The sequence below is a fragment of the Cervus canadensis genome, chromosome X, assembly GCF_019320065.1.
Source record: "Cervus canadensis isolate Bull #8, Minnesota chromosome X, ASM1932006v1, whole genome shotgun sequence".
In the NCBI taxonomy this organism is placed as follows: domain Eukaryota; kingdom Metazoa; phylum Chordata; class Mammalia; order Artiodactyla; family Cervidae; genus Cervus; species Cervus canadensis.
Genome location: NC_057419.1, coordinates 130,897,752 through 130,969,840, shown reverse-complemented (window position 1 = coordinate 130,969,840; position 72,089 = coordinate 130,897,752). Strand labels below are relative to the sequence as shown.

The 72,089-nt window shown below is 42.4% G+C and overlaps 1 protein-coding gene and 1 long non-coding RNA gene across 4 annotated transcripts; one reads left to right on the top strand and one right to left on the bottom strand.

Annotated features, from left to right (window-relative positions):
• The first annotated feature begins 5,919 nt into the window (after positions 1–5,919).
• On the top strand, positions 5,920–6,324 carry LOC122435743 (protein FAM209B-like). Its single transcript, XM_043459846.1, has one exon. The coding sequence runs from the start codon at positions 5,920–5,922 to the stop codon at positions 6,322–6,324; it is 405 nt and encodes a 134-aa protein (XP_043315781.1).
• Positions 6,325–15,029: 8,705 nt separating this feature from the next.
• Positions 15,030–45,130, bottom strand: LOC122435400. Of its 3 annotated transcripts, none has more exons than XR_006267664.1 (4): positions 44,924–45,130; positions 23,992–24,155; positions 19,751–19,864; positions 15,030–18,108 (listed from the first exon to the last, which is right to left on the bottom strand). It is a non-coding gene; the product is annotated as an uncharacterized LOC122435400 (long non-coding RNA). The 3 variants fall into 3 exon arrangements; XR_006267666.1 differs by having other exon boundaries at positions 19,751–19,840; XR_006267665.1 differs by lacking the exon at positions 19,751–19,864 and having other exon boundaries at positions 15,036–18,108; positions 44,924–45,129.
• Positions 45,131–72,089: the final 26,959 nt, after the last annotated feature.

Genomic DNA, 72,089 nt, shown 5'->3' with positions numbered 1-72,089 from the left:
TTTAAATAGATCTTCTGCTCAGCAAAACTTCTGCTGCTGTTTATACCATCAGTGACTACTTTGCTTAATTAGTCCTCTAAGAATTTTTTTCATGAAGAACTCATAACTTGAAATCATGTATATTGGAAAATATTTATTTTTAGTTGGACAACAATGACCATATCCCCCCCACCCTGAGTATCACTTTGTCCATTAATGTTGAGTGCCTCCACAGAAGAGTTTTTTTTTCGGTTTGTTTAGATTCACTTATATGCTTGCTAGATGTTAACCAAATCTGTGTCATTACCAGTTGCAGTTGTAACTTTATGCTGAAGATTCATTACAAGCTTATATGTATTTTATCAGAAACTGGACTTTATTATGTGTTTTCATATAGTTTCATAAAACGACATGCTCATTATTCAAGTTTTGAATAGTCTTTGCCTCTTTTGAGATTCAAATGAATCCATATATAATGATATAAATGGAGAATACTTATAACATATGTTGGTACAGTTATTGAAAAAATATTTTAAAAAGAACAGTAACTTAACTGTTTGCTATTGGTAACACAATAAATTTTCCCTCAGTGTATTTTGTAATTATGAAAGTCCAAATGCTCTTCCATATAATCTATAAGCAGAGAAGATAAATCAGCAAGCACCTCAATTGAACATCAACTTATAGAAAATCTAATGTTTGGTTTTAACTAAATTAACTTCGAGTCTTATAGTTCAATTATCAACATTCTTTTTTTCACGTCAGTAAAGAGAATGTGCTAGTTCACTTGGGCAGAAGACTTTTACTCAATATTTTCCTATGCTTCTGATTTTCAAGAGACAAGAAATCTTAAGACACTTGTTTGTGAATGTCTGGTACTGTGCCTAATGAATGTTTTCTAATTAATATGTTATCATTAGTAAAATGTATATTCTGTTCAATTATAACACTGATTTACACTGACTTATGATAAAAGACATATTTCAGTTAAATATGTTTGGGATTGACATGTACACACTGCTCTCTTTAAAATGGATAACCAGGGGGGTGGTCCTAAGATGGCAGAGGAATAGGACGGGAAGACCACTTTCTCCCCCACGGATTCATCAAAAGAACATTTGAACGCTGAGAAAATTCCACAAAACAACTTCTGAATGCTGGCAGAGGACATCAGGCTCCCAGAAAGACAGCCTATTGTCTTCAAAAGGAGGTAGGACAAAATATAAAAGATAAAAAGAGAGACAAAAGGATTGGGGATGGAGATCCGTCCTGGGAAGGGAGTCTGAAGAAAGAGAGAAGTTTCCAAACACCAGGAAACACTCTCACCGGAGGGTCTGTGGTGAGTCTTGAACTCTCAGAGGGCAACATAACAGGGAGGAAAAATAAATAAATAAATATTTAAAACCAACAGATTATGTGCCTAACGGCAACTCCCAGCGGAAAAGCAGCACAGACTCTCGCATCCGCCACTAGCAAGCAGGGGCTGGACAGGCAGGCGCTGGCTGCATTGCTTAGGGTAAGGACTGGGCCTGATTGCCCGGAGGGCAATCTGAGGGAACTAACTTGAGATAGCAACCCAAACTGTGGGATAGCTATCCTGCACAAAGCCCTAACCTAAAACACTGCCAGGCCCGCTCACAGAACAAAGGACTGAGCAGAGCTAGCCGGCTGCGGTACCGGCCCCCCCCCCCGCCCCCCGCCCCCCGCCCGAGACTGGCAGGCGAGGGCAGCCAGAACTGGAAGGGGGCAATCACAGCCACAGAGAGGCATCCTCTCGCAAACTGCAAGCAGGCTTCCTAGCTAACCAAGACATCTTGGGATTCTGGACGGTTGACATCCTCCGGGAGGGTAGCACCCAGAGATCAGCTCCCCAGAAGAGACACACGGCACACCTGAGAAGGCGCGTCCGTTCCACACCCAGAAGACTGAGCGGCTGGGACAGGGGATGTGATAAGACGCACCCCCCCACCTGGGGGTGACTGTGCTCACCAAGCACCTGGTCACCTGAGCTGCTCGGACCTAGGAAGGGTACAAAACGCAGACCCAACCGAGTCTGCGCCTTTGTGGGGTACCCGAGAACCTGAACCTGAGCGGCTTAGACCTGGGAAGTGCACACAACCCAGGGCCCGCCTCAGACAGTTCCCAGCAGAGCAACCTAGAGACTGAGAAGTGTAGACCATGAAAGCACACACGCCGTGAGCGGGGGCAAACCCAGTGCAGCTGAAACACTGCAGGCACTCCCCACACACGCCAGTTATATTTGTTTGCAATGTTCCTCCCTCCCCACAGCAGGACTGAACAAGTGAGCCTAAACAAGTGACCACCACCGCCCCCTTGTGTCAGGGCAGAAATTAGACACTGAAGAGAGCAGCAAACAGAAGAAGCTAAAATAACAGGGGGAACCGCTTTGGAAGTGACAGGTGCAATAGATTAAAACCCTGTAGTTAGCACCTCTACATAGGAAGGGGCCTATAGATCTTGAGAAGTATAAGCTGGATCAAGGAACTATATGAAAATGAACTGACCCCACACTGTCTGCAACAGCTCCAGAGAAAGTCCTAGATATATATTTTACTATTATCATTTTTTACATTAAAAAACATTTTTTTAATTTTCATGTCCTCTATTACTGCTTTAGTTTTCATTTTTATAACCTACTATTACCTTGCAAAGAAAAGACCATATTTTTAAAGCAAACTTCATATATATATATATATAAATATAAATATATATATATAATATTTGTGACTTTGTGGTTTTTTTTAATATTGTATTTTTGAGAATCTAACTTCTACTCTATATTTTTAATCTTTGCTTTTTGGTATTTGTTATCAATTTTGTACCTTTAAGAATGCAATCTTCAGTACCCATTTTTACTTGGGAGTGAGATTACTGGCTTGATTGCTCTCTCCCACTTTTGAGTCTCCTTTTTCTCCACCAGGTCACCTCTATCTCCTCCCTCCCCCTTCTCTTCTCTACCCAACTCTATGAATCCCTTTGTGTGTTCCAGGCTGTGGAGAACACTTAGGCAACTGATTACTGGCTGGATCTGTCTCTCTCCTTTTGATTCCTCCTTTTATCCTCCTGGTCACCTCTGTCTCCTTCCTGCCTCTTCTCTTCTCTGTGTAACTCCGTGAACATCTCTGAGGAGTCCAGACTGTGGAGAACACATAGGGAAGCGATTACTGGCTAGCTTGCTCTCGCCTCTCTTGATCCCTCCTCTTATCCTTCGGGTCACCTCTATCTCCCTCCTCCCTCTTCTCTTCTCCACATAACTCTGTGAACCTCTCCGGGTGTCCCTCACTGTGGAGAAACTTTGCATCATTAACCTAGATGTTTTATCGTTGGTGCTGTATAGATGGAGAAGTCTTGAGGCTACTGGAAGAATAATACTGAAAACCAGAGGCAGGAGGCTTATGTCCAAAACCTGAGAACACCAGAGAACTCCTGACTCCAGGGAACATTAATCAATAAGAGCTCATCAAAAGCCTCCATACCTATACTGAAACCAAGCACCACCCAAGAGCCAACAAGTTCCAGAGCAAGACATACCACGCAAATTCTCCAGCAACACAGGAACATAGCCCTGAGCTTCAATACACAGACTGCCCAAAGTCACACCAAACCCACTGACACCTCAAAACTCATGACTGGACATTTCATTGCACTCCAGAGAGAAGAAATCCAGCTCCACCTACCAGAACACCAACACAAGCTTCCCTAACCAGGAGACCTTGACAAGCCACCCATCCAACCCCACCCGCAGTGAGGAACCTCCACAATAAAGAGGAACCACAAACTGCCAGAATAGGGAAAGGCCACCCCAAACACAGCAATCTAAACAGATGAAAAGGCAGAGAAATATTCAGCAGGTAAAGGAACAGGATAAACGCCCAGCAAGCCAAATAAAAGAGGAAGAGATAGGGAACTTACCCGATAAAGAATTCTGAAAAATAATAGTGAAAATAATCCAAAATCTTGAAAACAAAACAGAGTAAAAGATAAATAGCCTGGAGACAAGGATCAAAAAGATGCAAGAAATGTTTAACAAGGACCTAGAAAAAATAAAAGAGTCAATATATAATGAATAATGCAATAAATGAGATCAAAACCACTCTGGAGGGAACCAACAGTAGAATAACGGAGGCAGAAGATAGGATAAGTGCGGTAGAAGATAGAATGATAGAAATAAATGAAGCAGAGAGGAAAAAAGAAAAAAAAAAGAATTAAAAGAAATGAGGACAACCTCAGAGACCTCTGGAACAATGTGAAACGCCCCAGCATTCGAATCATAGGAGTCCCAGAAGAAGAAGACAAAAAGAAAGTCCATGAGAAAATACTTGAGGCAATAATAGTTGAAAACTTGCCTAAAATGGGGAAAGAAATAGTCACCCAATCCAGGAAACTGAGAGAGTCCCACACAGGATAAACCCAAGGCAAAACACAGCAAGACACATATTAATCAAATTAACAATGATCCAACACAAAGAACAAATATTAAAAGCAGCAAGCAAGGGAAAAACAAATAACACACGAGGGGATTCCCATAAGGATAACAGCTGATCTTTCGATAGAAACTCTTCAGGACAGAAGGGAATGGCAGGACATAATTAAAGTGATGAAAGAGAAAAATGCACAACCCAGATTACTGTATCCAGCTAGGATCTCATTCAAATATGAAGGAGAAATCAAAAGCTTTACAGACAAGCAAAAGCTGAGAGAATGCAGCACCAGCAAACCAACTCTCCAACAGTTGCTAAAGGATCTTCTCAAGACAGGAAACCCAGAAAAGGTGTATAAACTCAAACCCAAAACAACAAAGTAAATGGCAACGGGATCATACTTATCAATAATTACCTTAAATGTAAATGGGTTGAATGCCCCAACCAAAACACAAAGCCTGGCTGAATGGATACAAAAACAAGATCCTTATATATGATGTCTACAAGAGACCCATCTCAAAACAAGGGACACATACAGACAGAAAATGAAGGGCTGGAAAAAGATATTCCATGCAAATAGAGACCAAAAGAAAGCAGGAGTAGCAATACTCATATCAGATAAAATAGACTTAAAACTAAAATATGCATATTTTGATTTATTTTTTGATTTCTTCTGTGATTTGTTGACCTCTCAATATGATTTTTTAATATGCATACATTGATTCACTTTATAGCTCTAACATTCTAAGGGTTTTGACAAATATGCAGTGTCATCTATTTAGCATAACATCATACAGAATAGTTTCACTGCCCTAAAACATCCTCTATGCCTGGAGCAGAAAATGACAACCCACTCCAGTATTCTTGCCTGGGAAATCCCAGGACAGAGGAGCCTGGTGGGCTACAGTCCATGGGGTCTCAAGGAGTCACACACAACTTAGCAACTGACCATAGTCATTTGTAGAAACAGTGAAGGCCACAAAAAAACACATCAGCGGCTCCTAGTTTGTGGCCCCTCTTTTACTATCTTTCATTCCCACTTGGCCCTCTGCTCCACAGGGGCACATGCCCATGGGTCTGCTCTGCTCACCCATTGTCTGGATTTAAGGAACGGGAAAATAAAAATGAAAGATGGACCCACCCTCCCAGTAGAGCACCAGTATCAGGAAGAATACACTGGGAAGGAGATGACAATCTGTCACCCACCGACACTTTTTCAACTACCTGCTGGAAATGTCCCCATTTTCCTTTAGGCCCTACTACCAGATGACCCCTGCAAGCCTCCTTATCCTCAGCCCTGAAGTCATCACAATGGCCACTTGGGTTCTGGCTGGGGTGGGGCCCTCTACGACGTCAGCAAGGGCCCAGCCCTGGCTGGTCCTCAGTCTCCAGGTGCCAGGGCAGACCAGCACACCAGGAGCCATTTCCTCTCGGCTCACATGTGGTCCCTGAAATCGTTCCTGTGCTTTTCCATGGGTGTTACCTATGTCTACGCCTAATGTTTACTTCTCTGGGAAAGAAAGCCAAAGAAATCCAGGGGAAGATGCTCTGCAGAGGGCACTTTTTAATTTGGCAGAATCGACAAGAACATGCTCAAGACTGGCTTGAGATCACGTTGCTCTGGCTTTTCTTCATTGTCCTGAGGTACGTGACAGTGAAGTTGGCAGGAGAGAGTGGCGAGAGTAAAGTGCAGACTCCTGCTGCCCTTCAGGCCCGCTCATTTGGCTCTCTCGGAAGGCAAAAGGAAAAGACATCCTCTGAAGAAGACTATATGTTCCATACATTAACCCGGCTCGAGATGGATCTTGTGAAATTTGTGTCCAGTGTGCGAAATCTGAAAATCACCACATCAACCGGTGGTAACCTCAAGCCCCTCAATGTCGAGATTCCTGCAGACCTATGAGCTCTGGGGCAACGAAGAATCCGACTGAGTGGATTTGTGAGTCAAAGCAGGAAAGGAATTGTTGAGAGTTGATATACCTTATCCAAACTAATAAAACTATTCTGAAGCAAATAAAAAAGCCTCTGATAATGTTTATTCACTCTATAGTTTTACCTTTTCCAGAATGTCATATAATTGGCAGCATGCGGTGTATTATATTTTCCAGGCTAGATTATTTTACTTATTAGCATTCATTCAGGTTTCACCCATTTCTGTTTGTGATTTGATAGCTCATTTCTTTTTATTCTTGAATAATATTCTTTGATGTACCATAGTTTGTTTATCCAGTTGTCTTTTAAAGCACACTTTGGTTGCTTCCAATTTGTGTGTGTGTATGTGAGAGAGAGATAGTATGAATTAAGCTGTTATACAATTCGTGTGCATGTTTTTGTGTGGGCAGTAGCTATCAAATCATTTACTGAACTATCTAGGAACATCATTGCTAAATCATGTGGTATGACAATGTTTAGCTCTGTAAGAAATTGCTTCCAAATTGCATTCCCACTAACAATGAATGAGAGTTCCTGTTGTCCCTCATCTTTGCTGGGAAATGGTTTGTCAGATTTTTGTATTTGACCATTCCAATAAGTCTGTAGATGTATCTCATTGTTCTAATTTCACCAGTCTACTCTAAAAAGTTATCTTATTTCCATATTTCCATTGTGTTTTATTACCCTCAATTCTTCAGGAGTTTTATCTTTAATCTGAGGTTTAAAAAGATCTTTGGCTCAGCAAAACTTCTGCCTCTGTTCATGCCATCAGTGATTACTGTCCTTAATTAGTCTTCTAATATTTTTTTTTTCATGAAGGACTCATAAGCTGAAATCATGTATATTAGAATAAAAAGATTATTTTTAGTTGAACAACACTGAGCATATTTTCTTTTCCTGAGTATGGCTTTGTCCACTAATGTTTAGTGCTTCCACACAAAACTTTAAGTTCAACACGAACTTCTCCCCTTTTACTTTGGTTTGTGTTGATTCTCTTCTGTACTTACTAGATGTTAACCAAATCTGTATTTGTACCAGTTTTTTCAGTTGCAGTTTTACATTTATCGTGAAGTTTTATTACAAGCATATGTGTATTTTAATGGAATCTTGACTTTATTATGTGTCTTCCTCTTATTGTTTTGAAAAACTATATGCTCATTATTTCAGTTTTTAACAGTCTCTGCCTCTTCTCCATTGAGATGCAAATGAATCCATTTATATAATGTTTGAAACAGAAGAATCATAAAATATGTTTGTATAGTTATTGAAGAAAATAATGTTCGGTTTTAACTAGTTCCACTTAGAGTCTTGTTATAGTTCAGTTATCCACAGTCTTGTTTTCGTGTTAGCAAGGAGAGTGTGCTAGTTCTCTTTGGGGGAAAGACTATTTTAATCAACCTCTTCATATGCTTTGGATTTTCAAGAGAAGAGAAATCTTCAGACACTTGTTTCTGAGTGTCTGGTACTGTGCCTGATGAATATTTTTCTATTTAATATGTTATCATTAGTAAAATGTACATTCTGTTTACTTCCAACACTGATTTCAAGTTGGATTGGCATCACCAACTCAATGGACCCATATTTCAGCAAGCTCCAGGAGACGGAGAAGGCCAGGAAAGCCTGGCATGTGTGGTCACAAAAAGTACATGGGTCGCAAAAAAGGAGACACGACTGAGGGATTGCAATGATCCTATTAAACACAGTCATCACAAAGTTTTCAAAATAATACGTCGTCCTCAAATAAGACCTGATGACATTTGTCACAGTTATTTTGTCCTAAATTCACCTGGTAATTTGTTGTAGCCATCAGTGTTTGGTAATTTGCTTTCTATGGAAGAATAATAAATTGCACATAATTTAATGACTGAATGTGGTTTTGGAATGAGTCATTCTCTCAGATAGTTACCCTCTACAGAAATGAGACTTTAGGTGCTAGTGTTAATGAACACCCGTGTACCCAACATAGTTAGGCCAAGTGATATCAGAACTTTGGAGCTTAAAGCAGAGACAGTTTTATTGCATGGCTATGATAGGAGATGGGTGGCATATGGCTTTAAATATCCTGAACTCCCCAAGAGTTTTCAGCAAAACGCACTTCTGGGAGAGGTAAGGGAGGGGTGTGATTAACTGTCGCAAATGTCTGCCTGTCACATCCTCTGCTATTGAACTAAGATCACGGTGAGACAACAGTGTTCATGTAAGCCCCTAGTGAAACAATTATTATTCCCTATGTTGAAAGAAAAGCTTCCAAGCTTGACTTTCACACTCCAAGGTCCTGTTTAGGAGGAGGGGATCCCTTGGCAGGCTGGTTATCCTGACTGGGAACATTCATCCAGCACCCAGTCTTGATCCTCCCACCATTGGCCAGTCCCAGCTGAAGAGGCAGCTCTCAGTTCTCTGTGCCCTCCTCTTACCAAGATCCCCATACCTTGCCCAACCATCTTCCAGCATGCAGCTGGCCTCAGTCTCAGTCTACCCAGTGGTTAGGGGCTGAGTGCTGTAGACTGACTCATGCAGAAGCCACAACCATTCGGTCATGGAGGTGGGGATGGGAGAGCTTGGCTTTTGCTCTGAACCTGGGGCCAGGCCAGTGAGTGGCTCTAGCAAGCAGCTCTGGGGCACTGTAAGATACAGCCTTTAGCCTGTCCCCAGGTGCCCTGGCTTGCTCCCCAGACCAAGGCCAGAAGACCTGGAGGGCCCTGGGCAAAGCCTGCAATATATCTTTAACTAAACTCTTCTGAGAGGTTGACTCTGGTGGAGCTGAATTTCGAACTTCACTAATGGACATGAGCTAAATATGCAACTCCATATTCCTCCTGCCCTCTTGCCGTATCTTCTTAGGAGAGCTTATTCAACATATGACTAAAGTTGGTACCTTGGACCATCATGGCCCATTTCCACTAGCCCTCGATAACCACATTCAACTCTCTGTTTCTATACTCAGGTATTTCAACTAACAATATCATGTGATGATAAAGCTTTTGTCTTCCTCTAACTGAAATATTTTACTTAGCGTGATGGCCCTAAAGGCATATATATTACAAATGGGGGAACCATTTATTTATTCACTGCTGTAGGTATAGTTGCATTGTAATATTTTTAAATCAAATTTGATTTGAGTATAGTTACTTTGCATTGTTGTATTAGTTTCTGCTGTACATCAGTGTGAATCAATTATATGCTTATATAGATCCCTCATGTTGGATTGTCTTCCCTTTTGTGTCACCACAGAGCACTGAGTAGAGTTCCTTGTGCTTTTCTTTCTTATTTTGTTAGTAATTTAAATTGATTTCTTTATTTTAACTGGAGGGTGATTACTATACAACATTGTGATGGTTTTTGCTGTACATCAACCTTAGTGAGCCATAGGTACACATGTGTCCAACACATCCTTAAGCCCACCCCGCATCCCTCCCCACCCTATTCCTCTGGGTTCTTCCAGATCACTAGCTTTGGATGCCCTGCTTCATGCATATGTACACGTGAAGGATGACTTTTCTGCATGAAATTGTACTTGTCTATGTTTCACATATGAAAATATGGGTGCAGAGTTTTCTACATGAAATATGAAATCTGCATTTCCCTTTTGTAAATCTAGTTGTATATTCTTGGTCATGATACATGGTTTATGGGATGTTACACACCTGGATGTCTGTGCACACTTTTTCCTACATGAATATGGAATTGTGTATATCTCACATAGGACAATTTGAGCATACATTTTCTAGCTTGAAGTATGGAATCTTATATATTTTCTACATGAAAATCTCCATTAAGATCTTCTGACATGAAGTATGTTCTCAGTGGTTCAAATATGAAAGCGTGATGCAAATTTTCACTCATGAAATAGAAACTTTGTACATTTCAAAAATGAAAATCAAGGTACATATTATCTTACCTGAAATTTGGTATATTTTATACTTCTCTCAAAGATATTTGGGAGCAGATTTCCTTGATTTACATATGCAATACTCTATCATTTCACATATGAACATATGAGTACTGTTATTTCTGCACTAAATAGATGTGATTCTCTATAGTTCACATATGAAAATCTAGGCACAGATTGTCCTGCATGATATATGGAATTCACTATGAAAATCTGGGAAAAGATTTCCCGATGGAAATATTGACTTCTGTATGTTACATTTATGAATAATATCTGTGAGCACATTTTCCTACACAATGTATGGAATTCTCTGGTTAAGCCTTTGAATATATGGACATTCATTTTCTTACATTAAATATTAAATTCTGTCTACAACACATATGAAAATATTAGCATGGCTTTTGTGGGCATATATTTTCAAATGTGGAATACATAATTCTGTATGTTTCACGTGTGGCAATCAGTGTGCAGATTTTCTTAAATACGGAATCACATACATTTTACAGATGATAATTGGAACAATGACTTTTCTGCTATATTGACATATGGGATTCTGTATATTTCATATATGAAAATTTTAATTAAGATTTTCTGACATGAGTATGTAATTTTCTGCATTTCACATTATAGAAATCAGGGAACAGATTTTCCTACATGAATTAGGACATCTCTACATTTCACATGGGCTTCCCTGGTAGCTCAGAGGGTAAAACATCTGCCTGCAATGCAGGAGACCTCGGTTTGAACACTGGGCCGGGAAGATCCCCTGGAGAAGGGCATGGCAGCCCACTCCAGTATTCTTGCCTGGAGAATCCCATGGATGGAGGAGCCTGGAAGGCTACAGTCCATGGGGTCCCAAAGAATAAGACATGACTGATCGACTTCCCTACATTTCACATATAGAAATCTGTGAACAGATTTTCATACATGTCATATCAGAGCTTTCACACTGATTATAAGAAAACGTTGGTCCAGATATTTTTACAAAAATATGGAAATCTTTATGCTTCATATATGAAAATATGAGCACCAATATTCCCATATGAAATATGGAATTCTCTATCATATTTGAAATAGGGCCATCCATTTTCTACATAAATATGAAATATCTAAGTATCACATGTGAACATCTCTGCTCAAAGTTTCCTAGAGGAAGTATTAAAGATTATGTGTATCACATAGAAAAACCTGGGTGCCAATTTCCCCACAAATAATCTGGAGTTCTGTACATTTAAGATATTTATCCGGGGGCACGGGAGGGGAAAAAATAAGGTATGTATCTAATTCTGTGTACCAATTTTACCTCATAAAATATGGAATTCTGTATATTTCAGATATGAAAATCACTGTGACATTTTTACTCTATTAAAAATAGAATTCTCTATATGTTACATATGAAAATCACAATGCTGATTTTACTACACAAAATATTGAATTTTTTGTATTACACTTTATTAACATCTGTATGCAGAGTTTTTTACATGAAACATGAAATTCTGTATACTTCCTACATGAAAACCTGGGTGGTGATTTTCTTACATTAAATATGGGATACTCTACATTTCACACATGAAAATCTAGGCATTGGTCTTAAGATACGGAGATCCAATATGGTATTGGTGTTGCCCCTATTTCACAAGTGAATATATCGGTACCACTATTTCTTTATGAAATATGGAATGCTTTGCAATTCTCATACATATATCAAGACAATGACATCTGCCATGAAATATGGAATTCCCTATATTCCCTATATCAATATCTAGGTGCTAATGCTCCTTCATGGAAGTTGGACTTTCATATAGTTCACATTTGAATATCAGAATGATTTTCCTATAAGAAATATGGAAATCTCTAGATTTTGTAGGAACCAGTGGTTACTCATGTACTTCCACGTGTTCCCTGTTTGCATTTGTGCCCTGTCCCCTACATGTGTGTGCTTGTGTTGCATGTGTGTGTGTGCGTGTGTGTGCATGGGTCCTGCCCACTGCAGACACAGAGATGAAGGTGACAGAACATGAGATGTGGAGCAACCAGAAGTGGAGACACGAGGCATTCAGAGACTAGGGGAGAGTGGTCCATGCATCTCTGTGATGCCCCTGTCCAGGACAGGAATGAGGAAAGGATGACAGGTGACAACTCTGGACAGTGACTCTGCACATCTGCAGTTACATCAAGAGGCATAAACAAGTTCACAATTTCTGCTGTGTGGAGTGTTTGTATCAGTAAAGAGTGGTGGGGGGGTTTCAGGAGTCACCCAGAAGAAATAAATAAAGTGATGCGGGGATTTAAAACCACTGTCTGTGGACCCCTCAGTCTGTGGTGTATTGGCTACCATGTGGAAATCCTGGACGAGGCTAGGGCAGGACCCCCGTTTGAAGAGGCCAGTGTCTTTCAGACAAAGGAAGAGACTGGAAGGAGGAGGATTGGAATGAGAGCCTGCTTCACTGCAGATTGTTCCACACACGTGAGAAGGAGATCTGGGAAAGTCCTGGGCTAGTGCTGCCTAGGATCAGCCTGTCAGCCAGCACACTCCCTCTCCAAGTGTGTTATATATTGGCACCATGTGAGACAAATGACATGCTAAGGTAGGCTCTCAGAGTGAATCCCCAGGCATCCTAGGAGAGACAGGGTGTGAGTGTGGAATCCGGACCACATCGGGCTCTCTGCTCAATGGAGGAAATTATCCAGGCACATTGCCCCCATGCCTTTCATTGGACACTTTGGGAGAGCACCCAGAGGTTAAAGGTCCTGTGGGACACAGGAGTGTCCTTTTCAGATATGGAAGTGGGAATTCATGGTTTGAATTTCTGGAGGCCAAGGAAATGGCAACTTGCACCTGGGATTTGCCAGATGGAAGACAGGCAATGTGCCTGGAGGCAGGCACTCAGTGAAGCAGAGGCATCAGGTGGCTTGCTGGAGTCCTGGAAGCCGGGGGAGGGAGGGCCCTGGGGGGAGGGGGTGGGACCGAGGTGACTCCCTTTGGGCTAGGGGCCTGTCCCTGGAGCATGACGCCCACTACGCTCTCTGCCAATGACTGAGATTGGGCCCAGCAGTCTGGGAGTGGTTTACAGCTCCAGCAGCCTAGGGGGCCCGTTAGCCTGGGCAATCTGGCTGGCCTGTGCACCTTGCTCCAGGTGGTTCCCCACCACATTCTTCAGTCTCAGGGCACCCCCAGAAGGAGGCAGCGATGGCCACTGGGTGACGGCAGCATTTGCATCGGCTGTGCAGGCCACCTACTGTGTCGTCACGTCCAACCCCTTCACAGCTGCACCAGCTCGGGCCACAGCCAGGGCCGCGTCCAGAGCGAGACGCTGCCAGAGGACGGCAGGAGCACCCAGGGACGCTGGATCTTCTTAGCTGTGAGGCCAAGTCTTCAGGGGACAGAGGCCCTGGGGCCTGCCCTCAAGGTGGGGGCGTCGGGGACCTTGCAGGCACCAGGTGGCCCACCAAGAAAGGAGGCGGCTCTCTGCAGTGTGGAGGCAAAGAAAGGAAGGTGAGGCCCTGGAAGAGAGAGAGATGGAGGGTATTGGGCCAGAGGTCAGGCTGCTGGTGGAAGAAGACAGCCCGGAGGAGGTGGAGGTGGTGGCAGACGTGGAGCAGGAGCAGTTGTCCTCGCAGGAGCCAGAGGAGAAGCCAGAGGAGCAGAGCCAGGAACGTGCAAGGCCAGGAACCCCGAGTGACCTACCGGACCACACTGGAGGGGCTGGAGTCACTGCCGGCCCTTCAGGCAGTGAGTTTAGCTCTGGGGATGTGAAAGACCACAGGGCCTACATTCGTATCCGGTGGAACAACCGTCAGAGGAAGGGTCACATGGCTCAGAGATGTGCCATCTTCCAGGGCATCGCAAGCTCCTGGAATGAAGCCCTATCCTGACTGCTGTTCCTCAGAGTCAGCAGCTCAGGAGGAAGAGAAGGACCAGGAGCAGGAATAGAGTTGGGGACAAGGGCACAGGCAGGGAGCGGGGTGGCCGAGGGAATTGGGTGCTGGGGGTGTGGAGGTCCAAAGATACGGCAGGAGCAGAATTCGGGCATGGCCAAACACCTGTAGGTGTCTAAGCCACGACTTCGGGTGACTCCTTCTGGCCTGCATCTGAAAGAGAAGCAGTACCTGGGGGTGGGGATTCTATATCAGAAGTGGCCAGAAACATTAAGCCACAGTAGCATTCCCAGAGGTTTATTATTGTATTTGTGGATAATCCCGGGAAATAACAGAGACAGTCCCACTAGTGCAATGCAGAAGCACGAGGTTTTCCACACCCAAGATGGCGCTGGAAGGGGCTGCTATCTGGTAAGCTATGAGTGCCAGACAACTCCAGACACACCCTTGTGAAGAAAGGGAGCAGGTGAGAGACCCAGGGCTTTCTTGCTAAACACACACAGACACACAGAGACACACACACATACCCACACACAACACACACTTGCCTGCAGACAAGGTGAGCCAAAGGGACTGCAGTTCCTGACATTCTAAGCAGTGACATGCCACTACTCAGCACACACAGGCCAGCCAGAGATCAGAAGTGGTCAGAAACCGACCCTCCCTTGGCGAATGCAGACACCTTCAGACGCTGAAGACCACAGGGGACCAAGAGCCGTGAAAATGTCTGATGTTATGGCACTGGCTGGGGACATTGGTGGGGCGGGCAGGAAAGCGTGAGTGCCCAGAGTGCTTTCAGATGCCTGTTCCAGTGTCCCTGTGAAAGGTTGTTGCTGAGCCATGAAAGACGCTGAGATTCTTGGCCTGGAGAGGAGGGGAGTTCAGTCCGGGGCCAGTGACAAGGCTTGCTCGCTCAGAGATTTTGTGTAATCAAGTTTTATTAAAGTATAAAAGAGATAGAGAAAGCCTTCTCTATGATGACATAGACATCAGAAGGCTGCAGAAAGAGTGCGTCCCCCCCCCCCACCCCACTAGTCTTTAGCAGATACTGTCTGCTAGTTAGAGAAAGGAAATATCTCAAGCCTAAGAGAGTGGCACCAGGCCTCTCACCCACAACATGCATCAAGATAACATTGGCACAAGTTGAGTCATCCTGGGCCATAAAACAACTGACATGAATCGTGAAAAAAGGCAGGTTTCCAAGCAAATACATAGTCTCATTAACACAGATTAGGAGAATCATTGTATGAGTGAAACATACTGGTTTATTGAGGCATTTTTGGTTCTGAGCCTTGGGTGGAACCAATTTGAAGACAGACAGTGTCTAGGGTAAATACACAGTTCATTAACATAGCTTAAGAAAAACATTTCCATAAGAAAAATGCATTGGTTAGCTCAAGGTTTGAGAAAGTTAAGTTCAGGTGGAACCAGGTGTCCTCATGGAAACATAGAATTTTAAAGGAAACCTCCCTTGAATTTTGTATAGAGAAGGGAAAAAAATTCTGACACTTGTAGTTTGTTTTCTGCTGCCGCTTAAGAGAAAGATAAAAAATATCTGACCCTTCTGTTTGCAGGCCCCTAGGGTTTCTGCCTCTTACCCTCTCACCTGTTCCCTCCCAGACCAGCCCTGTTGCTTGTGGCTCTACCTGGCCTGGCACGTGGCATGACTGGCTCCTTGACCTGCAGCGGATTGTGAACAATCACCAACTATCCGTCATGATCAGTGATCAAGATGAAGTCTTGCTTAGCTACATGATGGATTTGAAGGTCAGTGAGGGAGAATGAGGACAGGTAGGGGAGCTGGGCAGGGAAGTGGGGGATCATCTGATGTGGTGAGAGCACTTGAGTGGAGAGGCAGAAGCTGTTGATGCCTGCACCGCAGGCAAGCTGCAGACCCTAGAAACTGGCACATTTTCCCTCCTCCTGGTCCTGACAGGTGTAGGAACTGAGGCATCTCTGGTCCCACTGCATGCCACTAAGTTTCTTTTCAGAGCAAACCCTACTTCAGGAATACAGTGATCATTAAGGAGTACTACCTTGACATCACTGATACAACCTGCCTCCCAGGGTGGTGTGGGTGGGTGGGGAAGGGAGTGGATGCTCCTCCTGCACAATCCTTCCCTGCCTCCCCTGTCTTCCTCCAGGATATATGCCGTGTCACCGCACTCCAGTCCACTGGTTCTGGGTTTATAAATGGGGAGCTCTAAGCCGCAGGCTGGAAACCAGCAGCCTTAACTTCCTCAACTGATTGTTGGATCACAACAGCCCAGGATCAAACAGGAAAGCTGAGATGGGGTTGCTCTGGGCCTCTGCAGAACTGGTGAGTTCTGTTGGAGTTCTTTGCTGTTCATGAAGGGTTTCATGCTGATCTTGTTCGTGTTGCCAGCAGAGAATCAGCAAAGACCTGCAGTATTTCCCAGAGAGGTGGATCTTGCCATGGGAGGTTACTGACAGAAACACAGGTTGTGAGGGGATCAAAGGTGGGCTCTGAAGGGACAGCCATGCAGAGGCTGGGACACTCTCCTTTCCCAAATGGGGATGCTCAGGCTCATGCAGGCTGGATGTGGAGCCTGGATTCGGGTCATACTGGTAGCAAGTGACAAGCTGAGACTGGAGGCTTGGGGACTTCGTGTGTCCAAGCATTACTCGAAGAAGCTGTGATTACAAGATGAGAGAGTCCTAGGTGATTCTGATAGTGGCAGGATGAATCAAGCACCTTTGTCAGAATCATCTTTTCCCAGGTTGGCCACTCCCAGGCCTCCTGCTGCTCACTGAGTTTAAGATTCCCCTGGGCCCTTAAGTCCCGACCTTCCTCCTGGAAAGCACCACCAGTTGGAATGGGTTTTTCTCCACTGTCCCTTGGCACTTTTGTGCTGACTTTGGGGTCTTCTGTGAATTTCCACACCCACCGATAGACCTCAATCTCACCACCACCACACAGGTAAAGCCAGAAACGACTTAAAGCTGGCTGGTGATAATACTGAACAGCTGGGCGAAGAAACGGACAGGGATCCCAAAAGGGCAGGACATGGTGCCTACTGACGCCATCTCCCATAATGCTGGACCCAGGCATCTTCAGCTCCTGAAATACCTGCCTTCCCTGTTTGTGTTTGTATCACTGTGCCTTCTTCGTGTGTGTTTACACAGGTATGTTTGTGTCACCTGTGTTTGCATCTGTTTCTGTGTGTGTGCATGTGTGTCGCCCACATCAGACGCAGAGACGAAGGTGACAGGAAATGAGACTTGGAGGAAGAAGAAGAGGAAGCACGAGGCATCCACAGGCTCGGGGAGACGGGTCAATGTATCTCTGTGGCTCCCCTGTCCAAAACAGGAACAAGGAAAGGATGGCTAGTGACATCTCCGGACAGTGGCTCCACAAATCTACAATTACATCAAGAGATACAAACAAGCTCACAGTTTCTGCTGTGCTGACCCGTGTTTTACTACCAGCCTTTTTCCATGACTGATCTCCTTAACTGGAAACAAAACACCCCCTCATGTTCTGAAAAGCCCCAAGAGGTGATTGGTGTTTTAGAATTCATCTTCCAGACCCACTGCCCCACCTGGGGAGACTGCCTACAGCATCTTCTCACCTTATTCAATACAGAGGAACACCAATGAGTCATGACAAAGGCTAGAAAATGACTCCAGGCCAATGCCCCAGGGGCCCAATTAGATGTGGAGAACTGGGCTTGGGAGAACTTTCCAGAGGAAGAGCCTCGCTGGTACCCCAAAACTGAGGGGGTAAGAAACCAGTTGGAGAGATATCCACAGGCCCTCTCTCCTACAGCGGGTAGAAGACAGGGCTAAGGAGCCTGCTAACATGGCAAAGACCACTGAGGTGCTACATGAACCAGATGAAAGCCTGGACGATTTCTACGAAAGGCTGTGTGAGGCCTTCTGGGTTTTCACCCCTTTTGATCCTGAAACCCCTGAAAATCAACAGATGATAAATTCAGCCTTTCAGGGACAGGCCCCATCGGACAGCTGAAAAAAAAAAAAATTACAGAAGTTAGAAGGGTTTGCAGGTAAAAATGCCACAGAACTGCTTTGCCAACAAAGTCTTTGTCAATCACAACCAAATAGCAAAAAATGGATGAAGCAAAAAGTTCCACTGTTGGCACTTGGCCTGTCAAAGCATGTACCCCTGGTGGGAACACACCGTAAGGCAAGGGGCCCAGATCTGAAAATACATTTCCCGTCAGCCACGATCAGTGTGCCTATTACAAGGAAAAGGGACACTGGAAAAATGAGTGCCCCAGGCGCTCTGAGAAGAAAACCAAAGCGGCAGGCCCACAGAGCCGGTATCAACCCGAGCCACCCAGCACTAATCTGATTGGGCTAGCTCAAGCAGGATCCAACTAGAGGGGGCTGGACTCTCTCCAACTGGGTCGCCAAGAGCCCATGGACAGAATTCAAGTAGGGGGCCATCCAATGGACTTTATGGTAGACACTGGCACTGAGCATTCTGAGGTCACCCAGGAGATAGTCCCCTTATCGGGAAAAGAAACTACCATCACCATGAGCACAAGCACCCAGACCCACAGGCACCCAGACTGGCAGGCCATTTTGCAGTCTTTGACAATGCTGACTGGGGGGCCATTAGGCAAAGCATGAATTCCTCTATCTGCCCTATTCGCCCTATTTGCTTGATGGGAAGAGACCTGCTTGCTATGATGGGGGTCCAGATTTCCTTTTCTGCTGATGGGTAACCTCACCTAAAGCTAGCAGGACCACCCTCCTCCTTGATCACGACTCTTGCTATAAGGTGAGAAGAAGAATGGCGCCTGTATTTCTTTCTTCCAGGAGAAGGGACCATTCCTCCTCAATCAGAGACAGTATCCACCAGTTTGGGCCGAGGAAAATGCTCCAGGTTTGGCAAAACCCTTGATCCCATCCTGACTGATCTGAAACCAAGAGCTCAGCCTGTAAAACTACAACAGTATCTGATTCCCCAGTAGGCCTGGCTGGGAATCCAGCCTTATTTAGAGAGACTACTTCAACACAGACTTCTGATGAAATGCCAGTCACCCTGGAACACCCCACTACTACCCGTGAAGAAGCCAGGGATGCATGACTACCATCCGGTTCAGGACTTAAGAGCTGTAAACGAGGCTACAATTACTCTGCCCTCGGCAGTGCCTAAACCGTACACCCTACTAGGACTGATCGCTTCCACAGCTGAATGGTTTACTTGCTCGCACTTGAAAGATGCCTTCTTCTGCCTCCAGCTTGCACCTGCCAGCCAGCCACTATTTGCCCCTGAATGGGAAAACACACATGGGAAATAAGGAACAACTCTCTTGGACGAGGCTTCCTCAGGGTTTCAAGAACTCCCCTACTCTCTTTAGCGGAGCTTTGGCCACTGACTTCGTGAAATTTCCTGGACAGGAGTTAGAGCGTGGCCTGCTGAAATAGGTCATTGAGCACAACACAGGCTCGATGCCTAGAGGGAACAAAGGCCCTCGTCTTCTTGTTAATGGAAGCTGGGTACCGGGTATCAAAGAAAAATGCACAAATCTGTAAAAGACAAGTCAAATGCCTAGGTTTGAACATCATCTGGGGCCAGTGAATGCTGGGAACTGAAAGGAAACAAGCAGTTTGTGCCAAGCCTCCCCCTACCACTCACCAGAGGGTCCATGAACTCCTGGGAGAAGCAGGGTTCTGCAGGATATGGATCTCTAGATGTTCAGACCTGGTCAGACCCTTATATGAGGCCCTGAAAGGAGAAGAAAAGGCTCCCCTTGAATGGGAGCCAAGAGGCAGCATTTTAAACAATTAAGGCCAAAGTCTCTGATGCCTCAGCCCTAGAGCTTTCCAATGTAACCAGAGAGTTCAATCTCTGTGTTCATCAAAAGTACAAAATGGCCTTGGGAGTCTTGACCCAAAAATCCAGGCCTTGGCAAAGGCCGGTGGCCTAACTGTCTAAATAGATGGCCACCCTACCTCTGAGCAGTAGCAGGCACTACCTTGCTAGTGAGGGAGGCTGACAAACTAATGTTGGATTAAAACCTAAATGTTAAGGTCATGCACTCAGTTATAACCCTGATGGTTAGCAGAGGCCACCATTGGCTCACACAGGCATGGATGAGTCAGTATCAAGGGTTACTATGTGAACATCCACCGGTAAAACTAGAAGTTGTGTGAACTCTAAAACCAGCTATCTTCCTACCAAAAGAAGCAGGGCCCTTGGAACACGATTGCTTGGAATTACTAGATGAAGTATTTTCTAATAGACCAGACCTGACTGACAACCCGCTCCACAACCCAGACCTGGTCCTATATACTGATGATAGCAGCTTAATAGAAAACAGAAAGAAGATGGCTGGGTATGCTGTAGTGTCTGACTCTGAAGTGGAGGAAGGAGAGGTGCTTCCTCAAGGATGGTCAGTGCAGAGAGTGGAGTTACGGGCATTAATCAGGGCACTGGATCTCAGCTGAGAGCAGCAAGTCAATACCTATTCAGACTTGTGCTATGCTTTTGCTACTCTACATGTCCACCGAGCCTTATACAAGGAAAGAGGACTCCTTACACCAGAAGGGAAAGGGATCAAAACCCAAGCCGAAATCCTGAAACTTCTGGAAGCAGTCTAGGAACCAAAGGAAGTGGCAGTTGTCCACTGCAAAGGCCACCAGAAGGAAGATGACCCAGTGGCCAAAGGGAACTGTCACGATGATGCCGCCATGAAGGAGGCTGCCGGGGTAAGCCACCAGACAAATTGAAAGTCCTGCTAGCCCTGGAGATACCAGCTGCCCCCAGGTACTCTCCCGAGGAGGAAAAATGGATAAAAAAGGAAGCGGAATCATGGCCAAGATGGAATGGTGGCTCACACAAGACCATGAATCTATGTTCCGGAACAACTTGCCTACAAGCTGGTGCACCAGCAACATGCACTGACCCATACGGGCAAGACTGCCTCAGAGACTTTGCTAGGCCCATACTATCTCATTGCTCACCTCCCCGCACTCTGTTCTTCTGTCTCCCAGGGATATGTAATCTCTTTACAAAATAATGCTCGCCAGGGGCCTAGTGGGTTGGCAGGGACACAACATTGTGGACTATCCCCCTCTGTGGATATGGAAGCAGGTTTCACTGAAATCACTCCAAATCAAGGATTTAGATACCTTGTAGTTTGTATGTGCCCCTTTTCAGGCTGGGTGGAAGCCTTTCCTACCCAAACTGAAAAAGCAAGACAAGTAGCCTAGGCAATCCTGAAAGACATTGTCCCCAGATATGGAATGCCTCTGACCATAGGATCAGACAACGGACCGGCATTTGTATCTGAGGCAGAACCACAGGTGGCAAAGGCTTTGAAAACCCAGTGGAGATTGCATACTGCCTACCATCCCCAGAGCTCAGGGAAAGTGGAACGCGTGAATCGAACCTTCAAACAAACCCTAGCAAAACTATGCCAGGAGACCAGCTTATCTTGGATAGGCATGTTGCCTGTGGCCCTCTTAAATGTGAGGTGTTTACCCCTGGCAGGGATAGGGATTTTGCCATTTGAAATCCTGTATGAATGACCACCCCTGCTAGTCAACTTAAGGGGAGACACCAGAGAACTGGGGAACTTGGACTTATATAGGCAGCCACAAGGGTTAGGACACACAATCTCTCAAATACATACATGGATAATTAATAGAATATCCATTTCCTTAGGCATAACACTACATCCTCACCAACCAGGGGACTGAGTATGGGTAAAGGGTTGCAAAAAAAGAGTCTTTAAAACCCAAGTGGAAAGGGCCCTATTTTGTAATCTTAACTACACACACTGATCTCAAGGTGGCAGGAACAGACGCTTGGATCCATTATTCCAGAGTCAAACCTGCAAGTCTGACTGATAGCCAAGAGAAGTGAGAAACGACCTTTAGTCTGGAGGAAGCCCTGTGCCTGACCTTGTGAAGGAAACAAGCACCCCAAAGCACCACTCTGGGCACACCGGAAGCTGGTCAATAAAAGCACGGCTGAAGCTTGAGGAACCAATAGGACTGACAAAAGGCAGATGTATTGGTTAGTAATTGGTCTGGGACTCCCCCTATTCATCTTATTTGGAATAAGGCTTTACTCTTTCCCCAAGAGTGGACTTGTATCCAAAAACTCTCTCTCTGCTTTGCCTACCTCTTCATAATTCTTGTTTTTTTGGAGTCTCCTCCAACTGTGATCAACTTAAATATGAAAAGACTGTATTTTTGCCTCACAGTTCTGTTAAATTGTAAAATCCCTTCCTCATCTGAGAGTTAGGATGATTGTTCTGAATGTATGGAGTCTTTCTACCATGAGGATAAATAGGCCCAAGGATTCACTGACTATACATACAAACCAGCCACATGTTATAGTTCAGTTTTCCCATGCACTAGGAAAGGGAAGTATTACTGGGAGGGAGAAATTAGAGCCCACAGTGTGAATGGCCTAACGTGCTATGGCACCCCAAGACAGATGGCCTGCTGGACTCGATAGATTCATTTTGGGATGTCAGATGGGGGTGGGGCAACTCCAGGATAGGAGAGAACCAGCCCAAGAGGTGGTCAAACGGTTAAAGGCCCAAGTAATCAAACCAGATCCATTGGCATCAGGTCCAAAGACGGGGTCCTCTGGACTGTACAACCAGCTTCGAGCCTCCCTCAAAGCTAAGTTAGAAATGCCCACTGTTGGAAATAATCCTTTTATCCACCTAGCCGAGGAGGTGGCCCCAGAATTCATGTCACTAGCTGCTGGGTTTGTGGAGGGGATCTGATGTGTAAAACATGGCCTTGGAAGTCTACTGCATTGGATGCCTTTCTGCTATTCCGATGGAATCGAACAACCAGCAGGCGGGCAGGGGGTGCTATTCAGAGTTGGACCCTGTCCACAGAAACAGTAGGCAAAGAATGCCTAAGCCGAGAAGGAATAAATTATACCTGGGTTGGAGAAACAAAATGCAGAAGAGCCCTGGTGTATAATGATACCTGTAAGAAACTTCCATGGATGCCAGGGGCCCCAACCTGGTATTGGGCTCCCCAAAAAGGAGGGAATGGAAATCACATTTGCACTCCCTTCAACTCCACTTCTGGGATTCTAGAGCAAAAGTGTACAGGAAATCAACCTGATACTAATCCCTTTCTTGCAATCCCAGGCATTAGCCCATATTGGAAGCATCTTTACTCCACAAACCCAGACTTATGGCAGCCCCGAGAGGGACTTTTTGGTTCTGCGGGAGAAGGGCCTAATCAGGTCTCCCATCCAGATGTGGAGGAATCTGCACCATAAGAATAATTTAGCCAGGTTTCTTCCTCTTACCCGACACCAGGGGACACGCTGGTGTTTCCAGTTTGTGACAACCTGAGACACAGAGAAAAATGATTCCTCGAGCTAGGGAGAAAACAAAATTGGGGCAAAGATGAGGGTCCTCCCCGACAGATAATCCAGTATTATGGTCCGGCCATATAGGCACAAGACGGGAGTTGGGGATGCAGGCCCCCATTTACATGCTCAACCGAATAATCTGACTGCAGGCGGTCTTTGAGATTTTAACTAATGAAATTGCAACTGCTGTTGGCACAGCAACAATCCCAGATGAGGACTGCCATCTATCCAAGTCGAATTGTGGAGGAAGGAGGAGCTTGTTGGAAATTCTACCAAACTGACTGTGACTGTTGCATCCAAATAGCTGACAATGGAATACGTGTAAATCTATGGCTGATTCATATCAATGTATGACAAAAATAAATAAATAAATAAATTAAAATTAAAAAAAAAAAAAAACAAATAGCTGACAATGGAAAAGTTGTGGCAGACAAAGCTAAAACTATTGGGAAGATTGCATATGTTCTGGTTCAGACAATGTTTCTGTTTAAAACAATGATTGGGATTGCCGTAGTCATACTCACCAATGTCTGCTTATTCCCTGCTTCATACCCATCCTAATCAAAAACGTAACAGGGTTCATTCACAGAAACAGTTGTCAAACGGAGAACAGCCACCTAGTTGTTGCTTTTAAAGGGTTACCAGCCAGTTCTGGATGATGATGTCCTCTGATAGCTGCAGATGCACCCTAAACATCAAGAGGGGGAATGAGGTAGAAACCAGTCAAAGCCCCCAGTTAAAGTAACAATCTTTTGCTTTCCCTTCCTTTATCTTGTGTTAACAGCTGCTGCTCATCAATCACCGCTTCCATGTCTGATCTCTTGCTTGCTGGTTACCTTGTCGGGAACTAGGGCTACCTAGGGAAGGGAGGGATCTGAGCCGTTTGAGCAGGAAATTTACGGTGTTACAAGATACCCAGAACAATGCTATTTTCTCAGATCATCCCACCCTCGCCTTCTCCCACAGATTCCAAAAGTCTGTTCTATATATCTGTGTCTCTTTTTCTGTCTTGCATACAGGGTTATCGGCAGATGATCTGAGAGAATAGCAATGAAACATGTCTATTATCAAGGGTGAAACAGGTCGCCAGCCCAGGTTGGATGCATGAGACAAGTGCTCAGGGCTGGTGCACTGGGATGACCCGGAGGGATGGGATGGGGAGGGAGGTGGGAGGGGGGTTCAGGATGGGGAACACATGTAAATCCATGGCTGATTCATGTCACTGTATGGCAAAAACCACTACAATATTATAAAATAATTAGCCTCCAACTAATACAAATAAATGAAAAACAAACAAACAACAACAACAAAAAGATACCCAGAAAAAGCCGGGGCACTCAGTTTTTGGAGGCGACTCCACTGAGCCCACACCGCTGCTGAATATACCTAGCTGTTCTGCCTCTTTGAGTGCTGCTTGTCTCTTTCTGGTGCCACGGCTTCTATAACAACACTACTATGTCAATCAGCCAACTCATGGCCTACATTCCCATGGCCTTTCTTTATTTCAAACAGTCTTCAGAAACTCGGCTTGTCTGTGCTTTTGCATTCTATCTGTCTTTTTGGTTTTCTGAGAGAGTCTTGTATGGCAGGAGGAATTACTCTGAACTGGGCCATCTTTATTGGTAGGAAGTCATTTAGCACAACTGGTACAGTTGGAAAAGTGAGAGAAAAGTCCTAATACAAAAATGTAACTTCCAAGTTAATGCTATCTTCCGGTTGTATAAGTAGAGAAGTATTCAACGAGAAAGAAAATGAAATCACAGATACGTGGTTATCTCGTTATGATCTCGAAATTGAAATATGCTTAAGAGAACAGTCTGTATATAGGTGAATCCCGGCTCCAGCTCTATTAAGTATTCACACTGTTCCAACAAGCAAGTCTCCTCTAAGTCACTGATCCCCCTTCCCCCAAATAATATCTCCTGAATTTCTAAGCTGTTGCACTGCAATTGGTCTAGCCTAGTATGCTGAGGCATTAAGACTGTCAAAGCTCATTGAGGCCAGAGATCACATTGGTTATTACATTTTGAAATATGTCCCCAAGGCTTGCACGCAGGTCTGGAGCAGCTCCCACCACACCCCAAAAAGCCAGATCCTAGCTCTGAAATCTCCCCTTCATTCTCCGGTCCATCTTTCTTCCATCTTATCACCAACCTGCAGCATTCTGTGTTCATTGCCCTGGAAAGATGCTCTGTTCTTGCAGTCTTCATCATCTTCCACGAGTGCCTGCCCATTGTCCATATTTTGAACTGTCTGCTGATTGAATGACGACCTTTGAGGAATGGAAATTAGAGGCTGCAGACAGGCTTGCACAGGAACTTCTTTACTACGTTCCACAGAGGGACCCTGCACTGCCTTGTGGCTGAGTTGAATTTTATTAGTGATACGAATCCTATCGACTGGATCATCTGGAAGATGAATAGCTTCCCTCTGAAAGTGGCACAAAAGACTTTCATGTGACTTCACTTGCGCTGCACATCTTCTCCACAATACCCTGTACCTGGTACTCTTACATACAAATATTCTCAGTTGATCATGCATTTGGCCTGATGTGCTACACTACAGAGTCTGTCTTTTAGGCTTGGTTAAGATGGAAGTCAAGAGATCTTCTTGGCACAATTTCTCAAGTTCGTAGAGGCCTTAAAGTCTGCGCTCTTGAAGTGTGGAACTTGTGACATATCGCTGGCATGGCTGCAGGTGTTAATGCTGAGGTTGCCTGGAACTGTGGTTTTCCTGCTTGTACAGCCCTTGTTGGGATTGAGGGCCCTGTACATCTCCATGGGTTGGAGCCCTTTAGTTTGGACTGGATTGCATTCTCTCTTTTTTTTTCCTCCAGATATGTACTTTGCAAGTAGGAATGCTGGTCTCTTGCGATTCACAGGAAACCAGAGGACTGCTGATAAGTGTGGCGGCCACAGACTACAAATTCTGCCATGGAGAAGGTAACACTAACACACCTCGCAAACTCTCTGGGGGGAAAACCCAGGTGGTTTTAACAGTTTGGGAGGGCCTGTGATTCTCTAGGCTGCCCCATGGCTACTACAGCCTAGTGTCTTGGTTAGGGGAGGTTTAGGGAGGCACGGTTGCCATGACTTCACGACTCTGTGTCATTACTAAAGCAATAGGCAGCAATGCCTTGAACACTTCCCTTTGCCTCTTACAGATGAAAGGAGAGGACTGCATCTATTTTATGAGGCGGGGCTGCCTTCATGATAGGCTTATTTTCTTCTACCGCTTACTGTAAATGATGCTCATTCTAGTACTCCCAGGCCAACTTTACCCATGAAATAGGAACAAGTACTAGCCCAATTGGATCTCTAAAGAAACAATGAAAACTCTTAGGGGGAGTTAGGTATCTGTGAGGATCATCAGTTTATGTGTTAGAGATTCCTTTACCAGTTTCCTTTCCATGAAACCTAGGTAAGAAAAGGAGGCCTCATTTGAAACTGAAAGCCTCTTTTCAAGAGGAAGTGGGTGTACTGGTTTTGTAGGGTTGCCAGAACAATGAGAACCATACCAGGTAGCTTTAAAAATGTTTTTTCAAGCTTTTGGGGATCAAATCAATAGTTAAAGGATCAGGAGATTTGTTCTGTTCTGGACTGTGTCAGTCCAGAATTTTCTGGCTTTGTCTTCACACAGTAATGTTTCTGTGTTGTTGTAATGTTGTCTGTGACTGATCTCCTTTTCTTATAAAGAAGCAGTCGAATTAACCCAACTACCTATTTAGAGGCCCTATTTCCAAATAGGGTCAGAAGAAAGGGCAATCTACTAACATTTTGACTAAATATAATGTACAGAGAGTTATATCTTCAGCATACAAATTTTGAGAGAATACAATTTATTCATAATATTGATTTTCTTCTCTCAACTTGGTACTGCTACGTATTCATCTGTCTCCCAAAGCTCACCCCACTAACCAGGTCGCCTGACACAGAAAGCAGTTCTTAAGAAAAAATGGGTTGTTTGGGAGTAATACAGATTAAAACAAAATTCAAATTTCTTATCAATCTAGAAATCCTCTCCACGAAGACATAATGGATGGAAAACTTTTCTATATTGAATAAGTATTAAAGCATAATGTGATGCACATGATAAGCAAACTACTAAAAGACTGCAAAGAGAAAAGAGATATTTTTTTCATTTATTTTTATTAGTTGGAGGCTAATTACTTTATAATATTGTAGTGGTTTTTGCAATACATTGACATGGATTTACATGTGTTCCCCATCCTGATCCCCCCTCCCACCTCCCTCCCCATCCCATCCCTCTGGGTCTTCCTGGTGCACCAACCCTGAGCACTTGTCTCATGCATCCAACCTGGGCTGGGGATCTGTTTCACACTTGATATTATACTTGTTTCAATGCTATTCTCTCAGAACATCTCACCCTCGCCTTCTCCCACAGAGGCCAAGAGTCTGTTCTATATATCTGGGTCTCTTTTTCTGTTTTGCATATAGTGTTAGACCTAACTGATATCTATAGGACATTTCACCCCAAAACAATTTAATCATTTTCTCAGGTGCACATGGAACCGTCTCCTGGATAGATCACATCCTGGGACATAAATCTAGCCTTGGTAAATTCAAAAAAATTGAAATCATTCCAGTCATCTTTTCTGACCACAAGGCAGTAAGATGAGATGTAAATTACAGGAAAAACAACTATTAAAAATTCCAACATATGGGGGCCAAATAACACGCTTCTGAATAACCAACAAATCATAGAAGAAATCAAATACGAAATCAAAATAAATCAACAAAATTAGAAATGAAAATGGAGAGATCACGACAGACAACTCTGAAATACAAAGGATCATAAGAGACTACTACCAGCAGCTCTATGCCAATAAAATGGACAACTTGGAAGAAATGGAAAAATTCTTAGAAAAGTATAACTTTCCAAAACTGAACCAGGAAGAAATAGAAGATCTTAACAGACCCATCACAAGCACAGAAATCAAAACTGTAATCAGAAATCTTCCAGCAAACAAAAGCCCAGCACCAGAGGGCTTTACAGCTGAATGCTACCAAAAATTCAGAGGAGAGCTAACACCTATCTTACTCAAACTCTTCCAGAAAATTGCAGAAGGGAAACTTCCAAACTCATTCTATGAGGCTACCATCACCCTAATTCCAAAACCAGACAAAGATGCCACAAAAAAGAAAACTACAGGCCAATATCATTGATGAACATAGATGCAAAAATCCTTACAAAATTCTAGCAAACAGAATCCAACAACATATTAAAAAGATCATACATCATGACCAAGTGGGCTTTATCCCAGGAATGCAAGGATTCTTTAATATCTGCAAATCAACTAATGTAATACACCACATTAACAAATTGAAAGATAAAAACCATATGATTATCTCAATAGATGCAGAAAAAGCCTTTGACAAAATTCAACATCCATGTATGATAAAAACTCTCCAGAAAGCAGGAATAGAAGGAACACACCTCAACATAACAAAAGCTATATATGATAGACCCACAGCAGATATTATCCTCAATGGTGAAAAACTGAAAGCATTTCCCTTAAAGTCAGGAACAAGACAAGGGTGCCCACTCTCACCACTACTATTCAAGATAGTTTTGGAAGTGTTGGCCACAGCAATCAGAGCAGAAAAAGAAATAAAAGGAATCCAGATGAGAAAAGAAGAAGTAAAACTCTCACTGTTTGCAGACGACATGATCCTCTACATTAGCTAATCAACGAATACAGTAATGTTGCAGGATATAAAATTAACACACAGAAATCCCTTGCATTTCTATACACTAACAATGAGAAAACAGAAAGAGAAATTAAGGAAACAACACCATTCACCATTGCAACGAAAAGAGATATTTTAAATATGTATCCTAGCAAACTGTCGACTACGCTAAAGTCTTTGACTGTGTGGGTCACAACAAACTGTGGCAAATTCTTAAAGAGATAGAAATACCAGACCACCTTACCTGCCTCCTGAGACATCTGTGTGCAGGTTAAGAAGCAGTAGTTAGAACCAAACAGGAAACAACGGACTGGTTCAAATTGGGAAAGGAGTATGTCAAGCCTGAATATTGTCATCTTGCTTATTTAACTTATATGCAGACTACATTATGGGAAACGCAGGACTGGATGACACACAAGCTGAAATCAAGACTGCAGGGAGAAATATCAATAACCTCAGATATGCAGATGACAACAACCTAATGGCAGAAAGCAAAGAGGAACTAAAGAGCCTCTGGTTCAAAGTGAAAGAGGCGACTGAAGAAAGCTGAGTTAAAACTCAACATTCAAAAAACTAGGATCACAGCATTCGGTCCCATCACTTCCTGGCAATAGATGTGGAAACAAAGGAAACAGTGACAGACTTTATTTTCTTGGGCTCCAAAATCACTGCAGAACATGACTGCAGCCATGAAATTAAGAGTTTTGCTGTTTTGAAGAAATCCTATGGCACACCTACACAGCATATTAAAAAACAGACCCATTATTTACTGACAAAGTTCCATATAGTCAATGCTATGGTTTTTGCAGTAGTTATGTATGGATGTGAGAGTTGGACCATAACGAATGCTGAGTGCCAAAGAATTAACGCTTTTGAACCGTGGTGTTGCAAAAGACTCTTGAGAGTCTCTTGGGCAGCAAGGTGATAAAACCAATCATTCCTAAAGGAAATCAGGTCTGCATAGTCACTGGGAGGACTGATGCTGAGGCTGAAGTTCCAATACTTTGGCCACCTGATGCGAAGAGCCAACAGATTAGAAAGGACACTGATGCTGGGAAAGACCGAAGGCAGGAGAAGAAAGGGATGATAGAGGACAAGATGGTTGAATGGCATCGCCGACTCAGTGGACATGAATTTGAGCAAGCTCCAGGAGATAAAGAATTATAGGGAAGCCTGGCGTGCTGCAATCCATGGGGTCGCAAAGATTCAGACACGAGAAGGCAACTGAAGTGATCCTGGCAAGCACAGTTTATTACAAAATATTCAAAATAATAAGCAGTCCTCAAATAAGACCTGATTAAAACATTTGTCACAGTTATTTTGTCCTAAATTTACATAGTAGTTGGGGTAACCATCACTGTTTGCTAATTCGTTTCTACAGAAGAATGATAAACTTCACATACTTTTATGATTCAGGGTGGCTTTGGAATGAGGCATACATTCGGATAGCCTGTTACCCTCCACAGAAGTGAGAGATAAGATGCTACTATTAAGAATTGAGAGGTAAGATCCTACTATGAACATATACCATGTCCCCATGGGCAAACCACTTCCATATTCTTGCCTTGAGAACCCAAGAAGAGTATGAAAACGCAAAAAGATAGGACAATGAAAGGTGAACTCCCCAGGTTGGGAAGTCCCCAAAATGCTACTAGAGATCAGTGGAGAAATAACTCCAGAAAGAATGAAGACATGGAGCCAAAGCAAAAACAACACCAAGTTGTGGATGTGAGTGGGGATGGAAGCAAGGTCCCATGCTGTAAAGACCAATATTGCATAGCAACCTGGAATGTTAGGTCCATGAATCAAGGCAAATTGGAAGTGGTCAAACAGGAGATGGCAAGAGTGAACATTGATATTTAAGGAATCAGCGAACTGGAATGGGTGAATAAATAAAATGAACTAGAATGGGTGAATTTCACTCAGATGACCATTATATCTACTACGGTGGGCTAGAATCCCTTAGAAGAAATGGAGTAGCCATCATAGTCAACAAGAGTCCAAAATACAATACTCAGATGCAATCTCAAAGATGAAAGAATGATCTCTGTTCATTTCCAAGGCAAAACATTCAGTCTCATGGTAATCCAAGTCTACTCCCTGACCAGTAATGCTGAAGAAGCTGAATGGTTCTATGAAGACCTACAAGACCTATTAGAACTAACATTCAGAAAAGATGTCCTTTTCATAATAGGGAACTGGAATGCAAAAGAAGGAAGCCAAGAAACACCTGGTGTAACAGACAAACTTGGTCTTGGAGTAGAGAATGAAGCAGGTAAAAGGCTAACAGAGTTTTGCAAAGAGAATGTATTGGTCATAGAAAACAACCTCTTCCAACAACACAAGAGAAGACCCTACACATGGACATCATCAGATGGTCAACACCGAAATCAGAATGGTTTTATTATTTGCAGCCAAAGATGGAGAAGCTCTATACAGTCAGCAAAAATAAGACAGGTAGCTGACTGTGGCTCAGATCATGAACCCCTTATTGCCAAATTCAGACTGAAATTGAAGAAAGTGGGGAAAACCATTCAAATCCCTTTTGATTATACAGTGGAAGGGAGAAACAGATTTAAAAGACTAGTCTGACAGACAGAGTGCCTGATGAACTATGGACGGAGGTTCATGACACTGTACAGGAGACAGGGATCAAGACTATCCCCAAGAAAAAAGAAATGCAAAAACCAAAATGGCTATCTGAGGAGGCCTTACAAAAAGCTGTGAAAAGAAGAGAAGTGAAAATCAAAGGAGAAAAGGAAAGATGTACCCATTTGAATGAAGAGTTCCAAAGATTAGCAAGGAGAGATAAGAAAATGTTCCTCAGTGATCACTGCAAAGAAATAGAGGAAAACAATAGATTGGGAAAGACTAGAGATCTCTTCAAGAAAATCAGAGTTACCAAGGGAATATTTCACACAAAGATGGGCTCAATAAAGGAAAGAAATGGTATGGACGTAACAGAAGCAGAAGATATTAAGAAGAGGTGGCAAGAATGCACAGAAGAACTGTACAACAAAGATCTTCATGACCCAGATAATCATGACTGTGTGATCACTCACCTGAAGCCAGCCATCCTGGAATGTGAAGTCAAGTGGGCCTCAGGAAACATCACTATGAAGAAAGCTAGAGGAGGTGATGGAATTCCAGTTGAGCTACTTCAAATCTGAAAAGATGATGCTGTGAAAGTGGTGCACTCAGTATGCCAGCAAATTTGGAAAACTCAGAAGTTTTCATTCTAATCCCCAAGAAAGGCAATGCCAAAGAATGCTCATACTACCACACAATAGCACTCATCTCATATGCTAGTAAAGTAATGTTCAAAATTCCCCAAGCCAGCATTCAATACATGAACCATGAACTTCCAGATGTTCAAGCTGGTTTTAGAAAAGGGAGAGGAACCAGAGATCAAATTGCCAACATTTGCTGGATCATTGAGAAAGGAAGAGAGTTCCAGAAAAGCATCTATTTTTGCTTTATTGACTATGACAAAGCCTTTGACTAGGTGGATCACAATAAACTGTGGAAAATTTTGAAAAAGATGGGAATCCCAGACTACCTGACCAGCCTCTTGAGAAATCTGTATGCATGTCAGGAAGTAAAAGTTAGAACTGGACATGGAATAATGGACTGGTTCCAAATAGGAAAAGGAGTATGTCAAGGCTGAATATTGTCACCCTGCTTATTTAACTTATATGCAGATTACATCATGAGAAATGCTGGGCTAGATGAAGCACAAGCTGGAATCAAGATTGCTGGGAGAAATATCAATAACCTCAGATATGCAGATGACACCAACCTTATGGCAGAATGTGCAGAAGAACTAAAGAGCCTCTTGATGAAAGAGAAAGGGGAGAGTGAAAAAAGTAGGCTTAAAGCTCAACATTCAGAAAACTAAGATCATGCCATCTGGTCCCATCACTTCATGGCAAATAGATGGGGAAACAGTGGAAACAGTGGCAGATTTTACATTTTTGGGCTCCAAAATCACTGCAGATGGTGACTGCAGCCATGAAATTAAAAGACGCTTACTCCTTGGAAGAAAAGCTATGACCAACCTAGACAGCATATTGAAAAGCAGAGACGTTACTTTGTCAACAAAGTCCTGTCTAGTCAAGGCTGTGGTTTGTCCAGTAGTCACGTATGGATGTGAGAGTTGGACTCTAAAGAAAGCTGAGTGCCGAAGAATTGATGTTTTTGAACTGTGGTGTTGGAGAAGACTCTTGAGAGCCTGTTGGACTGCAAGGAGATCCAACCAGTCCATGCTAAAGGAGATCAGTCCTGTGTGTTCATTAGAAGGACTGATGTTGAAGCTGAAACTTCAATACTTTGGCAACCTGATGCGAAGAGCTGACTCATTTGAAAAGTCCATGATGCTGGGAAAGATTGAAGGCAGGAGGAGAAGGGGACGACAGAGGATGAGATGGATGGATGGCATCACCAACTCAATGGACATGAGTTTGGGGAAACTCCGGGCATTGGGGATGGACAGGGAGGCCTGCGTGCTGCAGTCCATTGGGTGGCAAAGGGTCAGACACGACTGAGCGACTAAACTGAACTGAACTGATGTACCCATGGGTTAGTTAGACAAACAATATTACATCACTGGAGTTTAAAGAAAAGAGCATTTTCTTGCAGGGCCATGCAAGGAGATGGGTGGCTTATGCCTTTAAAAATCCTGGACTTTCCAAAATCTTTCAAGAATGTCCACTTATACAAAACTTGAGGGAGGGATGTGATTCACTGTGACAAACTGCTTGCTGTCAGATATTCTATTCTTGAAGAAAAGTCACGGTGAGGTAATTGTGTTCCTGTAAACTTCTAGCAGAACAAATACTATTCTCTATGCTGAAAGGTAAGACTCCAAGCTTGACTTTCACACTCCAAGGTCCTGTTTAGGAGGAGGGAGTTCCTGGGCAAGCTGATTATCCTGTCTGAGACATTCATCCAGCACCCAGTCTTGGTCCTCCCACCAGTGGCCAGTCACAGCTGAAGAGGCAGATCTCAGTCTCTGGGCTCTCCTCTTACCAACGTCCCCATACCCTGCCCAGCCACCTTAAATGAGGGAGCCAGGTGCCCAGCCCACAGCTGCCCTCAGCCTTCTCAGTTTACCCTAATTGGCGGGTGGGGGGTGGGGGGTGGTGGTGCTTGGTCCTGTAGACTCTGACCCAATGAGATTGCCTCAAGCGTTAGGTCATGGAGGTGGGGATGGCAGAGGTAGGTTGCTACTGCTCTGAACCCTGGGCCAGGCCAGTGAGTGGCTCTAGCAAGGTCTCTGGACCTCTGCGAGACTCAGCCTTTAGCCTGTCCTGAGGCTCCACACCTTGCTACCCAGACCAAGGCCAGAGGACCTGAAGGGCCATGGACGAAGGTTGAAATGTATCTTTTACTACACTCTGCTGACAGGCTGACTATTGGAGGACCTGGTCTTCTAACCTCTATGGTCTTCAGCTAAGGACAGCAGCTCCATGTCCATCTTGCCCCTATTACAGTATCTTCCTTGGTGAGATTATGCAACCTTTCACTGAAAGTTGGGAACTTATAACATCATGGTCTATTTCCACTAGCCCCAGGTAATCATATTCTACTCTGTTTCTATAGCTTAAATAAATTAACTAACAATATCATGTGATGATATGGTTTTTATCTTCCTCTAACTGAAATATACTTAAAAAGCATAATGTCCCCTAGGACATATATATTGCAAATGGGGGAACCATTCATTCCTTCACTGCTGGAGCTATAGTTGAATTGTAATATTTTTAAAACAATTTTTATTGGAATGGATTTGCTTTACCACCTTATATCAGTTTCTGTTGTACATCAAAGTCAATCTATTATAGGCATACATAGATCCCTTCATTTTTGGATTGCCTTCCCATTTAGGTCACCACAGAGCACTGAGTAGAGTTCCTTCCACTGTTTTCTTTTTTAAATTCAAATTATTTGTTTTAACTGGAGGATAATTACTGTACAATACTGTGATGGTTTTTGCCATATATCAACATTAATGAGCCATAGGTATACATGTGTCCCACACATCCTCAAGCCCCACTCACCTCCCTCCCTACCCTATTTCTATGGGTTGTTCTAGAGCACTGGTTTTGAATGCCCTCCTTTATGTATATATAAACCTGAATGATGATTTCCCTGCATGAAATACGCAATTTTCTCTATATCACATATCAGTTATGGGTACAGTTTTTTCTACATTAAATTTGAAATCTGTATGTATGTTTGAATATCTAGCTGTATATTTTTGGTCATGATAGATGGACTATTGCATACTTCACATCTGGATATCTCTGCACCTTTTTCCCTACATAAATATGGAATGTTGTATATTTCACATAGGAAAATTTGAGCACATATTTTCCTGAATAAAGTATGGAATATTTTGTAATTTTGTAATGAAAATCTCAGTTAAGATTTTCAGACATGAAGTATATAATTCTCCATAGTTCAAATGTGAAACACTGAGGCAAATTTTCATTACTGAACTAGAAAATTTGTACATTTCATAAATGATCATCTAGGTATAGATTTTCCCACATGAAAGTTGGTATATTTCACATTTCACATAAAGAAATATGGACACAGATTTCCTTGTTTTGGGATACTCTATATTTCACATATGAAAACATGGGTGCTGATGTTTCTACATTAAATATATAACTCTCTGTAGTTCCCATTGAAAATCTAGACACAAGTTTTCCTGCATGAAACATATAATATGTTATATGAAAATCTGGATAAACATTTTCCTGCTTAAATGTTGAATGTTTTATTTTTCACTGATTAAGGTCTATGTGCACATTCTGCACATGATATATGGAATTCTCTGTTTTTAATTTTGGAAAATACAGACATTCCTTAACCTACATTAAATATTAAATTCTCTATAGAAGTCATATTAAAATATTAGCACAGGTTTTGTGAGCCTAGCTTTTCAACTGTGAAAATATGTAATTCTGTATGATTCATGTGTGGAAATCTGAGTGCAAATTTTCCTAAATGAAGTATGAAATCATGCATATCTTACAGATGATAAGTGTAGATTTTCTGCTATATTGCTATATGGGATTCTGCATATTTCATATAAGAAAACCTTTGTTATGATTTTTTTGACATAGAATATGTAACTAATTTCACATATAAATATCTGGGAACAGATCTTCCTACATGTAATATGAAATCTCTGTAATTCACGCATCACATATGAAAATTTTCACATTTCATATGTGGAAACCTCAGTCCAGATATTTTAGAAAATATATGGCACTCTCTATATTTCCCAAGTAAAAACAAGATGAGGAATTTTTGAGATGAAATATGGACTTTTGTTCATTTCTCATATGAAAACCAGGGTATAGATTTTCTTACATGACATATGAACCGTGTATACTTTAGAGATGAAAATTTGAGTTCAGATTTTTTTACATGAAATGTGGAATTTTCTATTTCCAATATGGAAATCTTACCTTAGATATGCTTCTATGAAATACAGAATTCTTATATTTCCTATATGACATGTAGACCCTGATTTAGCTCCATAATATGTGTAATTTGCTACATATCACATAGGAATATCTTGGTCTAGATTTTCCCACATGAAATATGGAATTCTCTGTATTTCCTTTATCAAAGTATGAGGACAGGTTAACTTTATGAAAGATGGAATTCTTTTTATTTCACATATGAAAATCTAGGCATAGATTTTCTACATGAAATATGAAATTCTGAACATTTCTTGTATTAAAGTATTAGAGCAGATTTTCCTGCTTAATATATGGAATTCTCTATATTTCATATAGGAAAGCCTGAATGATGACTTTCCTATCAGAAATATGTAACTTTTTATATTTCATACACAAAAATATGGGTGCAGATTTTTCCACATGAAGTATGAAATCTGTATTTCATGTTAGAAAATCTAGCTGTGTATATTTGGTCATAATATATGGAAATTGCATGTTTCACATGTGGATATATGGGCACATATTTTCCTGCATGAATAGGGAATTCTGTATTATTCACATAGGAAAATTTGAGCATACATTCTCCTGCTGAATTATGGAATTTACTTTCATAAGTGAATTTCTCAATTAAATTTTCTGACAAGAGATATGCGATTCTCTATAGTTCAAATATGAAATTCCATAAGCAAATATTCATTCCAGAATTACAAAATGTGTACATTTCACAAATGAAAATCAAGATAATGGTTGTCTTACATGATGTGTGATACTCTTTACATTTCATATAAAAGATCTGAGCACAAATTTCCTTGATTTAAATATAGACTAATCTATATTTCACATATGAAAATATGGGTGCTATGTATTCTACAATATATGTATTTCTCTATATTTCACAATTGAAATATTGAATTTTTTGTACTGCATTTATAAATATTGGTTGCACATTTTCCTACATGGTATATGGAGTTCTCTGTGTTTAGCATTTGAAAATATAGACATTCTTTTTAAATTCCATATATATGCATTAGTATACTGTATTGGTATTTCGCAAAACAGAAAAAGAGACACAGATGTATAGAACACACTTTTGGACTCTGGGAGAAGGCGAGGGTGGGATGTTCTGAGAGAATAGCATTGAAACAAGTATAATATCAAGTGTGAAACAGATCGCCAGCCCAGGTTGGATGCATGAGACAAGTGCTCAGGGCTGGTGCGCTGGGAAGACCCAGAGGGATGGGATGGGGAGGGGGGTGGGAGGGGGGATCGGGATGGGGAACACATGTAAATCCATGGCTGATTCATGTCAATGTATGGCAAAAACCACTACAATATTGTAAAGTAATTAGCTTCCAACTAATAAAAATAAATTAAAAAAAAGGAAATACAGACATTCATTTTTCTACACTAACTATTAAATTCCCTAAACTTCACATATTAAAACATTAGCATGGGTTTTTTTTTTTTTTTTTAACACTGTTATTCTTTATTTTCAGTTTTGTTTGAATACAAGTAGACAGTCATGTTAAAGTTCCAAGCTGCTCTCATTCATAGTGTAATTAAATTGGTTAGTGAAGCTTGCTGTATTTTTTTTAATTGAAAACTGCTAAAGCAATTTAATGAAATAGTTTAGATTTGTTTTCTTTTAAAATCTGATATTTTCCTCAATCCAAGTTCTTCTGAGCATAAACAATATATTTTTTCTTTGTCTCTTCCTAGGAAGCTCGTCAGGATATTTGTTATTGAGCTATAATTAAATATTTTAACTGTCCATTTCTTTTTATTTTCTCTACCTTTATATCTGCTTTTCAGTAGTCCTCACTCTCTGTCTTGTTTGTATTTTTTTCATTCCTTGCCAACAACATTTTAAAACTGCTATTTGCTGCTGCTATTTGGCCAGGCCAGGGCTTTCTATTTGTCCTTGTTTCTTTTTCACTACAATTGATTTTTAACCACCCAAAGATAAACTGTGACTTCCAACTGCTCTGTGGCTCTACTTGTTGTAATTCCTTCTTTGAAATGGCTGAGTGAGCAGGAGATGACTCAAATCAGGAGCAGGAAGCAAATGATTTCTTCCCTCATGAATCTTTGACTCAGCATTTGGCAAATTCTAGCGATGTGGAGGTATTTCCAATTGCCTCATTCTTCTACTTTCCTCAGATTGTTCCACATTTATGATCAATCAGAACTTCACAGAAAGGTTCATCTATTTTTGCAGCTCATTGATAAGAAATAAGCTGAAAAATCTGATAGTATGTTTTGGGTGATAGTTGAGATGCCAAGGTGGAACAGAAATACAATTTCAGATAAGTTTAATTCATCTTTCAATTTACAGATTACTTGAGGACTTACCATTTACAATAAACCTTGTTAAAGAATTACTTAGCAAAGAATTAACTACTCTTTTTCATGACCTAAAGTAACATAGTACACGGAAAATAGAATTTGTTCTAGGGTCAGGAAGCCTTATGCTTCTTCCAGTGTTTAAGATCAATCAGAAGTTTGAAGGAAGTCAGTCTTATTTTTATATGACTGTATAATTCTAGGTGTATTATCAAGGTCTTAGTTTGGTCATATATGGGATAAAGTTTAAAAGAGATGCCTCTTATAATACCACACAGTGTCTCTGCATATATATTTTACATATAATAAAATTTACTGTCTTTTTTTTTGCACATATAGCCCTGAGAGGACATCCAGGGAACTCAATGGTAAGGAATACACCCGCCAATAGCATGGGTTTTGTAGGCATAGATTCTCAAATGTGAATGTGGAATTTTGTGTTTTGCATGTGGACATCACATTGGAAGTTTTCCTAAATGAAATATGGACCTCTGTATTACATGGGATTCTGGATTTTTTCATATATGAAAATCTTAATTAAGATTTAATTAAGATTACATAAATATGTAACTGTCTATATTTCACATTATGCAAAACTGGGAAAAACTATACCTACATGAAATATGAAATCTCTACTTTTCACATATATTAATCAGTGAACAGATTTTCATACAAAAAATACTGAACTCTATATTTCATATATGAAAATATGATTGCCAATTTTCCCACATGAAATGTGGAAATCTCTATATATCACATTAGAAACCTAGGCACCCATTTACCACAAACTATGAAATTTTCTATATATCATATATGAAAGTCTCTGCTCAAATTATCCTCTAGGAAGTACTGAACATTATGTATGTCACACATGAAAAACTGGGTGCTAAAAACATGTGCAATCTGGAATCATGTATATTTTGGATATTAAAATCTATACACCAATTTTACCACCTAAAATATGCATATTTCACATATGAAAATCAGGGTAAAATTTTACTCAGTTAAAAATGGAATTCTCTATATTTTACATATGAAAATGTCAGTGCTGAATTGACGTCATGAAATATTGAACTTTTTGTATTTTACTTTATGAAACTCTGTATGCTGAGTTTCTTATATGAAATATGGTATTTTCTATACTTCATATATGAAAATTTGGGTGGTGACTTCCTTACACCAAATATGGAAATCTCTGTATTTCACAGATGAAAATCATGGCTTTGGTTTTCTTAAGATATGGAGAGCCAATATGGTATTGGAGTTATCTCTATTTCACAAATGAAAATATGTGCACCACTGTTTTTCCCTGACATATAAAATTCTTTGTATTTCTTATATCAAAATCTAGGCTTGGAACACTTTCATGGAAGTTGGACTTCTGTATATTTCACATTTGAAGATCAGAATGGAGATTTTCCTATAGAAATAAGAAATCACTGTATGTTGTATGAACCACTGGTTCTTCAGATACTGACACATTTGTTCCGTTTGTATCCCTGTGGCTTGGACATGCGTGTGTACCAGTGTGTGCTTGTGTCACCTGTGTTTGCATGTGTGTGCATGAGCCCAGCCCCCTGCTGACACGGAGATGAAGGCGAAAGAACATAAGATGTCTAATGATGAGTAGAGGAGGCAAGAGACGTTCATAGACTAGGGGAGACTGGTCCTCGCATCTCTGTGGTGCCCCTGTCCAGGACAAGAATGAGCAAAGGATGGCCTGTGACAGCTCTGGGTAGTGAGTCCACAAATCTGCAATTACCTCAGGAGTCAAAGACAGGCTCACAATTTCTGCTGTGCTATTGTGTGTATTTGTATCCGTAAGAGGGCTTGGAGGGTTTGCAGAGTCATCCAGCATAAATCAAGTGGTGTGCGGCTCTAAAATCGTTACCTGTGGACCCCTCAGTCTGTGGGGACACTGGCTCTGATTAAAACACTTCAACAAATGGGCATAGAAGGAATCTACATCAACAAGTAAAGGCCACATATGAGAAGCCCACAGCAAATGCTATTCTCAAAGGTGAAAACCTGAAAGCATGCCCCCTAAGATCAGGAACAAGACAAGGGTGTCCACTTTCACCACTATTATTCAGCCTAGTTTTGGAAGTCCTAGCTACAATAATCAGAGAAGAAAAAGAAATAAAAGGAATCCAGATCAGAAAGGAAGAAGTATAGCACTCACTGTTTGCAGATGATGGGATGCTGTACATAGAAAACCATGATACTATCAGAAAATTACTAGAGCTAATAAGTGAATTTAGCAGAGTCAAAGGATACAAAATCAATACACAGAAATCATCTGCATTCCTATATACTAACAATGAAAAACCAGAAAGAGAAATTAAGGAATCAATTCCATTCACCACTGCAACAAAAAGAATAAAACATCTAGGAATAAACTTACCTAAGGAGACAAAAGAATTGTATACATTAAATTATAATTTGATGAACGAAATCAAAGATGACATAAACAGATGGAGAGATATTCCAGGTTCCTGGGTAGGAAAAATCAATATTGTGAAAATGACTATACCACCAAATGCAATCTACAGATTCAATGTGATCCCTATCAAATTACTAATGGCGTTTTTCACAAAACTAGAACAAAAAAGTCACAGTTCATACGGAAACACAAAAGACCCTGAATAGCCAAAGTAATCTTGAGAAAGAAGAATGGAGTTGAAGGACTCAACTTACCTGATTTCAGGTTATACTACAAAGTTACAGTCATCAAGACAGTACGTTACAGGCACAAAAACAGAAGTATAGGCCAATGGAACAAGATAGAAAGCCCAGAGAAAAACCCACACACATATGGGCACCTTATCTTTGACTAAGGAGGCAAGAATATACAATGGGAAGAAGACAGCATTTTCAGTAAGTGGTGCTGGAAGAACTGGACAACTAAGTGCAAAAGAATGAACTTAGAACACTTCCTAACACCATACACAGAGATAAACTGAAAATGGACTAAAGACCTAAATGTAAGACCAGAAACTATAAAACTCTTGGAAGAAAACATAGGCAGAACACTGTATGACGTAAATCATAGTAATATCCTCTAGGACAAACCTCCTAGAATAAAGGAAATAAAAACAAAAATAAATAAGTGGGTGCTAATAAAATTTAAAAGTGTTTGCATAGCAAAGGAAACTATAAAGAAAGTGAAAAGACCACACTCAGAATGGGAGAAGATAATAGCAACTGAAGCAACTGACAAAGTATTCATTTCCAAAACGTACACACAGCTCATACAAGTCAGTACCAGAGAAACAAACAACCCAGTCAAAAAGTAGGCAAAAGTCCTAAACAGATATTTCTCCAAAGAAGACATACAGAGGGCTAATAAAGACATTAAGGGACATTCGCCATCACTCACTATTAGAGTGTTAGTCACTCAGTTGTGTCCAACTATTTGCAACCTCATGGACTGCAGCCTGTCAGGTTCCTCTGTCCATGTGAATCAGAACTGAGGAATTCTAAAAAAAAAAAAAATCAGATTTCATGATCCGCACTCAGTGAATCTCACTTAGTGCAGCTACAATAGTGCCCTAGAATCTGTCAGTTTTCACTATGCTTGGGAAACTCTCAGGGACTTTATTAAACCCCTTTAGTAGTGAGACTGTCAGCAAAATAAGGGAAATAGCGATCAGAACAGATATGAGAAAAAAATATAGAGATGATCAACAAAACCCAAAGCTGGCTCTTTCAAAAGATCAATACAAATTCATAAACTTCTACCCATATAGACCAAAAAAAGCAAGATAACTAAAGACAACACTTCCCAATATCAGGAGTAAAACAGATTTCAGATCCCACAGAAATTAAAAGGATTCTGTCAATGATTCTACATAACTACATCTGGCAATTTCAGTGAAATGAACTAACTAACTAAGTTCAGCCAAAAAGAAAAGAAATAAATAATTTATTGAAAAACCGAGCTAGTAGTTGAAAAATTTACAGATATCTCCATGCTCAGGTGGTATTCCTGGTCCAAAAGAGAAAGGGAGGGAAAAAATAGGTAGGGACAGAGAAAATGTGACTATATTCTAATGCAATCAGTTACTCAAGGTAAATTGGGCCAAATCCAAGCAATGTGATGAAGCCATTGGTTTTTATTTTCTCATTGTCGTCCAGCTTCCCCTTCCTGCCTCCCTCCTTTGCCCCAGTTGCCTTCTCCTTCTCAAGTCCTGCCCTCCATCAAGAGTAGCAATATTATGAGGCACGATTCTCGCATTATAACTGCTATCTGCTGGTTGACTGACATTCAGCATGGATGCTATCATCCCTGCTGCTGGTATACTCAAGATCTCTGTCTCTCATCATGGACCAGAAGGTCTCACTCCTAATTTCAGGTATAGCTAGGAGAGAAGATGCAGGGAACACGTTTGAGCCTTGAATCCTTCCTCTGTGAAATGCGGATGACCACAAATTGTGGGAGAAACAGAGACAGCAGCACCAGACCCTTTTTAATGAGTGCTAAACCCATTGAATCATGCCAAACCCAGAGCATCACAGAACTCCTTGACATTCAGAAGTATGTCAAGTAGATTTCCCTGCCAGGACTGTTGCATTTATTGTTCCTTCTGCCTGGAATGCTCTTCCCTTAAGAAACCTCAAGGCCTGTTCCTTCACTTCCTCCATATCTCTGCTTAATTGCCATCTTTCAGGGAGACTTTCCCTCATTATCTTGAATAAAATAATAACATCATACCCACACACACCCTTTCCCGTGATCTAGCATTATCTTTCTTCATAGTGCCTGCCACACTTGATTTACTTACTACCAGGTCTATGAAATGAGAAACTTGGTCCATTTTGTCCTGTCACAAACTCCTCAAATAGTGCTCTGGTATATGGCAGGTGCTCAGAAAACATTTGCTGAAGGACAGTCGGGAGCCAGGCCCTTTACACACATTGCTAACATGCACAGGTACCCTCTCAGCCGGATACTGGCCCCACTGTATTAATTCTCATACATACAGGAATTCCAGGAGATGAGTGACACGCTCAACAACACACAGTCAGCATGTCAGGTTCCAGGCTTCGGAATCATATCTGCCAGCTTCCAAATCTTCAGTTCCTGGACAGAGACCTCACAGCCAAGAACGCAAGAGGTTTTATTTCTAACACAACGACTCCAAACAGCTCAGGTACATACCCAGAGACACCAAAAAGAGGTCACTGAGTATCTGCACAGAGAGCTCACAACTCGAGTCTCAGACCCTCAAACACGACAGAGACCAAACGCACTGCGACAAAGAGCCTCCAAACAGACCAAGGTCTTCAAGACAGAAACAAATGAGAATTGCACAGATACGTCACATCACGGAGACTGACTTCCGAACCACTCCGGACACTTATTAACCTAACACAGAAACCCCTAAACAGAAACCCCTAAACAGAAAGAACTTTGAGTAACTCAAGAACATCATACAACCTGAAGATAAAGTCCCCAGACAAATGGAAAACCTGCACCCTGTGCACAGACCCCAAGCAGCTGATAGTTTACACCTTAAGACAAACCCCTCCTCAAAGCAGCTCAGAGACATCACAATTTGGGACCCAGAATCAAAAGCTCAGAGATGTCCAATTCCGGGGCGCAGATGCCTACACAGAGATCTCACACCCAGGGACTCAAATGCCCGAAAGCTCCAAAAATGCACATCCCGGCATACAGGCACACACATCCTAGACGCTCTGGACTATGGCTCGCAAAATCCACTCAGATCAAATATCCCATCACCCACAAATCTGGCCAATGACTCAGAGAGATCAAATGTACCCCAAACAGCATCTGTGATGTCATATGTAGCCAAACACAACCCCAAGCTCCCTGACACAGGTTACTCTCCAGGGAGAGACACGAAACAAGCCCAGAGACCTCTCCCTGGTCATGAATTGCATGCATCTGTGCGACTTACCGCGCGTTGCCACATGATCCAGACTGAGTGAGAGCTAATTAAGACTGAAACACCGTCACCCTGCACAGCCACTGACTGTGCCGAGCCTCGCCACTAACCAAGGCAGCTATTCAACCCCTTCGGGAAAAGCGGTAAAACTCGGAGAGAAATTGCACTCTGAAAAGCCGCGAAAGCGAACGCAGGCGCACTGGTATACACACGCCTCTCGCCCAGAGTTCCAGCTCCGGGACCTCAGTGCCTGTCAAAGACAGACAGCCAATGGGAACTGATCAGGAGACGAAGGAGGGCGGGAGTAGCCAGGCTTCCGGGTGTACTCGCACCCCGGAAGAGCTAATTCCAGCAATCTCCCGGTCGCCGTACCCCCAAAGCGGCAGCCAGTCTCCGGCTCTGTAGCCATTCCCACCTTGGATGTGACCGTGTAGAAACGAAGGGGTGGAGTTGGAAAAGAGACAAAGAAAGTTGCAAATTAATATCGGTATCCACTCGAATTCAAATGCGGCGGGAAGACAGAGTGGAGCGAGTGTGGTTGGACCCAGTAGCGCCATGAATGCACCCGCTGGGAACTGTGGTCGAGGCGCGACGCTCTGTCAGGGCTCCCTCTGTGTCGTCACACGCACTCCTCCAATGGTACCTTCCAGAGTGGGTGGTCCCACCGCTACTCCTCAGTGGTACATCCCAGGACAGAACTGTTTCTTCTCCAGCGCCCCTTGGTGGTGAGATTGGGGAACAACAGACGTAGATGCCCCTACCATCCCAGGATGATATGCAAAGGATGGAAAGACAAAGTCAGGATGAAAACCCCACCGATTACCACACTCTTGGTTTCAGAAAAAAGTCTTCATAAACTAAAGATGGCTCCTCTGTGATGGCCACTATTGTAACAGGAAGTACTCAAAGAATTTTCTCTGTGCTGGACATTGGTGCTTGTTTGTGCTTTTCTGTTTAATACAGAATAGGTCTCATGGGGAAAGCCAGCCACAGTCCCCCAACTGGCAGGAGAGATAAAGCTTCTGAGAATGGGATCTGAAGGCCTGGCATGGGGACGGCCTCTGTCGCTGACTGCAAGTGACAGGTGACAGGACAACAGGACTTTCCTTTCGGTTAGGAAAGGGGTCATCTCCAAGGGGACCCAAGGACACCATGTAGGTGAGATAAAGACCACAGCTTTGTCATCATCTTGTCATCCCTGAATATATTCCCTAGCAGAATCCTCAGCCTGTCTAGCTGTGCCTCTCTCAACAAATTTATTCATTCTGTCATTCATTGATTCTCTCCACATTATGTGTGAAGCACAACTATGAGTGTTAAGAAGGAGAAAATCAAGCTTGCCCTCATGGAATGTACATTCTGTTCGGATATTACAGCCCCAAACCATAAGTAATTTTTCAGGTGTTTGTAATTGCCATGATTAAAATTAAATTGGGTGAGTGAAATAGAGAGAGGGGATCATGTATAGAAAGAGTGGCCAGGGAAGTTCTTTCTAAGATTGTGACATTTGAGCAAAAACCTAGAGGAGATGCCTATCTGGGAGAAAAGTACCCCAGACAGAAATAATGGCCAGTGGAAAAATTGGGGAGTGGAACTCAGTGCCGTGCGTGTGTAAACAGTGAGGAGGCCGATGTGACTGTCACAGCGTGATGGAGGGAAATCCAGGAGATCTGATGAAAGAAGTAATGAGGGGCAGGGCCCATGGTGCCTACTAGCCATGGGGAGGACTTTGACTTGAGCCCCGGGAGGGTTCTTTACAAGAGAAGCCCCCATACTTCATTCAGAGGCCCAGATCACACAATGATTGTTGAGGAACTCGTTTTTTAAACCAAGAAAACCACAGGCCCTCTGAAACTGAACGTGCCTTTCCTCAAATCCCCCACTCTCAAGGGGAATCCCCCCTACTGCTCCCAGTGAACATCCATGTCAATTGATGATACCCTCAGGAGAGACAGAAAAGGACCCTCATGGTGTGAATGAGGTCACATTCAGTCTTGCAAAGGCAAAGAGGGACGATGTAACAGTCACAGAGTTGTCAGGGAGAAAGACAAATCTAGAGCATTAGACAGAAGCAGACAGACTATATTTGGAAGCAAAGTGTCCCCACTTAGTTATCATCCACCTATGGGCCCCAGCCCTGCTACTGGATGATGTACCTGTCTCTACAGGAGAAAAGAGGCCCCTCCCCAGGGACTGCCTCTAGGGAATGACTCAGTTGCCCATGGCCTGGGCCTCAGTCATGCTCCCTTGATACACATCAGGGGCCTCTGCCCATCAACACAAGGACATGTTCCAGTCATGGGGAGGCTCATGCTGTACACAGGGTCCCTCATAACCTATTCTGTCCAGACTGCCCTCCTGCTGACCTCAGTGCCAATGAATGCTTGAATGGGGGAAAGAGGCAGGGATCTCTGCATTTGTGGTGGAGCCTCATGCAAATTGGTGAATGTGAGGTTTCTCCCCACCTGGTTGGAAGCTAATCTCTGTGACTTTCAGCACCACCTCCCAGGGAATGAGAAGGTTACATTCCATGTGTCCAGTAACAAGCTGGGTGTGTGATGGGGAGACACAGAGACATATCCTGATAGTGCATCAGTCACAGGGTCCTTGTGGCCCAGTGCAAACGCCCCCCTCCCCCACTACCTGGCCAGGATTGTGCTGAGTCTTCCCTGCCTCCTCCAAGGAACCCAAGCTTACATCCAGTTTCTCCCCTCCTCATGTGCTGAGACCTTCCATCTGCACTGGGCTTTGCGTTGGGCTCCCATCTGCAAAGGGTGCCCTCCTTGTTGTGGGTTGGGCAGATTGAATGAGTGAGTGTGTGAACACAGTTTTGGTCACAGGGCCACTATCAAGGGTGGTAGTCATGTCAGCAAGGTTTGTTTTTTATCAGGATTATTACCATGGGCTCCTGTGAATAGCACATTACTTACTCTCCCTGAGGATGGGGCCCCAAGATTTCACCTCTGTAGGGAGGCATGGTAGAAATCATAGCAACTGTGAAATCACAGGTCTACTTCTAAGACCTGTGAGAGTGGGGTCCATCCAGCCTACATCTCAAGAACACTCTCATTTGCAGATACATGAACAGCTCAGAGGCCCAACCTGCTGAACAAAGACCACCCCCCCCCAGATAGTTCAGAGACTCCATGCCTGGACAGAGATCCACAAATAGTTCAGAGCCTGCTCATCCTGGACAGCAACTCCAATCAGTTCAAATATGTCACACCTGAGGACACAGACCCACACCAGCTCAGAAATTCCCACTGTGGCCTCAGATGAATTAGGATCCCTAAAACAAACAGCATTGCTCACAGCCAGTTCTATGGGGTGAAGTTGTAACCTATGTGGTTGCTGAATGAGACTGAATTCTGAAGGAATTGAGAGTGAAAAACAGGATGAGGCACACTATGGGCTGGACAAGCTGGCCTTTATTTAGTTACTCGGATGCCTCAGGAAAAAGTTCAGTGACCCCAGATTCTTGCATCTTCCCAAACATAGAAAAGCATGAAAGCATTAACTTGTGATATCTGATTTCTGTGTTTCACAGTAATCTTTAACCAATATGCATGCTTGACTGCATGTATTTTCTAGCCAAACTCATATTGACTTCTCTGCTACCTCCTCAGAGCAGTTTCCTCAGAGCTAACAGAGTAGCTGTGTCCTGGGCTCTAGTCCCCAGAAGACCCTGGATCCAACTTAAACTCACAACACTTCCACTGTATGTTTTTCTCTAAGTAGACACTACTCAAGCTAACTCCTCGCCTTTAGCTCGTAGGCCCCACAGCCCTCCCCACAGGGCCTACAGGCTGCACCCTGGGACACAGAGCACCAAATCTTTCCCTCTGGGCTTCTGTGTGGGCAGTGGCAGTGAGGCTCTGTTAAGTCAATCCCAAGGGAGAGAGGCCACCAGTCTTGCAACCCCTGGAGTCTGCATTCACCTGCATGTCATTCTGAGGAAGGCAGGTTCATTCCAGAGGTGTGGTGTGCCTTAGAGTTGATGGGTTCTGAAATTGATTTCCCATGTCTGAGTCCTGACTTTGACCCTAACCCTCCCAGATCCCCAGTCACCTCTGGTCATGGTAACTTTGTATCCTTCCCCTGGAGAGGTTCAGAATGAATCCCAGATCCATAGAAGAAGCCCCAGGGACCTGGTTGTTTCTATCTCAGCACCCACTGTGGGCTACTGAATTCTGGAGATAGGAGAGGTTTTCCCCTCACTGTGCCTATGACAACTCCCTTACATCCCTCTAATCATCTGTCATTTTCCAGAGTCCCTCGCCTGGTGACAGCTGCCACAACTCCTCTCTCTCCAAAATTCCCACCCCCCCCCATCTTCCAAGAGGCCTCCCCTCCCACCTCAGGGGCCTCTTTAGCCCCTCCCCCAGCCCTACTCCCAGGGCCTCATTTACACCCTCACTCCAATTGTGGCTTCTCACCCAGCACCTGCACTGCCTCAGGGGATCCCCTGAGGACCCTGTCTACTCCCTGCATTCTTCAGGACACCTCTCTCCTGCCCACACACAGAGGTCTGTCATAAAGTCCTGGTGAGGCAGGAACTGAAAATCTCCAGGATCCAGAGAAAATTCAAACCCAGACCAGGAGTCCAGGGCACTTCCCTCAGGGCTGGTGGGAAAGGGAGAGGGTCTCTGAGAGAAAGAGCTAGACTCAATGTCCCACAGGTGTGACGGGGTTATCCTCAAGGGGCTAATGAGGAAGAAGTGAGATGACACCTTAGAAGTGCTTAGGACACTGCAATTCAGAAGAATGATTACCTGAAACTCAGAGCCCCACCCATAGATGCCAGCTGACTCCTAGATTGACCTCACTAAAACAGCCACTGATTGGAGAAGCGTCTCCAGTCTCTTGACTGGGCAGCGAACACTCCTGGAGACTGGCTTCCACTGGTCCTTCAGTGCTCAGGCCCCAGGCCCCCACTGCAAGCTCTTGCTCATCAGCCTCAGTGCCTGACTATGTGAGCCCTGGTCTGATCTGGGGTCTCTGTCCCTGTACCCCACGAGAGCCTGCATCTGCGTTTTCCACTTGGGCTGCCCAGAGTGGTCTAGGATTCCTTGCCTCCCAAGCTCCACAACCAATCACTGCCGCCAGTGTATTCAAATCTGCCATGGATGGGTGTGGAGTGGCCTCCTGGACATCTGAGAAAGGGGATTCCCCTCTGTCTGCCCCAAGAATGATGTGAGGAGGTAGTAAGCAAGCTTGACTTCTTCTGCACCAGATATGGACAGCATTGTGGCAGCATCTATCAAAGTGAAAACTCCTGACAAATCCCTTGTCCTGTCCCTGAGGGAAGGACATTTTTTTGTCCAGTTTTGTCAGTCACCCCAGTGTGTGGCACATAGTAGGTACTCATTGGGTGATTGGTGACTGACTGAGTCTTGATCCAGCAGCTTCACTTTAAAAATGTATAATCAACACACCCACATTTGTAGACCTATGTGTAGAAGGAAGGTGGTAGCAAATAATTGTGCAAAACCTCCTTATGTCCATTAATTGTCAATGATCTTTGGATGGTAAATGAACGGTGAGGGGTTCATGATATAGCATGCAGCACACACTGGCCACGGAACACAATGAAGGGACCAATGTGTACTGATCAGATGGAACTGCTTCAGGACATGCCGGTAATAGTTGTGGGAAGTGGAAGCAAATGGGAGATGCTCATAGTGGGGCCTGCTGTGTGTGTGTCTGTGTGTGTGTGTGTGTGTGTCTGTGTCTGTGTGTCTGGGTGTGTGCTGTGCTGTGCTTAGTCACTCAGTGGTGTCTAACCCTTTGTGACCCCACTGACTGTAACCCTCCAGGCTCCTCTGTCCATGGGGATTATTCAGGCAAGAATAATGAAGTGGGTTTCCATGCCCTCCTCCAGGGGATCGTCCCAACCCTGGGATCAAACTCAGGTCTCCGGCATTGCAGGTGAATTTCTTTACCATCTGAGCCACCAGGGACACCCAAGAATACTGGAGTGGTAGCCTGTCCCTTCTCCAGAGGTTCTTCCTTACCCAGGAATCAAACTGGGGTCTCCTACATTGCAGGCAGATTCTTTACCAGCTGAGCTAGCAGGGAAGCCCCATGTGTGTGTGTGTAGTTTTAAATACAGAGACACGTATTTGAAAGGAACAAGGAGGCAGCAATAACTAACCCCAGTGGTAGGCCCTGGAAGTAGACAAAGTGGAGAGAGATGACTTGTTTAGTCCATGTACTGATATACTAATGGAATCTTTCATCAGCCCCGTACTCAGATAATATTTGAGTAACTGTTAATATATAAAGCAAGGTCATATGATGAAACAGTACCTGTACCACAGAGCATTTGTATGTGAGGGCCTCTGGGAGATGTCCAGGAACAGGGTTCTCAAACTTACATGGCCCAGGGCCAGGAAGTTAGTGTGCATAAGGGAACCCAGCTCATGTGAGGGTAGGAAGAGCAGCACATGGCCATGGTAAACATTCCCTGCTGGTCTGCTTCTGGTGTAGGTACAATAGGGAAGATGGGGTTGGTGCAGACTCCAGACCCTCGTGACAACCTCCTCTGCATCATCAGTTCATTTCAGTTCAGTCGCTCGGTCGTGTCCAACTCTTTGTGTCACTTTGTAACCCTGTGAATTGCAGTACACCAGGCCTCCCTGTCCATCACCAACTTCTGGAGTTTACTCAAATTCATGTCCATCAAGTCGGTGACGCCATCCAGCCATCTCATCTCTGTCATCCCCTTCTCCTCCTGCCCCCAATCCCTCCCAGTATCAAGGTCTTTTCCAGTGAGTAAACTTTTTGCATCAGGTGGCCAAAGTATTGGAGTTTCAGCTTCAGCATCAGTCCTTCCAATGAACACCCAGGATTGATCTCCTTTAGGATGGACTGTTTGGATCTCCTTGCAGTCCAAGGGACTCTCAAGAGCCTTCTCAAACACCACAGTTCAAAAGCATCAATTTTTTGGCGCTCAGCTCTCTTCACAGTCCAACTCTCACATCCATACATGACCACTGGAAAAACCATAGCCTTGACTAGACGGACCTTTGTTGGCAAAGTAATGTCTCTGCTTTTTAATATGCTATCTAGGTTGGTCATAACTTTCCTTCCAAGAAGTAAGGGTCTTTTCTGCATCATAAATAGTGGTAATTTTCAGGACTGCATCAAAGTTGTTACATCTTTGCACTGATGTAAACTTCTTGGGAGTTTCCCCTCAACCTTTTCACCACAGGACACACACACACACACACAAACACACACACACACACACACACACACACACACGCCATAGGGAAAGATAACTGATCCTCTGAACCCAGAATTCAATAACTAAGATGGATTTGAGGGGACTTCCCTGGTCGTCCTATGGTTAAGAATTCACCTTGTAGCACAGGGCATGCGGGTTCACTGCAGCCACTGAGCCTATGGCACAACTAGAGAGTCCGTGCACCCCAAATTGAGTTGCAGATCTTTGCTTGCGGTGCACAGACTCTCTATTTATATTACAGGTTTACAATTGTGCTAATAAATTATGTCTATTACAAAATACATACAGAAATGTAAATTGTAGAGAGATCAATTAAAGATAAACTGTTTTTTACAAACAAGACAATTATCCTTCAATTAAAATAAATAAATAAATTTAAAAAAAATAAAAAACAACACTGACCTAGAAATTGGTTCTTCCCATGAGGAATTAACAGGCTTGGATTTATCCTTCCACTTTAAGTAACTAAAATTTTGTGACAGTTTTCATACATAGGATGCTAATGCCTGAGAGAAGGGGAAAAATGAGTTGAGAACTACAATTTTCACTAGCTTACTTTCTGAAGAAGCTTTCCAAGCATTAGTGCAGGAAGAGGGAACCCAGCCAGAGGCCAGCACTCTCCCAGATCTGAGGAAACAGAGTACAGCATTCAGGGAGGCCAACACAGCTAGAATTCCTGGAACACAGGACAAGAGAAAGGGGAGCTGCACCGAGGGGGAGGACTGCAGAGAGAGAGAGAACAGGAGCAAGGGCTATCGATATTTGCACAGGGTTCCCTGAGAGTCCCCTGCTCCATTCTGATCAGCTCATATATGTGCAGAATGTACCTAAGGCCAAGAAAAGAATCACCAAATAGGAGTGGGTGGAGCAATCCCAGAGCTCACAGAGGGATGGAGATAGTTCTTCTTAGCTGCCAGAGAGAAGAAAATAATATGCAGGTTCTTGTACATTACTCAGCAAGATATTACCTCATTAGTGGGGCAAATTAGCCCTAGATTAGCGACTGCTCTTGTCCAATCTAACAATGATTGAAAGCAAGCCTGAAAAGGATGTCTCCTTCTAAGCATCTGAAATACATCACAGGATTGGTTTCAAAACTACTGAAAGGAATTATTATTATTGCTATTACTATTATCATAAAATCCAGAACCCAACAAGGTAAAATTCTCCATGTCTAGTATACAGTAAAAAATTATATTGCATTGAAAATGTCTATAGCCAGAAAACAACTGAAGGCCAGCTCAACTACTGAAAAGATGAACTCAAACATCAGCAGTGATTCTGATGTGACATCAGCAGTGGCAGAAAGAGAAACAAAAAGACACGTTTCATACACAGGAACAGAATGAAGAAAGGCAGAATTCAAACCACCCAGAATTGTCTAATCAGTGCAAATGCTGTTTGAAAAGTGAAGATGAAGTGAAAATATTTAAACCAATGATTATCAAACCAAAAATCTAAGAATATTCATTCCTAACAGATCTGCCTTACAAGGTCTTTTAATGAAGTTCTTAAGGGAGAAGGAAAATGATATCAGAAGAAAATGTGGATCTGTACAAAGAATTGATTAATACTGGAAATAGTAAAACTTTTTATAAAGATACATTTTAAAAATATGTAATCTCTTTAAATGACAATTGTCTAAAGCAAAAATATTAAGTGTACTGTGGTGTTTGTTACATATGCAAAAATAAAGTATAAGAAAACAATAGCACAAAGGATAGCAGGAAGGAAAGGGAAACACACAGTTTTAAGGTTTTTAAATATGAACTGGGTATAGTATTACTTGAAGGCATATTGTAAGAAGTATAAAATGCATATTGCAAACTCCAGAGCCACCCCTAGAAAGAGTTTCTTGGCTGTGCACAGAGCTCGCTGGATTTTAGTTCCCTGACCAGGGACTGGACCTGGAGCCATGGCGGTGAAAGCACCAAGTGCTAATCCTTGGACTGCCAGGGAATTCCCTAGAAAGATTTTTAATAAGATGTATAGCTAGAAAGCCAATAGAGGCAATCGAATGGACTAATTAAAGAAAACAACCATCTAAATGAAGAGAAGAAATGGACAACTGATCACTAAAAAAAATATGTGATATAAAGAAAAGCATATCCAGATGGTAGATTTAAAACTGAACTGTTTACACACTAATTGTAAGTTGCCTACACATGTCAATTAAAAGACCTACTTTGGGGGACTCCTCTGGTGGTCCAGTGGTTAGAGATCTGCTTTCCAATGCAGGTGACACAGGTTTGATCCCTGCCTGGTCTGGGAGCAAAAATCCCACATGTTGTGAGGCAACTAAGCGCTTGTGCTGCTACAAGAGAAGCCCACACACTGCAACTAGAGAGAAGCCTGCATGAGCAGCAAAGACCCATGAAGCCAGATAAATAAATAAAGACCTAGTTTGTCAGGTCACATTATGTATGGTCAAAAATAATCTCACCTTAAATAAGTTAATAATTTAAAATTAAATGGGTGGAGATACTTATACCTCCAAATCCCAAATCAAATGAAAGCTGGAGAGGCTGAATTAATCACATTAAAGTATACTTCAGAATGAGGACTTTTACTGAAGATAAAGAAGGACAGTGCATAATGATAGAGAATTCAATTCATTGAGAAGACATAACAATCATGAATGTGTATGCAATTTAAAAAATATAGGAGCCAGAAGCTGATAGAATGGTAAGGAGAAACAGACAAATCCACAGTTGTAGCTGGAGACTTTAACTTTTCACTCTCAATCATTAATACACTAAAGGAACAAAAAAAGAGAGAAAATATATAGAAGACTTGAATAATACTATTAATCAGCTTGACCTAACTGATATTTATAGAATGTGCTCAGTCACTCGGTTGTGTCCAACTCTTTGAGACCCCATGGACTGTGGCCTACCAGGCTCCTGTGTCCATGGGATTTTCCAGGGAAGAATACTGGCGTGGGTTGCCATTTCTTACTCCAGGGGATCTTCCAGACCCAGAGATTGAACCTGCGTCTCCTGCATTGGCAGGCAGAGTCTTTACCACTGTGCCACCTGGAAAGACCATTTACAGAACAACAGCAAGCAAATACATATTCTTCTCAAGTGAATATGGAAATTCATAAGATATGTGATTTTAAAAACTTCAAGAGTTCAAAAGGACTGAAATCATACAAAGTATATTCCCTGACCACAAGGGAATTAAAAGAGAAATTAGCTGTGGAAAGATAGCTGGAAAATCACAAACTATTTATAAATTAAAAAGCATTTCAAATTAATGCAAAGATCAAAGGGGAAATAGAAAATATGACAGATCAAAATTCATGAGGTGACACCAAATCTTCATAGAGGGAAATTTATAGCATTAAATCTTTGCATTAGAAAAGGGAAAAGGCCAATGATGGTTCAAATATCAATAATCTTACTGAAGAAACAAGAAAAGTATAATAAAATTTAATCCAAAACCAGCCAAAAAAAAAAAAAAAAGAATAACAAACATCTGAGCAGAAATCAATTAAATAGAAACCAGAAAATCAGTAGTACCAGAAAATTCAATGAAACCAATTGTTGATACTTTGAATAGATTAACAGAATAATAAACTTTCAGCCAGATTGATTTTAAAAAAGAGAGAGAGAAGGAAAGTTGTGACACTAATTACCAATTTCAGTAATGCCATAGGAGACATCAATACAGAGCTTTCAGATATTAAATGCACAATGAAGGAAGATTTTTAAAGTATTATTCAAAATTTGTTGCATGGTTAATCATATTGGACTCTTTGTGACCCTATGGATTGTGGCTTTCCAGGCTCCTCTGTCCATGGGATTTTTCTAGGCAAGAATACTAGCTGGAAAATTTCCAGGCTCTAGAGTTTACACGGGTGGCCATTTCCCCCTCAAGGAGATCTTCCTGATTCAGGGATCAAATCCACATCTCCTGCATCAGCAGGTGGATTCTTTACCACTCAGCCACCTGAGAAGCCCTGGAATTTGTTGAGAGTATATCTAATATTGTGTTCTCACCATACATGCACACACTTGTGCGTGCCAAGTTGCTCAGTCATATCCAGCTCTTTGCGATTCTATGGACCATAGCCTGTCAGGCTTCTACATCCAGGGATTCTCCAGGCAGGAATACTGGAGTGGGTTGTCATGCCCTCCTCCAGGGGATCGTTCCAACCCAGGGATGGAACCCGCATCTCTTGTCTCATGCATTGGCAGGCGTGTTCTTTACCAATAGTGACACCTGGGATACCCCTCCCCCCCACACACACACATAAAACCTAACAAAAAAAATAATAATAATAAAATAAAGGGACACAAGGAAAGTTTAGGAGGTGTTGGATATGTCTATTACCTTGGTTGTGGTGATGATATAATCATTGTTTGCATATGTCCAAACTAATCAAATTGTACACATGAAATGTATACAATTTGTTCTATATCATTTATACTTCAATAAAGCTATTTTAAAAAGGACAGAAGACAAACATTTTCCAAAACAATTGATACTTAGATAAAATGAGAACATTCCTTGAAAAATGCTGACTAGTAAAGGTCACTCAAAAAGAAATAAATATGAATAACTTCATATCTATTAAGGAAGTTAATTAGTTTACCTAATTTTATCAGGCTGTTGTTACCCTGATACCAAACCAAACAAAGATAGCACAAGCAAGAAAACCACAGGCCAATATTTGTATTAATATAGACACAAAAAGTTTTAATAAAATACTAGCACACCAAATTATATAGCATGAGCAAGTGGGATTTATCCCAGGAATACAACATTGATTTAATAATAAGAATCAATTAATATACCACACCAATAGAATAAAGGACAAAAGCCACATTATCATCTCGGTATCTACATAAAAAGCATTTTGCAAAATTCAGCATCCCTTCAGGATAAAAAGACTCAAACTAGAAGAGGAAAGAAACATTGTCACCTTGATATAAAACACCTATGAAAAACCCACAGCTAACTCTGTACTTAATGATGAAAGGCAGAAATGCTTCACCCTAAAATCAGGAACAATACAAGGATATCATCTCTTACCACTTCTGTTCCACATTGTTCTGGAGGTTCTGTACAGGATAATTAGGCAAGGGAAATAAATAAAATGAATCTACATTGGAAAGAAAGTGAAACTTTTCTATTTGCAGATGACATAATCTTGTGTATAGAAAATTCTAAAGAACCCTCTTCCTCCAAAACTATTAGATCTAATACAGGGGCTCAGGGTACAGATTGAAAGGTTGTTGCTGAGCTGTGAAAGACGCCAGGATTCTTGGCCGCCAGAAATGAGGAATTCATTCCAGGGCCAATGGTGAGGCTTGATCGCTCAGAGCTTTGTATAAAAAAAGTTTTAGTAAGTATAAAAGAGATAGAGAAAGCTTCTGACATAGACCTCAGAAGGGGGCAGAAAGAGCGCCCCCTGCTAGTCTTTAGCAGGAAGTTATATAACGACTAGCAGGCTGCTGAGTAGAGAAAGGAAATGTCTCAACACTCAGAGAGTGGCACCAGGCCCCTCACACACAACATGCATTTTGAGATAACATTGGCACAAGGTGCATCACCCCGGGCCATAAAATGATTGACATGAATCTTGAAGGAAGGCAGGTTTCCAAGCAAATACATAGTCTCATTATCATAGCTTTTAGAACATTTGCATGAGCAAAACATACTGGTTTGTCAAGTTGGTTCTGAGTCTTGGGTGGAAACTACTTGAAGAAAGACAGAGTCTAAGGTAAATACATGGTTCATTAGCATAGCTTAAGAAAAACATTTCCATAAGAAAAACTCATTCGTCAGCTCAAGAGGTGAGCAAAGTTAAGTTCAGATGGAACCAGGTGTCATCATGGCAACACAGAATTTTAAAGGAAACCTCCTTTTAATTTTTATAGAGAAGGGAAAAAAATCTGACACTTGTAGTTTGTTTCCTCCTGCCACTTAAGAGAGATTTATAAAATGTCTGATACTTGCCGCGTATTTCCTCCGTTTGGGAGCCCCTAACCTTCCTGCCTGTTACCCTCTCAAGATCATATACCAAAATCAAATATATTTCGACACACATCCAAGACTTTTACACTGAAAACTACAAAATATTGTTGAGTGAAAGTAAAGACAGTCTAGATAAATAAAGGTAAAATAAGATAAAAAGAGATCTCACATTTATGGATTGGAAGACTTACTATTAGTGTTAAGATGGCAGTACTCCCTTAATAGACCCCTATCAAAATTTGAACTGCTCTTTCCCCCAGAAGTCAACAAACTGATCTTAGAATTGTAAGAAATAAAAGTGTTCATGAACAGACAAAACAGTCTTGAAAAAGGACAAGTACTTACACTTACCAATTTCAAACCCCTCTTCAAAGTTACAATGATTAAGACATTATGGTGCTGACATAAGGATAGTTCATAGATAGATAATGGAATAAAATAGAGTCAAGAAACAAACCCATATCTCTGTGTTCAATTGATTATTGTGAGGGGTGCAGAGGCCATTCAATGGCAAAGAATAATGTTTCAAGAAATGGTCTTGGGGTAACTGGATGGTCATATGCAAAAGAATTAATTTAGACCTATATGTCACACTGTATATAACAATTAACTAAAAACTGATCAAAAACCTAAATATAAGAGCTAAAACTATAAAACATTCAGAAGAAAATATAGATGTAAATGTTAATCTTTGATTAAGCAATGATTTCCCTTATATGACCAAAAGCACAAGCAACAAAAGGAAAAATGCGCAATTTGGAATCATCAAAATGACACCTTTTATCCTTCAAAGGACATTATCAAAAAAGCGAGACAGCTAGGGCACCTACTGGAGATTGGAAGGGAGCTTTGACAGCCAGACGGAACAGAGGAACCCCTGAGCAATGGGGTAGGATGTTGGGGGGCGGGGGGTGGGTAGTAAGAGTGAGGAGAAGTGGAGTCTGGCTGTGGTTGGTTTCCCTGAGGGGCAGCTAGGGGAGGAAAGGTTTTCCCTGACCTGGAGAGACACTCTTACTTCCATGGTATCAGTTTGGGATGGGAAGGACCCTCCAGAGTTCAGGGGAATACACCTGGTGTTCCCCTCACCCCACCCCCACTCCTGTGGGGTCCCCAAGCCCCACCCGTGCCTGACCCTACCCTGGCTAAGTTCCATCCACCTAAGCCCCACCTCCACAGCACAAAGGCTTTTTTTTTGGTGGGGGGGCTGGCTATTATCCTATTGTGGTTTTGTTCTACCTCCAGTGATTATTTCATTTATATGCTTATTTTTTCTAGTATATCTGTTAGTTTTCTAAATTTACTTTATTTTTTTGTTATTGTCCTGCTCCTCTTTCTTGTTTTTCTTTATTTTTTGTTGTGCCATGTGGCTTGCAGGATCTTGATTCATGGGCCAGAGATCAGGCCTCAGCTTCTGTGGTGGGAGCATGGAGTCCAAACTACTGGACTAACAGAGAAAATCAGGCCCCAAAGAATATTAATTGAAGTGAGGTCTCTTGGAGGGCCCTATCTCAGCACTGAGATCTGATTCTACCAAACTGCCTGGAAACTCCTGTGCTGTATGCCTCAGGGCAAACAACTCGTAAGATAGGAACACAGTCCCATGCATCAAAAGAAATGACATGAGAAAAAATATGTTACAGGCAAAGGAGCAAGTTAAAATGACTGTGAGACCAAAGAAATGTGGAAATAGGTGACCTACAGGAAAAACATTTTAGAGCAAGGATAGTAGAGATGATTCAAAACATTGGAAATAGAATGGAGGCATGGATCAAGAAAATACAAGACACGTTTAAGTGTCTAGAGATCTAGAAGAACTAAAGAACAAACAAATAGAGATGAAAACACAATAACTCAAATGAAAGAATACACCAGAAAAAACAATAGCGAACTAACTGAGGCAAGAGAATGAATAAGTGAGTTGGAAGACAGAATGATGGAAATAACTGCTGAGTATAATAATAATAATAAAAAAAAAGACTGAAAAGAATTAAAGACAGTCTTAGAGAATTCTGGGAGAAAAATAACCACACTAATAATCAAATTACAGGAGCCCTAGAAGAAGAAGAGAAAAAGAAAGGGATTGACAAAATGTTCACAGAAACTATAGTCAAAAACTTCCCCAACATAGGAAAGGAAATAGCCACCTAAGTTCAAGAAGTGCAGAGTCCCATAAAGCGTAAATCCTAAGAGAAACGTACTAAGACCCATATTAATCAAACGAAGAAAAATTAAATACAAAGAAAGAATATTGAAAGCAGCAAGGGTAAAGCAAAAATAACATACAAGGGAATTCCATAAAGTTATCAGCTGGATTTTCAGTATAAACTCTGCCGGCCAGAAGGGAGTGGCAGGATATATTTACAGTGATGAAAGGTAAAACCCTACAAACAAGATTGCTCTACCCCGCAAGGATCTCATTCAGCTTCGATGGAGAAATCAAAAACTTTACAGACAAGCAAAAGCTAGTCTGTGTCGTGAAAGCGATGGTCTCTCCAGTAGTCATGTATGGATGTGAGAGTTGGACCATAAAGAAGGCTTAGCACCAAAGAATTGATGCTTTCAAACTGTGGTGTTGGAGAAGACTCTTGAGAGTCCCTTGGACTGCAAGGAGATCAAACCAGTCAATCCTAAAGGAAATCAACCCTGAATATTCATTGGAAGGACTGTTGCTGAAGCTGAAGCCCCAATACTTTGGCCACCTGATGTGAAGAGATGACTCATTGGTAAAGAGCCTGATGCTGGGAAAGATTGAAGGAAGAAGGAGAAGGGGATGACAGAAGATGAGATGGTTGGAATGGATCATTGGTTCAATGGACAGGAGCTCGAGCAAGCTCTGGGAGATAATGAAGGACAGGGAAGCCTGGCATGCTGCAGTCCATGGGGCCACAAATTGTTGGACAGGACTGAACGACTGAAGAACAACAACAAGAGAGAAAGAAGGACCCTATATTATGATCAAGGAATCAATCCAAGAAGGATATATAACAACTACAAATATTTATGCATCCAGCACAGAAGGACCTGAATACATAAGGCAAATGCTAACAACCATGAAAGGGGAAGTTGCCACTAACAAAATAACACTGGAGGACTTTAACGCTCTATTTGCACCAAGGCAGAGATCATCCACACAGAAAATTAATAAGGAAACTCAATCTTTAAGTGACATAATAGACCAGATGGACTGAATCGATTAAAAGACATTTCACCTGAAAGCAGCAGAGTACACTTTCTTCTCGAGTGCATATGGAACATCCTCCAGGACAGACCATATATTTGGTCACAAATCATTCCTCAGAAAATTTAAGAAAATTGAAATTTTATCAGGCATCCTTTCCAACCACAACATTAGAAGATTTGAAATTAATTACAGGGAAAAAAAACTGTAAGAAGACACAAGGACATGGAGGATAAACAGTGCACTGCTAAAAAAAAAAACCAACAGATCACTAAAGAAATTAAAGAGAAAAGTTAAAAATACATAGAAAGAAATGACAATGAAAACACATTGACCTCAAATCTACGGGAGGCAGCAAAAGCAGTTTTAAGAGGGAAACTTATAGCAATTCAATCTCACCTCAAGAAACAAGAAAAATCTCAAATAAACAATCTAACCTAACACCTAAAACAACTAGAGAAAGAAGAACAAAGAAAACCCAATGTCATTAGAAAGAAAGAAATAATAAAGATCAGATAAGAAATAAGTGAAACAGAAATGAAGTAAACAATAGCAAAGATCAATAAAAGTAAAAGTTGGTTGTTTGAGAAGATAAAAAGAATCAGGTAAATCTTAGCAAGACTGCAAGAGGAAACAAAAAGGAAGACGACTCAAATTAATAAAATTAGAAATGAAAGAGGGGATATTACAACCAACACTGCAGAAATACAAGGGACCATAAAAGAATACTACAAGCAACTGTATGCCAATAAAATGGACAACCTGGAAGAAACGGACATATTCCTAGAAAGATACAACTTTCTAAGAGTGAACCAAGAAGAATTTGAAAATATAAACAGACCAATTTCACAAGTAATGAAAATGAAAGTGTTAGTCACACAGTTGTGTCCTACTCTTTGTAACCCCATCGACTGTAGCTGCCTTGGCCACCTGATGTGAAGAAATGACTCTTCTGCCTTGGAATTCTACAGGCAAGAATACTGCAGTAGGTAGCCATTTCCTTCTCCATGCGATCTTCCTGATCCAGGGACTGAACCCAAGTCTCCTGCATTGCAGCAAGATTCTTTGCCATCTGAGCCGGAACCATAATTTAAAAGCTTGCGACAAAAAAAAGTTTAGGACCAAATGGCTTCAAAGTCAAATTTATCATCTAGAGAAGTGCTAACAGCTATCATTTGCAAACTCTTCCAAAAAATTGCAGAGGGAGGAACTCTCCAGGAGGCATCACACTGATACCAAAACCAGACAAAGATACCATACACAAAAGAGAATTACAGACGAATCTCACTGATGAACATAGACACAAAAATCCTCAGCAATATGCTAGCAAACAAAATACAGCAACACATTCAAAGGATCATATATCATGATCAGGTGGGATTTATCCCAGGGATACAAGGATTCTTCAACATACTGAAATCAATCAATAAGATACACCATATTAACAAATTGAAGAATAAAAGCCTTATGATCATCTCAATAGACACAGAAAAGCTGTTGAGAAAAGTCAACACTCATTTATGATAAAAACTCTCCAGAAAGTGGGCATAGAGGGAAACTATCCCAACATAAGAAGAGAAGCTAAAGGCAAAGGAGAAAAGGAAAGATGTACCCATTTGAATGCAGAGTTCCACAGAATAGCAAGGAGAAATAACATATCCTTCCTCAGGTATAAATGCAAAGAAACAGAGGAAACAAAACAATGTGAAAAACTACAGATCTCTTCAAGAAAACTACAGATACAAAGGGAACATTTCACACAAAAATCAGAACAAAAAAGGACAGAAATGGTATGGACATAACAAAAGCAGAAGATATTAAGAAGTGGCAATAATACACAGAAGAGTTACACAAAAAGACCATCATGAACTAAATAACTATGATGGTGTGATCACTCACCTAGAGCAAGACATACTGGAATGTGAAGTCAAGTGGGCCTTAGAAAGCATCACTACAAACAAAACTAATGAACGTGATGGAATTTAAGCTGAGCTATTTTAATCCTAAAAGACGATGCTGTTAAAATGCTGCACTCATTATGCTGGCAAATTTGGAAAACTCAGCAGTGGCCACAGGACTGGAACTGGTCAGTTTTCATTCCAATCCCATAGAAAGGCCATGCCAAAGAATGTTCAAACTACCTCATGGTTGCACTCATCTCACATGTCAGCAAAGTAATGCTCAAAATTCTACAAGCCAGGCTTCACCAGTACCTGAACCATGAACTTCCAGATGTTCAAGCTGGATTTAGAAAAGAGAGAGGAACCAGAGATTAAATTGCCAACATCCACTGGATCATCAAAAAAAACAAAAGAGTTCCAGAAAAACATCTACTTCTGCATCATTGACTACTCTAAATCTTTGGACTGTGTGGATCACAACAAACTCTCCAAAATACTTGAAGTGATGAGAATACCAGACTGCCTTACCTGCCTCTTGAGAAATCTGTATGCAGGTCAAGAAACAACAGTTAGAACTGGACATGGAACAACAGACTGCTTCCAAACTGGGAAAGGTGTAAGTCAAGCCTGTATATTATCACCCTGCTTATTTAACTTTTATGCAGAGTACATCATGCAAAATGCCAGACTGGATGAAACACAAGCTGGAATCAAGTTTGCCGGGAGAAATATCAATAACCTCCGATATGCAGATGACACCACCCTGATGGCAGAAAGTGAAGAACTAAAGAGCCTGTTGATAAAAGTAGAGAGGAGAGTGAAAATGTTGGCTCAAATTTCAACATTCAGAAAACTAAGATCATGGTATTTGGTCCCATCACTTCACTGCAAATAGGTGGGGAAACAGCGGAGACAGTGACAGACTTTATTTTCTTGGCTCAAAAATCACTGCAGATGGTGACTGCAGCCATGAAATTAAAAGATACTGGCTCCTTGGAAGAAAAACTGTGACCAACCTAGACAGCATATTTAAAAAATAGAGACATTACTTAACCAACAAAGGTCTGTTAAGTCAAAGCTATGGTTTATCCAGTAGTCATGTATGGATGTGAGAGATGGACTATAGAGAAAGTCTGTGTGCAGAAAGGAAGACCTAAAGCAGCCAAAAAATATATATAATTTAAAAAGAATGTTTATAAAAGAAAGAATAAAAATAAAAAGACTAATTAAAAAGTGGGGGGTCAAAAGCTGGAATAAATATTTTACCAAAGATCTATGGATCACAAAGATACACATGAAAAAATATTAGTAGTCATGTAAGGAAATAGCCACCTAAGTCCAAGACCCCAGAGAGGCCTATACGGGATATCTTAAGGCTAAACACACCATGACACATATTAAACTAACAAAAATTAGCAAGGGAAGTGTGACAAGAAATGAAGAGGAACCCCAGGGACAGGAGGATTCCACCCCATTCACACTTGGGACTCACAGGGGAACACTGTACAATGACCCAACAATGTCTTTGGGTTGATGGGTAGCTGCAGTTTAGCAGTTTAGTTTTCTGGAGCTGATTTTGGTTCCTGCTCTGGCGCTGCTGAGATCCAAGGGAGGGATCTGCATCACCTGAGGAAGAAATGTGGAAAGGGACTGAATCCAGACAAAGCTTAACCAGGCAATGGGCCAGGACACCTTGCAGCTGAGGCTGATGAGTGGACAGACATCCCTGACCAAGGATGGGCTGGATGATGAGACCCAGATTCAGAAAGGTCTGCAGATGCCAGCAGGGTGGCTGAGGCTCAGTCATCCAGGGAGCACCGGGTCCACAGCAAGAGGAGGGAGACAAAAAGGCAAGTTTCACCACCCCCACCTGTGGGCGGTTCAAGTCAGCACCACCAACTGGAGCCAGGAGAGGAGAATCATCTTTCCCTCAGGGATCACTGAGGCCACTATGAGGAACAAAGTTGTGCCATGTTATAGATTCCCCCTCCAACATTACCCCGAGCCTTGCAAGGGACACATAGCCTTACCCCGTTGCTGAAAAAAGTAGAGAGCATTTTCACCAGAACAGACTGAGCATTTGTATCTGTGGATGTTGAGTTGGTTGCATGCAACCACACTTTCCAGGTTAAAAGTAAATTCAGTGGGAGTTTTCCCCTTACTAACCAGTATGAAGGGTGAACACTCATGGTAAAGATCAGATCAGCCAGGGAGAACAAATACACTGAAGTGCCCATGGAGTCTGAGGTGCATACACTGAGACTGTGATCTCAGCAACCTGCGCCCCTCACCACCACCCTGGCTCTTCCCGTGAACATGGGTTGCAGAGGCAGAATGGGGCTCAGAGGGAGAGGAAGTCTTCCTGGAACTCCACTGCTGCCTTGAAACCACCAAACTCTAACCCTCCTCAACGTGAAGACTCACCTGTGAGGATCATTCCAATTCTCCACTCTGTCTTCTAGACAACGTTCCTGATGATTCTTAGGAATTTTTGGAGCTTACATCTTGGTCTTTTTGGTTTGGTGAACAGAAAATAGCACACCCTACAAGCACACAACCCTCTACTTCCAATACCCTGTGCCTTAGATTCTTTTCAAGCCGTGCTTCTCGAACGTGAAGACTCCAGGAACATCCTTACCTGGTTACCTCTCAATTCCTCCTTCATGTGGCTATCCACAGAACATCCCCTTGCTAATGTCTCCCAAGAGTTCCATGGGCCTAACCATGGTAACCAATGCTATACTGGCCAAAGACACATTCCGTTTTCAAAACCACTTTTCTTGGTCAGAGTCTGTGACAGAAGCCCACCCTGGCTTTCCCCCTACCTCTCAGTCAATTACTTCTACGTCTCCTTGTCTGTCCACTTACTTTGATCCCCTCCTAAAGCTTGGTTTCATTTTCCTCTGGTTTCCAACCTCTGCCCCGTACTCTTCCATTCTATATATGACCCTTGGGTGACCATGTCACCTCCCAGAGCTTTTACCAATCTGACTTGTTTTCATCAGTATCCCCTGTGTGCTGATGGCTTTTCCTATCACCAAATCCACCTAAGACATCTCAACTGGGCCCCAGATCCCTCACAGGCTGAGATGCATGGGGCATCAGCACTCAGATGTCCCATAAGCCCTGTAGACCTGCTAGTGGCCCCAGGCCAACATTCCCTGTCTCATGCATGGCACTGCCATCCACCCAATTCCTTAAACCACAATCCCAGGCATACTGCTGGGTGTGATCTTCACCGTGCCATGACTTCCCCAGAGCTGCTCTGGAAAAGGCTCACCCGAGCTCTCCCTGTTGCCACAGGTGGGGATCAGTTCCTCTGCAAGGCCCTGTTCCTGCAGACATGCTCTGAAGATGTCCTGAGCACAGGCCATCACCCTCTTTTGGATCTCTGAGAAAACCCAGGCACTGTAATACACCTGAGAGGTTGAAAGCCCTGTCTTTAACAAGACAATGAGTCAGGACACAGCAGTGTAAGCCCATCACTGGGAAATGTGCCAAAGAATATCCAGAAGAAATTCCTAAAGGAGAACATTTAGGAAGGTGGGTCTCCATGGGTGTATACCAAACAAGGGATTGCTTAACTGTGTTTTTCCCAGTAGACATTTTGTTCCTATTTGTTCTTCATCTGAACATGGGAGTTAATTTGATAACACAGGAAAAAGTTTAGAACTGCAACTGAGCATAGGCAGCAGATTAGCTGACAGATGTAGATCCTTCTACATCTACATCAACAGCTACAATTCTCAGCCATCTTTAATCTTTGAAGCACTATTCTGATCTGTTGCATGAAATTATCTCCACAGTATTTTGGAAATTTATTCAACTAACTAGGCATAAGGGATCCTGACAAGAACTAAAATGCTCTGAGTTTCATTAACAACAGCAGGGTTTAAACTGTAAAACTTTGGATTCAGGACAGGCAGCAGAGCCAGCACAAGGTCAGTTTTCAAACAAGTATTAATTTGGGCAAGTTGTCCCTTTCCTCAGCCTAAGATAGCCCTCAGGTCATGATGAAAGCCTGCTTTCCTATAGAGAGGAGTTGCAAATTTTCGATTTCCTCTTGTAAAAATGGGTTCTATTTCCACAGCTGCAATCTCAGCTTTCATAAGAGAACTTTTTCAAATAATGCTCACACCAGGGCCACATTTCAGAACTACTACTTCAGACTCTCTGGGGGTGTCCTGCCAACATTGGCTCTTCTAAAGCCTCTCCAGGGGAGATTTGATGCACAGTTTAGGTTGAGAAGCACAATCTCATGATGCTTCACCCATCCTGGTTTTAAGTAGAATCCTGAACTGAGAAGCCATGTTTGCTACTAATGAAATTTTTTTAAAAATTGTAATTACGTGTTTTTCCTTCTGAGAGGTATTTTTGATGTATTTATTCACAGCCATATTTAGGACAATTTCAATGACTCAGTGGTGTGGTTATGCCCCCAAGTCCCTTCCTTACCAGACACTCAGGCAGATGAGGGGAGAGGGAATGCACCTCAGTCCTGGGGGCAGAAGGAGGATGAATGGAGTTCCATTGTCTTGATTATTGCTCTGCTGAGGATCCCTCCTGGGTTGCTGAGCTCAGGCAGGGCGTCTCACACCTGGCTACAGGTATTCCTGTGAGCAGAGGTTGGAGCTAAGGGCTGAGGTCTGTTACCAGGGGAATGGAAGCTGGGCTCATGTGATTTGAGAAGAATGGAAAAACAGCTAAGTAGAATTTCAGATGCAGGGTGGGTTCTGAGAGCCTGTCCAGGGCCATTGACATGTGTTCACACAACGGGGCAACTGTGCATGAACACAGAGACACACTAGACAGGTGTGCTCACTGGGGATTCTGTCCTGACGTGCACAGTGACTGTTTCTGGAGGGAGCATCTAGCACATGTGGAGGAGGCCGGACTCAGAACGTGGAAGGAGCAGGGGCACTCCTTGTTGTTACAAAAGCAATGGCATTGCCTTTCCCACATACCTCACTTGGACATCTGCATTAATTTCCTAAACTGCTTTACTGAGGTATATTTACATATTGCAAAGCACACCCATTCGATGCATCCAGTGCAGTGACTTTTAGTAACTTCACACAGTGGTGCAACCACCACCACAGTGCAGTTGTGGAACACTGCCAGCACCACAGAAAGGTTCTGTGTACCCATCAGCAGTCAATCCCCAGTAGGACCTGCAGGCCCAGGCAGCCTCTCATTTAATTTCTGTCTCTGTAGTTTTGCCCTTTCTGGGCATTTCATACAAAGGAACTCCTGCAGGAAGTGGCCTTTTGTGTCTGGGTTCTTGCACTTAGCATAATGCTTTGGAAGCTCACCCATGTGGCAGCAGAAAGCAGAAGTTCATCACTTTTCATCCATCATGCTGTTCCACTATATGGGTACAGAATACTTTGTTCACCACTCTCCAGCTGACAGACATTTAGGCTGCTCCACTGTTTGGAGATTGCAAACAGTGCTGCTGTGAAAGACATGTAAGGACAAGTATTTGTGTGGACATAGGTTTCATTTCTCATTTCTCCACATTTTCATTTCTTGTTTTGCACAGTGCACATGCTAGACACTTCAGTCAGTGTGGAATAGAGGTGGTTGAAGCAGACCTCCTATCCTTGGTCTGGATCTCAAGAGGAAAGCATTCACTCAACATTACTACATGTGGTGTGACAAGAGCTGGATATTTCTTGGGGATGTTCTTCAGCACAATGACGACGATCCCTTCTATCCCGAGTTGGTTGACCATGTTTATTGATTTAGTTAGTTACTTATTTATAGACTAACAGGTCTTGAATTGTGTCTTGAATTGAATGCTTTTTCTTTTTCTGTCAAGATGACAGGTGGTTTCTGTCCTTCATTATACTAATACACTGTTTCCCATAACTGAAGTTGAGTGTTGATCTAATACTGCAACCCTGGGATAAATCTTGTGCAACCCTTCACAAATGTTTCTTGATTTGGCTTGCTAATACTGTTTTGAGGGTGTATGCATCACTATTCATGATAGATATGGGTCTGTAGCTTTTTGGTGATGTCAAGTTCGGCTTTGGTAGTGGGGTGATATTGTTCTTATAGGATGAGTTAGTAAGTGTTCCTTCCTCCCTGCTATCTATTCAGGAAGAATCTGTGAAGGATGGGTGTTATTTCTTCTTAAAACATGTGATAAATTTCACTAATGAAATCAGGAGGTCGATGACTTCACTTTGTGGGAAGTCTTTAAGCATATGGTTCAATATCATTGCTTGCTACAGGTACATTCAGATTTGATATTTGGCCACTGCATTTCAACCAACTCCCATCCAGTATTCTCTGGGATGTTGGTTCCTATGGCTCAGACTATGGCCTACAATTTGACATGCTGGACATCTGCACATCACAGGAATTCTGGCTCCTACTCTGCAACTGGGGAGAATACACTGTCTCAGAAGTGACCCCCAGATCACCAACACCCAATAGGCAGGTTGGGGATACAGATTTTGAGGTGGGAAAGGGGTGGCACTGCTGATACCCTCATTTACACCCGCCCATCCATATTCTGGGTGCCCTCATGCAGGATGTGGGTAATTCTGCAGTTGGGACTGGCACAGCAAGCACCCAGAGTATCCTGTCCCCTCCCCCACCATGTCCACTTTACCCTACCCTGATCCTTCTCACTCCTCTCGTCTCCTAGCAATGCACCCTCAGAGGTGATCAATGATGCACTCACCACCACATCTAAGTGTGTCAGATCTCCTCTCTGCTTAATGACTAAACTCTCGAGGGCAGTGATGGGCCATTCAATTGCTCCTCACCTCCATGTCTCAATAGTCAGTCTGGCAGGGCATGGGGGGGGGTGGGGGGGGGGTTGTAACAGATATAGTGAAAACCTTCTTGATTCACTAAAGGATCAACCTGGGTTGGCTGCTGGAGTGAGCCCATGGCATCCCCACCCTGGGGAACTTGTGCCAGGTGGGGATGCCTATCTATGCCCCACTGCATTGTGGGTAGCATCAATGACCTATCTTATCCAGACTTGGTGTGCAACCAGCTGTGGATGGACACTGAACTCACTGGGTCTTCTCACTTCACTCCAGCCTTTACAGAGGGTACAGCTGGGGATGTTCTGTCAGAAATAAACCTGTGCTCATATGGTCTATTACTCTATGATAAAGGAGCCAAGAACATACATTAGGGAAAATGCTGTCTCTTCAATAAACATTTAGGGGAACACTGGACCCCTTTCTTATACAGCATTCAAAAATAAACGTCAACAACAAAACTTTAAAGATGAAAATTTTAGACCTTAAACCATAAGACTCCTAGAAGAAAACTCAGCCAGTATGCTCTTTGACATCGGTCTCAGCAATAGTTTTTTGACTTGTCTTCTCAGGCAGAAGCAACAAAAGCAAAAAGAAACAAATGGGAGTTCAACAAACTGAAAAGCTTTTACACAGCACAGGAAACTGTCAACAAGACCAAAAGGCAACCTACTGAGTTGGGGAAGATATGAGCAAGTAACATATATCCAAAAAGAGGTAGATATCCAAAATAGCTAAAGGACTCATAGAATGTATTATGGAAAAGACCCCAAACCCGATTTAAACCTGGGGCAAAGCACTGAACAGACATTTCTCCAAAGAGATACAGATGGGCAATAGACATGTGAAAAGATGCTCAACATCTCATCATCAGGCATTAAAAAATCAAGACCACAGTGAGTACTCCCTCATACCTGTCAAGTAGCTATTATCAAAAAGACAGCAAGTAACAAATGTTGGTGAGAATGTAGAGCAAAGGGAACCGGCATGTGGTGTGGGTGGGAATGTACAATGGTGCAGCCATGATGGAGACAATGAGGGTTTCCTCAAAAACTGAAAACTGGAACTACCATCAGATCAGATCAGTCGCTCAGGCATATCTGACTCTTTGTAATCCCATGGACTGCAGAACACCAGGCTTCCCTGTCCATCACCAACTCCCGGAGCCTACTCAAACTCATGGTCATCATGTTGGTGATACCATCCAACCATCTCATCCACTGTTGTCCCCTTTTCCTCCCGCCTTCAATCTTTTCTAGCATCAGGATCTTTTGCAATGAGTCAGTTCTTTGCATCAGGTGGCCAAAGTATTGGAGCTTCAGCTTGAGCATCAGTCCTTCCAATGAATATTCAAGACTGATTTCATTTAGGATGGACTGGTTTCACCTCCTTGCAGTCCAAGGGACGCTCAAGAGTCTTCTCCAACAGTACTGTTCAAAAGAATCAATTTTTCGGTGCTCAGCTTGCTTTATAGTCCAACTCTCACATCCATACATGATTACTGGAAAAAACAAAGCTTTGACTAGACAGACATTTGTTGGTAAAGTCATGTCTCTGCTTTTTAAAATGTGTCTAGGCTGGTAATAGCTTTTCTTCCAAGGAGCAAATGTCTTTTAATTTCATGGCTGCAATCACTATCTAAAGTGATTTTGAACCGACCAAAATAAAGTCTCTCACTGTTTCCATTGTTTCCCATCTATTTGGCATTAAGTGATGGGACTGGATGCCATAATCTTGGTTTTCTGAATATTGAGTTTTAAGCCAACTTTTTCACTCTCCTCTTTCACTTTCTTTCTTTTTTTTTTTTCACTAGCTCTACTTGGCTTTATTACTGAATTTTCTTTTCAGTCCATTCAATCAGCTTATTCTTATACCAAAATCTTACTTTTAATGATTATGTCTTTTTTTTTCTTTTTTTTATTAGTTGGAGGCTAATTACTTCACAACATTTCAGTGGGTTTTGTCATACATTGACATGAATCAGCCATGGAGCTACACGTATTCCCCATCCCGATCCCCCCTCCCACCTCCCTCTCCACCCGATTCCTCTGGGTCTTCCCAGTGCACCAGGCCCGAGCAC

What these genes read in the sequence shown, in the direction of transcription:
- LOC122435743 (XM_043459846.1), top strand. Translation starts at nt 5,920, where the DNA reads ATGTTTACTTCTCTGGGAAAGAAAGCCAAAGAAATCCAGGGGAAGATG.